General features: G+C 50.1%; 1 protein-coding gene across 1 annotated transcript; it reads right to left on the bottom strand.

Annotated features, from left to right (window-relative positions):
• Nucleotides 1–33,230: 33,230 nt before the first annotated feature.
• Nucleotides 33,231–36,299, bottom strand: LOC134049900 (zinc finger protein 239-like). Its single transcript, XM_062502642.1, has 2 exons — nt 36,170–36,299; nt 33,231–35,983 (listed from the first exon to the last, which is right to left on the bottom strand). Exons 1-2 carry the CDS (start codon nt 36,249–36,251, stop codon nt 35,067–35,069), a joined length of 999 nt encoding a protein of 332 aa, XP_062358626.1. The 5' UTR covers nt 36,252–36,299; the 3' UTR covers nt 33,231–35,066.
• Nucleotides 36,300–71,489: the final 35,190 nt, after the last annotated feature.

A 71,489-nucleotide genomic window follows, 5' to 3' on the forward strand; every position in this document is an offset into this window, starting at 1 on the left:
TGTCAGATCTTCCTTATACTCTGCTGAAATGACTGATAAATGATCAGACCAAAAATACTATTTCTGTCTCTACCTATTATCAAAAAGTCTTGCCTTTTCTGAGAAGATCCTCTGACTCCTGTAGGTATCGATCTCTGCTCTCCACTCAGGAAGCATATTATTTTGGAAGCTGCCAGGATGCATTGTGCTCTGGGTGGTAATAATTCTCGGCCACAGGGGACACCTGCAAGTGTCTTGCAGAGGGAGTCTGATTGACGTTCCCTAACAATTGTGCCGTCTGTGCTGTTGTTGTTCCCTGTGTTATTGCCATTACTTCTGTCATCGCACATTGACGACCCGCACTCTTTTCGAAGTTTCCTGGAATGGGTAATGGTTTTTCATCAACATCTGTCTGAGAGTAACACTCACTTGCAAGATGCTTTCGTCTCCTGCATCTTGGACAAAGCTCTGATGGCTTGCCAGTCTTTGCAAGCTGAGGACAATTTTTTTAAAATGTCCAAAACCCCCACAATTGTAGCATTGTCCTTCAGGGGAGTTATTTTTCTTTTTAAAATTCACAAGAACCTGCTCAAAGTTTTCATTTTGTGCTTGAAGTACTCGTTCCATTTATTCTTGTATTCTTGAAGCTATATGCTGTGGAGTGCCTACTTTATTCCAGGCTTCAACCATTTCTGATAAAGAGGGCTGACCAGGAATTGCACTAATAACTCTTTTGCATTCTTGATTGGCATTTGCAAATGCAAGACTCTTTAACAAATGTGGTTTGGCTGCTTCATCAGTGACTTGCCTGTTCACGGCTTGTGTGAGTCTGTCTGTGAATAAAGAGAAGGGTTCAGACACGCCCTGTCTGATGTCTGTATCAATTGTGTCCTGCATGCCTGCTAGTGCAATTTGCAGAATTGCCTTGCGTGCAGCTTCTTTGATATCTGTTAACACTTCTCATGGAAGTCTCGCTTGCTGAGCTGGATTGTTTTTCGGAGGATCACCTGCTAATTCTGCCAAGGTGAGAGCTGCATTCGGCCCACCTTGATATCTGGTTCTCAGTTCTTGCAGAGCCCTCCTCCATCTGTTGTCCCAGATGAGTTCCTCTGTGTCTGTGAGAATCAGAGAAACAAGAGACTTGAGATCGTACGGAGTTAACTCATATATATTAAAAGTACCTTTCAAAAGCTGTTTGAAATATGAAGATCCCAGTCCATTGTCCCTGATTGCCTTAATTAAATATTTCACTACTTCATGATTCAACCTTTCTCACCTTGGATTTTGCCCTTGGACATCATAATTGACTGGCATGGCGATGTCACCTGTTCCAGTCACAGGACATTATCTTTTGCTAGATTCAGCCTTATATGTGCCCAATCTATTAATGTCTGCGCTGCAGGTGGCTGTGCTTCCATGGAAATTGGCCTGTAAAGAGGAGCCATCTGATGTGTTTGTGTCCACGCTGCAGCTTTATTCACGGGCCTCACTGGTACCTGCACTCTTTGTTGTGTTGTTCCTGGTCCTGGCTGAGGAACGAGCATCTGTGACTCAAGAGTCGCCTGAAGAGTCTGTAGAAAATCTGCCCTCATCTTTGGACGACATTCCAGAGTTGTTCCCATCTGCTGTAAAAAAGCCTAAAAAACATCTTTTGGTATTGTAACCAATTGTCCTTGATTTGCACTGGCATCTGCTGTCCACGCCAGAATCCCCTCCGACACTGTAATATATAATGTATCATCCCGTTGCTCATGAGGAACTTCCTGTATTTTCTTTTTAAAAGACGATTTTTTATAAGAAATCGGAAAAAAGTCTTGTAATGTTAGGGTTCCGCCACCAGATGGAGCTGCTGCCTACGTTTGTAACAATCTACTTTTCTGTTGCCGTTGCCATGGCAACCGAGGCTCGACCAAGTCTGTGTCCATGGAAACACCTTTTGCTTGGGCACGCCCCGGCTCCACTCGCAGAGCCCCGGGGGTGTGGCCACTCCTGTCCCGACCGCGCCTCCTCTCTGCCCAGAAGACGCTGCCCTGCTCTTGGACATGCCTCCTCTCCTATCGTAATCACTATCGCTGTCACTGAATTCATGCCCTTCCGAGCTGGATTGGCTCTCATCTGAGCGGTTTCTTTGTTTTTACCACGCCCTATACGGCGTCTCTCCGTATCTGGGTTCCCGGTCCCTATCGCTGACACTTCCGAGTTTCGAGTCTCCTGCGCATGCTCGCCGCGTTTCGCACGCACCGCGCAAGCGCTATCCACTGCCTGTGTTACTATCACCGCGCATGTGCCGCTCCCTGTCGCGCCCGCCGTTACCGGGGCCGGGGCCGGGGTCTCCATCCCCGTCGCTGCACTTGGGGCCGGGACCGCCGCTGCCGCGCTCGCCGCGGTCTGGGCCGCCCTTCCCGCCGCCTCCGGGACCGGGACCGCTCTGCCCCCCGCCGCTGCCAATCCGCGCGTCTCGGTCGGCGCCGCGGACGGCTGCGTCCCGCCTACCTCGGCAATGCCGCGCACCGAGCCCGCTCCGCTCCCCGCTGTTTCCGCGGTATTATCTGCCTTTCTCGCGCTTCCCGCCTCCCCCCTTGTCCCCCCTGCCTCCCCGGGAGTCGTCTGCAGCTCCCTCCCGCTTTCTGGGGACAAGGTTTCTGAAGGGCTAAAGAAAAGAAAGTCTAGGTGCTCTAACACGCTGGGAAATATTTCTAACTTAATTTTTCCCGGCTTTGGATAAAGTACTGTGGGTAATTCAGGGAAAATGGGTGATTCTGGAGATTCTAGTAATTCAGGGCATATACCTTGACCTTCCTCAGGCCCTTCATCTATATTAATTGCACCTTGCTGGTAGCAAGGTTCGTCCACTGGCTGATAACCAGTAACGGTCTGCTGCTGGCTAGACCATTGTTGTTCCACTTGCTGATGGCAAGACGGTAAAAAACCTCGCTCCCCCAGCTGATGGCTAGGTGAGGACCTTAGATTGCCCTCTGACAAATGGATAAGCCCGCATTTCTGCGAGATAGGACTTTTAGCATTATCCTGGCAGGAGACAAAAGCTTTATTGCCTCCCTGTCTCTTAGAGTTGCTAAGTGAAACAAAGAACGATTGATTTCCTGCCAAAAACCTGGCTCAAATAACAAATTTATTTCAGCATGTGGATACCTTAGTCTGACCCACAAAAGTAAATTCTTAAGTTCTTTATCTGAGATGGGGATGGGATGAGCAGATGCCACACCTTTTAAGGTGGATAAAAGGCTTATTTGTTCCTGACTGAGTCCACCCCCCATAGTTTCTGAATTTTGACCTGTCTTACCCAAAGGCAAGTCTTCAAAGTCGAGCTGGACGGTTTTTCCTGATCTCTGGCCAGTCGGGCACAGGGGTGAGGAGTTCCCGGGTTTCCTCCCTTCCGAGTCGAATCTGGAGCTGGCTTTCTCTCAGCAGAGGTCAAAATTTCTGCAGTCTTCTCCAGCGGTGTGCCTCTCTCTGTTATTCAGGGTGTGTGGTCACATTTGTGAGCCATGCCCACCCAGGGACGCCAGATGTCACTGTCTGTGGGGTTTCCTGAACTGGAGATCACCCACAACAGGACATTTAGGTGGTTTAGAGTTCAAGTTTTCCCAGTTCCAGCACCGAAGAAGAATTAGGAAGCCGTTTTCTGTGGTTTCCAAGGTTGTTTATTCTTTCTTATCTAAGAAATTCTTTAACTAACAGAGGTCTGTGTAGTAGCTTGATCCAAGGCACACTCTCCATGCCCTTGGGGCAGGACGTATCTTTTATACTATAAATTACATACCTAATGTTTACAATTACTGTCCAACACATGACACCTTTATTACACTGTCCAACTTTGTCCCAAACCAATCCAGTAATGCCATCCTGACTCAGAAGGTGGATGACATGAAGAAGAAGAAGAAAAGACATACCATGCCCAAAGTCCTCCATCTTAGCTTTAAAGCCCCTAATATAAACATTTCTAAAAACTCACTTTTCTGCCTTCTAACAATCTAATTTATACTCTACTTAATTTTTGTGACTTGTAATTCTTCCTGCAATGTTGGTAATTTTTTCCAGGGACTAAAATCCAGTCCCCAGGGGTCTTGGGCACTATACCAAGCCCTCTGAGCCCCCTGCCTGGAGGGTCTGGAGGCATCCAGGGAAGCCAGGGGAAGACTCTGGACTCCCACATTTTTCCATCCCATCTCAGGCAGAGGTGGGACTTGGGGGGGAAAAAGGGGGGAGAGCAACACAGGAGTCAGAGGGGCAGAGGGAAAAAGCTGCTTTTTCCCATCCCAAGCCCAGGTAGAGGCAGAATTCCTTCCCATCCTGACCCATGGAGAGGCAGAATACAAGGGGGAGCACAAATACCTCAAAACACTCCTTTGAGGTAAAAATAGGACAAAGAAAGAGTAAGGTTTTAAGTCCAAACTACCCATGAAGGGGTCAAAGTTCTTAAATTTAAAAAACAAAAAAAACCCGACCAGTAGGTTGCCAGAAATACCACCGGGCAGCCCTTTGGGAATGACGTTGAGACACAAGGGAATTATACAAATGAAAAAGTAAAGAAAAATTGATTCAATATTTGTTTAATAAAGTGGACCAAAGAAATGATCCGTAGAGATAATCTGTATTGGGCCATGTTCAGATCGTTTGAGGGGTGGATTTGTCGAGCATTAAACACATATGTTGCTTGTAAAGAACCATTTATGAGAGAGGAATGTGACTGTGCTGCTCTGTGGACAGAACAGCATAAACCATTCTCGGGATGTGCGTTCAAGGAAAAAGAGGATGAGGATAACAAAAAAGGTTACCTGGGAATTCCTTGATAATCTCCCACCTCCATATAAATACAAAAAATACAGGAGACACCCCCCCACCCTCCCACCCCCCCCCCCAATGTCTCTGCTCCCTCCCCTTCTGGTACTCCAATAGCTCAAAGGACTCCCTGGAGTCAAAGAAATACCAGGAGCGATAGGATCAGCAGAGAGGAGGGAGATAATGACACAAAGGCTCCCCTTTACCCCCTGAGGGAAGTCCCATTAGCGGGACAACAGACTGAATTAACTGGATTTGTAAATGTTCCCTTGAACACAGGGGAGGTAAGAAACTAAAAAAAAGAGATGGGAAAACTATTGGAAGATCCTACAGGGGTATCTGAGAGACTAGATCAATTCCTCAGACTAAGTAGGTATAATTGGATGGAATTACAATCTATATTAAATATCCAATTCACCAGGGAAGAAAGGGGGAGGGAAACCACCCTGTTAGCGTGGAAACACATAATCACAGGATAATTATATGCAGGTGCATTTATTGAAAAGCTCTGGGAGCTGGGCTACAAACCCAAATCTGACTCCGACATGGATTTGAGATGAACATGATTTTATACCCTTTTAATTATGTAACTGTATATTAATTATTAAACTCATATTGTTGTATACATTGATCTTATCCAAGCATGAATTATTGTACTTTTCATCAGGTCCCCCAAACACCTTTTCTTGTGATTCTTATTACAATTAAACAACAACTATATTCAACTACCATACAGTCGTATCATTTATCATATGTTGATTACGCAGGTGCAGTTTCACCTGATCTAATTTGTTCCCAGGGCCTAGTTCCCATTCCCAGGCCTACCAGACCCAACCTTTCTTACCATCACCTGAATCTATACAATTCCCATGATTTTGGAAACATTTTTAACCCTATGCTATCATTTCCCCCCTTTGAAAGTATTTTTACTTCACTATAATAAGTGCAAATGCTTTCACTTGATACAGTCCTCTTGGCTTCCGAGTTTTTACTTGATGTTCGTCTTCAAATCCATGGTTGTTGTAACCATGGTCATGGATGTTGTCACAAACCAAGGAACCTGAAGATGATGGGTGTGGATTTCTGTCCTGTGTCAGTGTCTTCATTATCTTTCAGTTCCAGGATATCCTTTTCTGTATTTCTCTTTTCAGGATTCTGTAGACTAACCAAATCACTAAGAACATAATTAGTAAGATTACCAAATTCTCAATGATAGACCTAACCCATGAACTCACATTCCATCCTAACCCTTTGAAGATTTTGTCTAACCAGCTTGTAGTCAAGTCCTTTTGTTCTTCTGTGCCTAATACCTTATTTGTTTCAACTGATTGATATAATATTCTACATCTGCAGTTATGTTTGGGATGTGGATTCAGCAATGATCAATTTGTCCATTTAAAAATCCGCATGCCCCGTGCTCTTTAAGGAGTAACGTATCTAAGGCCAATCGGTTTTGTAAAGTCATTTTTGTGGTTGCTTGTAAGTGAACATTTAGTTCTTCAAATCCTTCCTGGGTGACTCTTTCTAGTGTATCTACTTGACCTGTAAGTTTATATAACATTTCTCTATTTTGGTAGTTTGTTATAGGACCGAATAAAGACTCTCGGGCCCACCCAAATTCCACTCCACTGGAGGGTTCTTGCCAAGTTTCATCCTGATCTGGAACTTCTCATCTTGTTCTTATCTGCAGAAGTTCATGTTTTCCTTTAAATGGGGATTTTTTCCAAACTGGACATAAAGTAGGCAGGCCCAGGTAATTTCTTTTACTTTCCCAAATCTACAGGCAGATGTGTTGTCCAGGTACCATCACTTGTTGCCCATACAAATTGTCCTGGACTTTGGATTGTGCTCTTGCCACATCCCACTATTATCTTATCATTCACTTTACTTCGTTTGTGTTTGATCCCTCTGCAGGCACAACCAATTTGCAAGGCTACTGCTAGTGGTGGCATTTGTTTTACCTTTATGTTGTCAGAAGTGCAATCATAAGTTTTATTACATGCCCACCAACTCACTATTTCTGCCTTTATTCTACTGCTAATGGCAGTGTTCATCACTGCTGGATCTGTTTCATTCTCAGGTCCTTCCCATTTTAATGCACCAAGGGGTATTTGCCGTATATTGAAATTTCTGAAGTATACTCATGGACCACACACTGTCCCAGGGTTCTGTTTGACCTTTCCAATCTTTTTCCTCACACTTCCATACAAGAGTGGTCTCTGTGATATTCTCTTTAATCTTTTTGTAGCGTGGCAAGAAGCATTCCCAGTTTGCAAGGTTTTGATCTTCAACCCACTATTCTATGATTTGTCCTACCTTTCCATGACTTGAAATACAGTCCTGTTTTCTCAAAGGCCTCGTCCATTCCCCTATTACTTTCCAGGTCTCCTTGATTATTTGCCTCGACTGTGGTACTTGTTTACATGCATTGTTTTGTTCTTTTGTACTTCAGATAATTTTGATGTTAGGATTCCCCAGCTTATTAGGTCTCCCGCTGCCTTCGGTATTGGTGTTTTGCATTGTGGCAAAGTCTTTGACTAATCCAATCATTACGTTCTCAGCCCAAATTGCATTGGAAACTTTTATCACCTGAGTTTCTGCCTGGACCTCCCTCTTCATTCTGGAATGAAGAGTGGTCAGTTGATCCTTTTGCATTCCATATCCCAAAGTAACATTAATTCCAGCTGGTGACATTAATATTAATAACCATAAAATGAGCATTGGCACAATTCCTGACATCATTTAAAACAATTAAACACATCTTATCTGCAGCTTTGTTGGTCCTACAGCTTGTGCAGTCCACAGTCCAGGACAGACTTTCTTCACTCAGGTATAGTGTATCCAGGGATCCACTCCAGCCACCTTGACTGCTGTAAAAGTGGTCAACAGCACCTGGTAGGGTCCACTCCACCTTTCTTTTAATGGTTCTTCGTCCCAAGTCTTAATGTACATGTCGTCTCCTAGATTGATGTCATGAGCTGGATTCTCAAAGAGTCAGTGGCCTATTCCACATGAGGGCACTCGAAAGCTGAGCTAAAGTTTTCCCAAGAGACAGAACATAATTATGCACTTCCTGCTTCCCTGTGACATATACATTTGGATTAGGTTCGGGAGATTCATATGGTTTCCCATACAATATCTCATAAGGACTGACTAACATCCCACTTCTAGGCTTTATCCAAATCCTCAGCATTGCTATGGGTAAAGTTTGTGGCCATGGCAGTTTGGCTTCTTGGCATATTTTACTGATTTGCCTCTTTAATGTCTGATTCATCCTCTCTACCTGTCCACTTGACTGGGGTCTCCATGGTGTGTGGATGTCCCAGGTTATTCCTAGCAACCTACTCACCTCTTTTACCACTGTGGCTATAAAATGTGGGCCCCTATCTGATGATATCCCTATAGGCACCCCAAATCTGGGAATGATCTCTTGTAGTAACCATTCAGCTGTTTCTTTTGCTTGGTTTGAGTGACAGGGAAGGGCTTCTGGCCATCCAGAAAATGTGTCAACCCCCATTAAGAGATATTATCGAGTATCCTTGAGGTTCTCGTAACTCTACAAAATCTACCTGCCAATAGTCTCCTGGTTCTATCCCTACCTGAATTCTTCCTAGCTGTGTCTGTTGTCTAGCCACTGGGTTGTTTCTCAAGCAAATCTCACATTTTGTCATTACTGATTTTGCCATTGTTAACATTCATACTGAGATTAAATTTTGTTTTAGCAATTTCACCAGTGCTTCTGCACCCCAATGACATTCACTATGTTTAACTTGTAAAATTTCTCATATTATTAAGGGGGGGGGGGGGGGGGGGAATACCACTGTTTGCGCTTGTGTAGTTACATACCACCCTTCTGAATTCTTTTGTGCATTCAGCAAACGTCCCAGTCTCTTGTCTTCTGAATATTTTGGTTTTGGAGGCAAATTGAATTGAGATACATTAAGTTTTAAAGGTATCAATGCCATTGCTGTTTGCACCTTTTGAGCAACCTGTCAGGCTGCCCAGTCTGCCTTTCGATTTCCCTCACAAATTTTAGAACCTCTTGACTGGTGTGCTTTACAGTGTATAATTGCCATTTGCTCAGGTTTTTGCACTACTTTTATTAGTTGCAGGATTGTGTCTTGATGTTTAATGTGCATACCCTGAGAAGACAGCAGTCCTCTTTCTTTCCACAGTGCTCCATGCACATGTACTACTCCAAAAGCATATTTTGAGTCAGTCCATATGTTCTCTTTTTTCCCTTCACTCAATTCTAGTGCTCTGGTTAAGGCAATCAGTTCTGCCCTTTGGGCAGATGTGTTTGGTGGTAATGCTTCTGCCTCAACTACTGTACTGATTGTTGTTACCGCATATCCAGCATATCTGATTCAGTTCCCCATGAAGCTGCTTCCATCTGTGAATAACTCCCACTCTGGTTGCACTAATGGGACATCTTTTAGGTCTTCTACACAGTCATGCTCTAATGGGCCTTCTTCAGTTGTGGTACCTAGGAACCAGGCTAGATTCAAAAAGTTAGTTGTCTTTAATGTGACATCATCCTGCTTGGTCAGGATTACCTGGAATTTTATCATCCTGCTTGGAGATAGCCAGTGTCCCCCCCCTTTTGCTCTAAAACAGTGGTTACCGTGTGTGGCACATAGACATCTATGTGTCTTCCCATCGTGAGTTTCCTGGTTTCTTGTATCAACATTACAGTGGTTGCAACTGCCCGCAGACATGAAGGCCATCCGGCACTTACATTGTCAAGTTGTTTGGAAAAATAGCCCACCAGCCTTTTCCAGCTTCCCAAACATTGAGTCAGGACTCCCAGTGCCAGGTGAAGCCTTTCATGTACAAACAGCTGAAAGCCTTTAAACAGATCAGGTAACCCTAATGCTGGAGCAATTGTCAGTGCTTCTTTCAATTTTACCAAGGCCTCTTTCTGTGGTTTGCCCCAAGTGAAGGGCTGTGTCTTTTGAGCTTCATACAGGGGTTTGGCAATTAGCTCATAGTCCTTGATCCACAGACTACACCACTCTGCCATTCCAAGGAAGATTCACAGCTCGTGAAGATTCTGGGGCTCTGGAATAGCACAAATAGCTTGGATATGGTTAGTACCTAGTTTTCTCTGTCCTTGTGAGATTTCACATCCCAGGTAAATTACAGTCTGTTGGGCAATTTGTGCCTTTTCTCTAGACACTTGGTACCCTCCCATTCCCAGTGAATTCAAAATCTCAATTGTTCCCTTCATGCAGGTTGCCTTTTCTTCTATTGCTATCAGTATATCATCAACATACTGCAACAAAAGGTATTGGTCTTTCAGTACTTGCCCCTCTTTGGTCCAGATCTCTAGTTCCTTTGCCAGTTGGTTTCTGAATAGGGTCGGACTGTTCTTAAATCCTTGGGGTAGTCATGTCCAGGTGAGCTGGGTTTTTCTTCCATTTCCTGGATTTTCCCACTCAAAGGCAAACAGTTTCCTACTTTCTTTGTCAAGGGTATGCAGAAGAAAGCATCTTTTAGATCAATTATAGTAAACCATTTATATATCTCTTTTACAGATGTCAACAATGTGTACTGGATAAATGTCTAGTTATTTTATTTATTGCCCTTAGATCCTGTACTAGCCTATAATCCCCATTGGGTTTCTTTACTGGGAATATTGGTGTATTATATTCTGATTCACATTCTTCTAGAGTTTGATATTATAGAATTTATCAATAGTCTTTGCTATTCCTTGCCGTGCTTCTGTTTTTATAGGATACTGTTTGACCTGTACGGCTTTTGCAATATGCTGTTTGCAATGGGCACTGATTCAAGCCCAACCCTTGCATGACTGACCCTCTGCCGCCCTTGCCAAACCCACCCCTCCCCATAGTTCTGCCTCAGCTGCTTCTAGCACCTCCCCTTGAATTTCCTTGTACTATTGCCAAGAGATTCTGCTCCTGCTGCTTGTTAACCTCTTTTTCTCTATTGTTATAAACGTCCAAGCTACCTCAAGCAACCTGTCCAAACTTCTTAACTCACCCCCCCCCCCCACCCCCCATCTCTGCAACTCCCTCCCAATGTCATCCCATGATTGGCCAAGAAAGACAAGAGCAAGCTGAATTTTCACCTGTTCTGCATCTACCTGGAGGTCAGTATATTTCCTGGCTGCTTCCCCAAGTCCTTCCAGAAAGGCAGCTGGAGACTCCCCCCTTTCTTGCCTGATCTCATATAATTTGGACCAATTCACAGTCCCAGGCATGGCACCCTGAACCCCCCCACCTACATCCACCCTCGATATTTCCTCAGCCCCATCATATCCACTCCAGGTGGGCTACTAGGATGCCACAATGGGTCCACAGTAGGAAAGTTATAATCCAAAGTCCCATTGCAAATTTCTTCTCTCACCCTTTCCCTGGCTGCACTAACTACCATTTCCTTTTGGTAGAGGCCATTAGAGTATCTAATATAACTTGGATGTCATCCCAGTCCAGATTTTGAGTTTTCAGAATAATTTTCACTACTCTGGCCACTTTATCAGGGTTTTCTCTGTAAGTCCAAGCTGACTGCTTCCAAATTACTAAATCTCCTGGGGAAAAGAGTACATTTACAAAAAACGGTCTGTCCACTCCCGCTCATTGTCTCAAAGGGGCAACTACAGTTCTCTTTTGTTTGTCTGATCTTAATAAACCCTCTCTTGTTTTAGACCAAGCCGGGGCTAATTTTAATCATGTCCAACGAGCAATAGGGGTTAGTGGTTTATCTTCATCGCTCCCACTACTATCTACTCCTTTTGCACCCTCCCCATATCTCTGTATTACAGTTACATCTTGGTCACTTTCTGGGGAAGGAGGGGCAGGTGAAGACAGCAAAGAGGGTACAGGAAGATAGGAGCAGGTGAAGGAGGCGTTGGAGGGAGAGGAGGGTATCCCTGAGCAGGAGTAGGTGAGGGAGGAGGGTATCCCTGAGCACGAGTAGGTGAGGGAGGAGGGTATCCCTGAGCATGAGTAGGTGAGGGAGGAGGGTATCCCTGAGCACGAGTAGGTGAGGGAGGAGGGTATCTTTTGGCAGGGGGGTGTAAGTGGGTCAGGTGAAATAGGGTCAGGTGAGGTAGGGTCAGATTCCCTTGATGCCGTGAGGGCTACCAGCAATTCACCATCTATATCATTTTTCCAATAGAAACTTTCATCCAATGCCAGGTGTTCTAAACAACGCTTCCCTTGGACACAACCCATGCAATTATTGTTTTCAGGTATTTTAACAATCATTAACCCACACTGAGCCAGCCACTCTGGTTTTTCCTGCAAACAGGAAAACAAATCAATGTACAGAACTTCATCCAATCTCCTCTCCTGTTTACAAAACATCAGTAACTGTGAAATCATGTCATATTGCAAAGAACCGTTTTTCAGCCACGTTTTCCTTTTTTTTTCTCTCTTTTTTTAACCTTTTTTAATTTTTTATTTTATATGCAAGACATATTTTGTCCACCAAGTGTTGCAATAATCAATCAACTTAACCTTACGTAACTCGTGCCCAAAATTACCTTCCTTCCAATGTGCTATTAAGCACCCCAAAGGATAAGTGTGTAGTATGGGGGCATTGCCGCCCAAAATCCATTTGAACTTCTCCATGTTACAGCTATAATAGACCCCTGATGCTGAACCTGCAATGCTTTTGCGATTGACTGACAGACGGTGCCTAGGCAATACCAGGAATTCCTTAGCCCAACAACACACAGCTTTCGCTGCGTCTAACTGGCAGGCAACCAGACCAGATTAAAAGAACCTTACCTTTCTCCAGGGGACGTTGTCAGCGGTGGGGGGTCCTGGTGCCGATGGGCTCCCCGAGAATCCCTTGGTGCCGGCTGGAGCGTGATCAGGTCATGGGGTCATCAGCAGCACTCACAAGGTCCCATCTGGGTCACCAAAATGTTAGCGTGGAAACATATAATCACAGGATGATTATATGCAGGTGCTTTTATTGAAGAGCTCTGGGAACTGGGCTACAAACCCAAATCTGACCCCAACATGGATTTGAGATGAACATGATTTTATACCCTTTTAATTATGTAACTATATATTAATTATTAAACTCATATTGTTCTATTGTATACATTGATCTTATCCAAGCATGAATTACTCTAATTTTCATCAGGTCCTCCAAACACCTTTTCTCATGATTCTTATTACAATTAAACAATAACTATATTCAACTACCAAACAATCGTATCATTTATCATACGGTGATTACACAGGTGCAGTTTCACCTGATCTAATTTGTTCCCAGGGCCTAGTTCCCATTCCCAGGGCCTAGTTCCCCAGGCCTACCTTACCATCCACTAAATTTATACAATTCCCATGATTTTAGAAACATTTTAACCCTATGCTATCACCTTCAAGGTGGTTTTAAGCAGCCCATTGCACCGTTCCACTTTCCCAGCCGCTGGTGTGTGATAAGGAATGTGGTACACCCACTCGATGCCGTGTTCTCTGGCCCAGGTGCTTATGAGGCTGTTATTGAAATGAGTCCCATTGTCTGACTCAATTCTCTCAGGGGTACCATGTCTCCAAAGCACTTGTTTTTCCAGGCCCAGGATGGTGTTGCGGGCAGTGGCATGAGGCACAGGGTAGGTCTCCAACCATCCAGTGGTGGCTTCCACCATGGTCAGCACGTAGCGCTTGCCTTGGCATGTCTGAGGCAGTGTGATGTAGTCAATCTGCCAGGCCTCCCCATACTTATATTTGGACCACCGCCTCCCATACCAGAGGGGCTTCACTCGCTTGGCTTGCTTGATGGCAGCACACATCTCATAGTCATGGATAACCTGGGAAATACTGTCCATGGTGAGATCCACCCCTCTATCTCATACCCACTTATAGGTGGCATCTCTGCCCTGATGACCTGAGGCATCATGGGCCCATCGAGCCAGGAACAATTCTCCCTTGTGTTGCCAGTCTAAGTCTATCTGTGACACCTCTATCCTTGCAGCCTGATCTGCCTGCTCGTTGTGTCAGTGCTCCACATTAGCCCAACTCTTGGGGACATGGGCATCTACATGATGGACATTAAATATGTTAATGATTTTGGGAGAAAGGATTATAATATGTATCTTTATTCCAGGAAAATCAGTGAATATGTATATAAAATAGAGTATAAAAACAGAAGCATTTTCTATTATCACTGTGTGAGTTTGCTGGAGTTATGCCCCACACATCCAGCCAAATAACGCCTGCTTTCTACAGGAAAACACAGGAGACTGCTCCTCAAACATAGGGCTGAAATGCACAGAAAGAGAATGCTCACAAAATTGCACCAAACTGTTTCCAAGCTACCAAAATCCCTGAAATGTAATCAGACAGTTTAATTTAAACAGCAGAATGGGACAGACTCCTTTGCTTTGCAAAGAACAAGTACAATATATCTACTTAAGACAATTCCTTCTGGAATAACACATTCCTCAACTTCTCCTGAAACTGGGATTTTATACTAAATACAGACATGACTAAGACTTTTTTTTTCCAACCTGACTTTCACGGCAGTCCACTTTTGCCCTGTGAGTCTCACCTTAAAGAGCTTTTGTAAAGATTGTTTTATCTGCAATGACTTTGTGCCTGTATATGGGAAGTATTTTTAATTATTCTTTTAACCATTGCTGCCCTCAGAGTGGGTTTGCCTGAGGAGAATAGAAGCTCAGACATGCGGGTGTGAGCAGGCTGCTTCCCCTGGAGTAATCAAAGTATACACAGAGCTCACATCTGGGATTTGAGAGGTCCCAGCTGGCTGGAATCTGGCAAATGTACAAATGTCAAGGAGGACAAGAAGGGGGACCCCAGACACTCCAGGCCAGTCAGTCTCATTTCAATACCAAATAAAATAATGGAAAAGTTTATTCTGGGAAGTATTGAAAAACACCTGGAGGACAATACAGGCATCAGTCAGAGTCAGCATGGCTTCATGAGGGGAAGGTCCTGCTGGTGAAGTCTGATTTCCTTCTACAACAGGGTAAAACACATCAGTTGATGCAGGAAAGCCAGCACATGGAATCTTTCTGGATTTCAGCAAAGCTTTTGGTACTGTGTCTCCCAGAATGCTTCTGGACAAAGTGTCCAGCACACAGCTGAATAAACACATTGTGGGATGGGCAAGCAACTGGCTCAGGGGTCAGGCACCAAGGGTGGCAGTGACTGCGGTGACACCACACTGACAGTGGTCACCAGTGGGTTCTGCAGGGCTCCACTGCCAGCCCCGGCTCTTCAACATCTTCCTTAAGGACCTGAACACAGGGCTTGAAGGGATAATCAGTGAATTTACTGATGACACTAAACTGGGAGGAGCCGTCACCTGCCTGGAGGTCAGAGAGGCTCTGCAGAGAGACCTCACAGCTAGAGATGGGCAATCACCAACTGTGGAGTTTAACAAGGGCAGTGTCAGATTCTGCCCCTGGGATGGGGCACCCCTGCCTTGGTGTATGGACCAGGAAGGAGAGGCTGGAGAGCAGCTGTGGGGAGGGACCCAGGGGTCCTGGCCAAGGGCAAGTGGAACATGAGTCAGCAGTGCCCTGGCAGTCCAAAGTGCCACCATGTCCTGGGGCAGCAGGCCCAGCATCAGCAGCCGGGCCAGGGAGGGGATTGTCATGCTCTGCTCTGCACTGGGGTGGCCTCACCTTGAGGGACAGCACAACATAGAGAAGACATAAAGCCATTGCAGAGTGTCCAGAGGATAATAGCAATCTCTTCACTCTCATGAGCAGGGACAGGACTCGAGGAAATGGCTGGAGCTGAGTCAGAGGAGGCTTAGGTTGAATATTAGGAAAATCTTTTTCACCTAGAGGGGGCTTGAGCACTGGAACAGGGTCCCCAGAGAAGTGGTCCCAGCCCCAATTCTGTCTTGGGACAAGAAGCATTTGGACAGTGGTCTCAGGACCATAGTGGAATTGTTGCGGTGTCCTGTGCAGGGACAGGAGTTGGACTCAATGATCCTGATGGGTCCCTTCCAACTCAGCACATTCTCTGAAATTACTTCAGCATCCAGCACTCAACTTCCACTCCAGAATAACTCACCTGCCCTGTAGAGGAGATGAATCTCTCTGCAAACAGCCCTTCAACAGTCCCCTGGAACCTCCTTTGAGATAAGAAAAACTACTTGCTTCGAATGACTCATGTTATAAAAATGCAAGCTCTTCCTATCTTTTTAGAATATTACTGGTTGGGTTTGGTTCTTTATAATTGGTTGTCCCAAACAAAGAAAGATAATGTAGTTAGCCAAAATGTGTTTACCCTGTTTTCCATTGGTTTACTTGTGATCCCCCCAAAACCTATAAAAGTACATGTGTGATCCCCTATCTTTGGATTTGTAGCCTGACCCCTTCACGGACAATAATAAAGCCTGTGGAAAAAAGTCTGAGCTGCTCTCCCGGTCTTTTTATGCCGGCTGGAAACTACAGGTTTCTGTGAGAAACCATGAAGCTAAGTGCCTGAAAGGCCAGCGCTCACAAACCTTGTCACTTTCCCCTGCCCAACAACACGGCAGGGGACACAACAACAAGTTACACTGTCCCATCCTGTGTCCCCAGCTCTGCCCTGGCACTGCTGTTGCCGTGTCCCCTCCTCCTGCCCACAGGGCGCAGGTACAGCTGCAGGGATGGCCTTGTCCCTTGTGTCCCCTCAAGACCCCACGGCTTCTTGGGCACCTTGGAGGGGACAGAAAACACCCTCTGGATCAGCGCCCAGTGCACGCTGCCCTTGGGGACACCCCTGTCACCAGCCCTGTCGCTGTCGGGGTGGCTGTAGGAGCGTTTCCAGCCCTGCAGCCGCTCCCAGCGCTGGCTCCCCAGGGACCCCCCGCCCCTTTTGGGGTCCCCTCCTGGGGTGGTGGCGGCCACAGTGTGCCACTTGTAGGTCTTCAGTAGTGCGGGGGGGGCTCAGGGGTGTCCGGGGGGGCTCACACCTCCATGTGTGGTGGCGGGGAGTCAATTCTGGGGGGTTCAGGGGCTGCATTTGCTGGCGGCATCATGCGGGAAGTCATTTTGGGGGGACCAGGGGTTGGATTTGGGGCTGGTGGGATGGGGAGAGGAATTTTGGGCTTGGATTTGGGGTTGGTGGGACAGGGGAGGCATTTTGGGGACTGAATTTGGGAGTGATGGGGTAGGGAGAATAATTTGGGTGGGTCCAGGAGCTGCATTTGCTGGCGGCATCATGCGGGAAGTCATTTTGGGGGGACCAGGGGTTGGATTTGGGGCTGGTGGGATGGGGAGAGGAATTTTGGGCTTGGATTTGGTGTTGGTGGGACAGGGGAGGCATTTTGGGGACAGATTTGGGAGTGATGGGGTAGGGAGAATAATTTGGGTGGGTCCAGGAGCTGGATTTGAGGGTGGTGGTGGGAAGCATCCCCAGCCTGGAATCCCCACCTTGAAGGGTCCCAAATTTCCTGACCACCCAGGGGTTCCAAATTTTTGGGTTCTCCTGCCCACCCATGCCAGCCTCCCGCAGCCTCCACCCCTGCTGGGGACAGGGTGACAGGTGTCCCGCTACCCCTGTGCCCCAAGTGCAGGAGGGACTGGAGGCATTTCTGTTGCGCCCCAACCACACTTCCCTTCCCCCCTACACCTTGGGGATACCCCTGACCACCTCTTTATCACCCTGGGGTGCCCCTCAGTCAGGGGGTGCTTGGTCACACCGCAGGACCCCCTCTCTGTGCAATCCCCGAGGTGGGGGTGGTGGCAACATTTTTGGGGTCACTCCCGACCATTTCCTTTTCCCTGCATCATCCTGAGGATGCTGCACCACCCCACATCACCCCCCCCCCCCAAACACTGCCCCTGCCACAGCATTCCCTGAAGGGACCTTGGGGACTGTCCCCATGTCCTCCCCTCCCCCCTGACCCCCCGTGGTACCTCCACTGCTCCACCTGTGCTTGGCCCCAGTTCCTGTCACGACCTCCCCATGTAAACAGGCAGGAGTTTCAGTCACATCCTCACCTCCTCCTCCTTCTCCTGCGGTGGACTCACTGGTGACACCAGAAGAACACCACGGGTCACCCTTCGAGGGGACTGCAGAGTCACGGTGGCTCCTGGAGTCCCCCTGGTGTGACAGCTGAGGGGCCTGAGATCCTGCGGTGACAATCTGGGGGTTGGGTGCTTGTTTTGGAATCTCCAGGGTGGATCCCTAGGTCCTGAAGTCCCCTCCCACCACCATACTCACCCCCCCCAGCTCATGCCTCAGTTTCCTCCTCACTCTGCAGGGACTACCCAGAGCTGATGTTCTGATACTGGGTTTATTTTGGGGTGTTTGGGGTTGGGGCAACTGGAATGGGCTGGTGGACCAGTGAGGCTGGCCAGGGCATTGCCAGGCTGGTGATCATCTGTGCTGGGGGCTGGCCAGGCTGGGGGTCTGCAGGACCAAGGGTTGTCCAGACCAATGTCCAGCTGGGATCTACCCAGAGCATTGTCCATCCAGAGTGGGATCCATGGCTCTGGTGTCCATCTGAACCAGTGTCCAGCTGGTATCCATGGCTCTGGTGTCCATCAGGACCAGTGTCTAACCTCTCCTGCCCCCATCCATCCCAGACTCCCTGGCCAGGGATACTCCTCACTGCAGAGTGGACAAGACCCACGGTCAGTCCCAAGATGACCCCAAACTCCCTCCCACCAGGAACTGCATTGAGCAGCGCTTTGCCATGGCCAAGATGAAGGTGCTGGTGGCACTGTGGTGGCACAAGTGGTGGCATTGATGCCATCCCAGTTCATGTCCCCATCCACGTCCCCCCATATCCATATTCCCCATGTTCCTACTCATGTCCATGTACCCTCATGTCCATGTCCCCTTACCCAGGGCTGTGTCCTTACATGTCCTCACACATCCCCACCCATGTCTTTGTCCTGCCACGTCTCCATCCATGGCCATGTACCCATCCATGTCCACGTCTCCCATTTCCCCATCCATGTCATTGTCCACCACGTGTCCTGATTCATGCCTTAGTACAATGACTTTACCCCGATTTTGGGTGTTTTTAACGACAAAGAGAAATGAAAGAAAATCTAGGCCACGAGGAGCCAGGAGGATGTGGAGCCCCCAGCCGGGTGCCTTCTCAACATAGATGAGTGGCAACACAGATCACCGGAGCTCTGCCCACTGGGGGTCACTGGGGATCATCCAGCACAGATCCTGCCATGGGGGATGGAGCTGGAGCAGCACATGAAGCTTTTCCCACACTCGGGGCACTCACAGAGCTTCTCTTAGTGGAAACTCTGTTGGTGTATGATCAAGTTAGAGTGCTGTGAGAATCTCCTCCCACACTCCCCACACCCGTAGGGCGTCTCCCCGGTGTGGATGCGCCGGTGCCTGACGAGGGTGCAGTTTTGCTTGACGCCCCTCCCACAGTCAGGGCAGCAGAAGGGCCTCTCATCCATGTGAATGCGATAGTGCTTGAGCAGATCAGAACTGCTCTGAAATCTCTTCCAGCACTTATCACACTCAAAGGGCCTCTCCCCTGTGTGGCTCCTTTGGTGGACAGTCAATTCTGAACTTATCCTGAAGTTCTTTCCGCATTCCCCACGTTCATAGGGCCGCTCCCCCGTGTGGATTCTCCAGTGGCAGATGAGGTTGGATTTCTGACTGAAGCTCTTCCCAACTTTTGAGCACTTGTGGGGCTTCTTCCCATCATGAAGCTGCTCATGGACCACCAGCTCCAAGCTCTGGCCGTGTCTTTCCTCCTGGGATCCCCGTGATCTGCACTTGCAGCCCCTCCTCATGCGGGATCTCCAGGGCTTTTCCTCCCCGTTGGATTGCTGCACCGTGGAGCTGCTCAAAACGGCCTCTTCCACGAGGTTCTGCTGCGGGGATTTGTCCTTCCTGGTCTCCTTCCCCTGCTCCATCGGGCCAAGGTTGGGGAATGGGAAATCCTGGTTTGTGGGAAAACAAGGTCTGAGCACGCTGGGTTTGATGGTCCCTCTGCCCGAGGGCAGCTGGAGAAGCCAGGGCCCCTTGCAGCCTCGGGGAGCCCAGAGCCCGCTCAGCACCAACCTCCCGCACCCCTCCAGGCTGCCGGGGGTCCCCCGGCTCCGGGTCCAGCAAGATCCCTGCCCTGCAAAAAACCCCTCCCGGAGACCCTTCCGCCGACTGATTTGGGACGAGCTTCCCCTCCCAGCTCACCTGCGGAGTCCGAGGGGGGGTGATGCTGCCGCAGCCGAGGGAGTTGCTGCCTGAGGGGAAAACTGCGTGTTTCTGCGGCTGCTACTCTCCCTCCCGTTCTGCCCTGGGGGATTCCAAAGCAGCTGCGCCCGCGGGGCACTGGGAGCGGTACTAGGAGCACTGGAAGCGATACTGAGAGCCCCAGAAAGGAATTGGCAGCGCTATCCCTGCCAGGACCGCTCTTACTGGGAGCACTGGCTGCAGCCGGCGGTGGGCGGGGCCACATACAAGGGCATGGTTATGCAAATCCAGAGCGATCGCGCGCTGTAATTGGTCGGAGGGAGGACCGCGGGGTTTCCCCAGTCACGTGAGGATCGACGTGGGGGGGGCCGGGGATGGCGGCGGCGTCGGGTGAGAGGGGACGGGAACCGGGAATGGGGACGGGGAATGGGAACCGGGTTCGGGAACGGGAAGTGTGACTGGGAATGGGGACTTGGAATGGGACGGGGAATGGGACCGGGAATACGGGACAGGAACCGGGAATGAGAGCGGGGATGGGAATATGGGAGCAGGTCAGGGAATGTGGGAGCAGCAAGCAGAGAGAGAATATGGGATGGGGATTAGTGTTCAGAAGTGTTCCAGTGAAACACCCCGGGGCTGTGAGCTCTGCAGCTGGGCCTGCCCTGGGCTGCTGCGGCCCAGGGCCCCAAGGCTGGAGCTGCAGCCTTGCTCCTGTGTCAAGAACAGGAGCCTCGTGCAGGCCCATGGCCCTTGCATGGCCCCACTATGAGGGAGGGCTCTGAGGCACAGGGGTGCTGGCAGGATGGGCTGCTGTGGCCAGCTGGGGGCCTCTGAGCAATGCCCAAAGCCTTGTACTCTCTGCAGCTGGCCAAGGAGAGCAGCAGGGCTGAAGGGTTCATGTGGCACGGCAGCCCCAGCTGTGAAACCCTCGGCCCCCATGGGAGAGGCGGCCCTCAGGAATGGGACTGGGAATACAGGACAGCACTGGGAATGGAACTGGGAATGGGACCAGGAATGGGGACCAAGATCTGGAATGAGACTGGGAATGGGGGTGGGAACTGAGAAAGGGCACCGGGGAACAGGGACTGGAAATAAGGACAGCGACTGGCAATACAGGAATGGGACCGGGAATACAGGGCTGGGACTGGGATTGGAGACAGTGACTGGGAATGGACCCCAAATATGGGACACAAGCGGGAATGGGACCAGGGATGCAAACATGGGTATGGGACAGGGAATATGGAAAGAGCAACCAGAGAGAGAATATGGGATGTGGATTAGGAAGATTGGGAACCTGAGTACGGGAGCAGAACTAGGAATGTGAACTTTGGAACAAGACAGGGACTATAGAAATGGAAGTATGGAACTGGAGCAGAACTGGGAATATGTCAGTGGGAACAGGACAAGGAATATGGGCCTGGGAATTTGGGAAAGGCAACCAGACAGAGAATTCAGGACACTGACAGGGAATGAGACCTCGAATGGGATCCAAACTGGCATGGGAGCAGGAGTGGGGTGACTTGGGAATGGGCTGGGGGCAAGGGAGCTGGCAGCAGGGACAGGGGGATCCTGGACAAGGCACACCAGGGACCAGGATGGGGGGACATGGGGACAGTTCCAGGGCAGGGGGTCCTTGGTCAGCTGCCCCAGAAACTCTGCCAGGGTGTCCCAGTGCCGACAGAGCTGCTGGGCCTGCAGTGCCCAAAGCCCTGAGCAACCCCCAAGTCCCTCTGAGGAACCCTGAAGTCCCACGAACCCAGCATCCCCCACATCCCCTGGAAGATCCCCCCATGTCCCCTTCCACATCTTAGTTCAACATCTTTATTTCTGCCCCAGTTTTGGGTGTTTGGAAAGGACAAAGAGAAATGCAAAGAAAATACAGGTAACGGGGAGCCAGGAGGATGTGGATCCCCCAGCCAGGTGTCTCCCCAACACGGATCAGTGGCACCACAGATCACCAGGACTCTGCCCACCCAGGGTCACTGGAGATCATCCAATGCAGACCCTGCCATGGGGGATGGAGCTGGAGGAACACAGTCTTGGTTTAAAGACAGGTGTCTGCTGAGGAAGGCAGGAGCCTCTCTTGAAATGGAAAATGTAAACTCTCTCTCTCTCTGTTATAACTTTGAGATTAAGGAGCTCTCAGGCAAAGATATGGGAATAGGAATATCAGATTTTTACTGGGAAAATTAAAAGTATAGTAATATTAAAAAGAAAACACTGATAGAGTTAGAATGCAACCTGACACCCTATTGGTCACAGTGTTGGTAGCAGTCTGATTACATGCAGGCTATAGTTTTACTGGAGTGACAGATGTGGTTTTGTTGAAGCAATGATTTTGGAGAAGGGTGTGTTCTTTTTGATTTTTTTTTTTTTAAGATTTACTGGTGATGAAGATGGGCCTGGTCTTTCTGGTCTTTCTCTAGGAATTTAGTGGGAAAAGGTTGCTGTGATATTTCAAATTTTAGATTTTATTTAGGTAGGAAATGCTTGGCTCTTCCCCTTGGGTGGGGCATTTCAAATGGGATGATGTAATTTGATTAATCATGCAGCGAGACTTAATGGCTTATTAACAGAAAATACCTTTGTTATAAATGAGAAAGAAAGTCTCCATATTTAGCAAAATTTAAGTTGCTTTATTTGATATAGACGGAGCAAGCAGCGCTGGGGAACGTGAGGGGTCAGCGCCCACTCCACGCTCTGTCAAACCTTGGTTTGCAGCTCCTTTTTATAGGATGTTTTTCCTCGTAGTAATCAATAACTGTTATTTTTTTTGTTGTCATAATTCTGCCAGGTAAGCGGTGGTGGTCAAAAAAACATCCATGGGACCGCTTGTGAAATCTCCGGACAATTTGTCAAGTAACCATCTGGTTTTGGTAGATAAAGAACAGCAGAAGTGGGAAGTCTGGTCTTAGCAGATAGGTTGCAATTGATTACACAAAGGCAGGAAATCTGATTTTGCAAAATCTTTCAGGCTGTGGGAAATCCTCATTTTGCAAACTGGTATTGAATACAATTTACTAAAAAACACAATATTCATAACAGGGGTATTTAAAGAGAATGATTTAATCATATATATTTTTCTCTATTTTTCTCTATCTAATGTCCATGCTTCATTTCAGACCTAAGTATTCTGGTTTATACAAACCCCACTACTTTTATGATTGACACGAATCTTTTATCAATTATCACACCTTCCTGGACAAAGGATGGGTCCTGAAAGGGGTAAACAAAACTACCCCACCTGGCTTTAACAGCTGGCCTATTAACAGAAGATATTTCCCCCTGCCCCCTGGAGTTATGATGGATGGGTCATGGAAGAGAGAAGGAACACTGCTCCACCTGCTTTTAACAGATGGTGATAGAATATATACTTGTGGTTAACATCTTACATTGCAACCTTAGACTGGCACAAAGCTCTTCTTGCACTCCGGGCACTTGCAGGGCTTCCCTCAGTGGTGCGTCTTGGTATCTGGTGAAATGAGAGCTCTGTGAGAAGCTCTTCCCACACTTGGGGCACTCATGGGGCCTGAGACATCACAAGGGGCAGGGCTGTGATGTGCTCTGGTACCTGTGACTGAAGGCTGGTAGGGGGTCTTTTGAGATTCAATGCTTCAGACCCAGGAAGCTGCCAGCCTTCCCAGAGAGAGAGAGTCCTGCAAGGAACTGCCTTCTAGGGGATCTTCTGTCTGTTCTCCTGGCCACTGGATAAGCCTCAGGAAGGGGTAGCTGTGGCCACAAGTCATCAGCTCTGGTCAGTGATTTAATCTCAGCGATTCCAGCTCTGCTTGCAAGGCTTTCCCAGGCTGCCTCAGGGACAGAGAGACGGGAAGCGTCTTATGGCAAATTCCACAAAGATTCCTTTATTATTCAGCAGCTCTGTGAAGGGAGCCAGGAACGACTGCTCCCTAGAGAACTGAGGGAAATAACTGAGGTTTTTATGGGAGAGAGCAAGGGGGAAAGACCAATTGGTTACAAAGGATTAACATGGATACTAGGGCATGGTGGGATAAGAGAAGCTATTCAGTAGCTCACCATGACAAGAAAAGGTGTGCTAACCTAATGAGCATCCTTCTAGGAGGGTTGAGATAAGCTAATCACAGCCCACTCAAGGGAAATTCCTCTAAGGCAAAGCCATGGGCCTCCACATTTGACATCACAAGGAGCAGGGCTGTGATGTGCTCTGGAGCCTGTGACATCACAAGGGGCAGGACTGTGATGTGCTCTGGTGCCTGTGACATCACAAGGAGCAGGGCTGGCTGTGATTTGTTTGGTGCCTGTGAAATCCCAAGGGCAGTGTCACAGTGGGGGCAGCTCTCAATGTCCCCACAGGTCACTCTGTCCAGTGCAGCCGTGCCAGCGGTCACTGCGCACTCGGGGGAGGCTGGGCTGGACGGGGATCGGGGCAGAGACGCCGCCCCCGGGACTGGAGTCTCCCCCTGCCTCTGGGCCCAGCCCCTGGTGGGAGCGCCTTGGGCACAGCACGGGGCTGCTGCTGGGCCAGGGGGAGAGCCCCTGCCAGCTGCCTGGGCCCTTCTGATGCCTGTGCCACATCCCTGTGGCTCCTGTCCCTGCTGCTCCCTGCCACCTTCACTCCCTCCATCAAAGCACCACTCAACCTCTTCACAGTGACCTGTGAAAAGAAAGAGAGAAAGAAAGAATGAGAGAAAGGAAGTGTTGTCAGATGACCCTGGCTGGATGGCCGACACCCACCAAAGCTGCTCTCTCACTCCTCTCCAGATACGGACAGGAGACAGAAAACAGAATGAAGGCTTACTGGGTTGAGATAAGGACTGGGACATATCACTTAGCAAATGTCACAATGGGTGAAACAGGTCTGAAATTGGTGATATTAATTGAATTAACTGCTCTCCAAAGCAGACCAGGAGAGTGAGAAGTAAGATAACTGTATCTTCTGCCCATCCCTCCCTCTTTCCCAGCTCTGCCTCCTCCCCCAGTGGGTGCAGGGAGATGGGGAATGGGGGTTCTGGTCAGTTCATCACATGTTGTTTCTCCTGCTGCTGCTCAGGGAGAGGAGCCGTTCCCCTGCTGCACCATGGGGTCCCTCCCTGAGACGCTTCTCCATGAACTTCTCCAAGGTGAGTTCATCTCAGGGACAGCAGTTCTTCATAAACTGCTGCAATGTGGGTCACGTTCCTATGGGCTCGCAAGTCCTACCAGGACCCTGCTCCAGCGTGGGCTTCTCTCTCCACGGGTTGCTGGTCCCTGCCAGGTCCCTGCTCCAGCACGGGTTTCTCATGGGGTCACAGCCTCCACTCAGGCGTCCCCCTGCTCTGGCACGGGCCCCTCCAGGCGCTGCAGGTGCACCTCTGCACTCTGTGCCCTCCATGGGCTGCAGGGGCCCAGCTGCCTCACCAGGGACTGCACCACAGAATCTCAGGGCAATCAGCTCCAGCACCTGCAGTAGCTCCTGCCCCTCCTCCTGCCCTGCCCTGGCTGTGTGCACAGTTGTTCCTCTCATGTTCTCGCCCTGCTCTTCCCTGGCCACAGTTACAACTGCACGAGAACTGCTTTTCTTCAGTCTGTTTTCCCAAAGGTGTTCCCACCATTTCTACCTGGCCCAGCCTTGGCCAGCGGCTGGTCCGTCCTGGAGCCGGCTGGCGTTGACTCTGCAGGACATGGAGGAGCAGGTGCTTCCAGCAGCCTCTCACAGAAGGTGCTTCTAGAGACCCCCCCATACCAAAACCTGGCCTGGCAAACCTAGTATAAGTGTGGTAGGGTTTTTATTACCATGATTAATTCTTATTATTGCTATTAGCTCTATTATTGCTATCAATAGTACAGTTATTCTTAGTTGTGTTACAATTAGTACAGGTATTTTTAGTCTTTTTGACTATTAATCATTGCTTTATTAGACATCAGAATAAAAGTTCTTAATTGCAAGTAGAAGGTAGGAGTTTGGCAGCTGCTCTCCCTGCCCTATTCTGTGTCATTGCTGCGTGTGAAGCGGCAGCTGCCAGGACCCCCCATTTCCCTGGTTTGGGAAATTGGATGGCATTGCTCACATGTCAGAAAGAGAGGCCTGATTCCAATTAAATGCATTGCCTGAGCTCTTGTAGTCGCAATGCTCAAAGCTTGTTTTCTAACGTTGCTGACTTGCTCAGCTTCTGTTCATATTTGCGATTTTGGACCAAAATGTTGTCAGATGTGATTTTGCAAGGTTTTCTGTAATGAGCTGTCTGTTTTGCTCTTGGATTTCTTAATGGTGGGTCAGAACGGAATGCAGCATTTTGGGTGGGAGCCCTTCAGTCTGATCTGGGACTGTCTGAGCAGCAGCTGGTTTTGCACCTGTAAGCAGAGATAGCAAAGATTGCATGAAGTGAATATTGTGCCCGGTTGCGGAAGCCGTAGCGCCTGGCGAGCGCGGGGCAGCTGCCGGGATCTTCGGGGCACGGAGGAGCCGCAGACGGACGTTGCAAGTGGCTCCTTCGGGGCAGGATTTTGTCCCGATGCGGGGGAATTGCCGCGGGCTGGGCGGGCTGGGGCCTCTGCCGAGCGCCGCCGCCTTTCCCCGGGAGCCCCCGGGCAGAGCTCTGTGCTCAGGGCCGAGGGCCAGGCACCCGCTCGGCGGCTCCGAGACGGCAGAGTTTTGGGGGTGCCGCTGTTGGGGGCAGTGCCGGGGGAGTTGCCCCGAGCTGGAGACTCAAGGGCGCCGAGGATGGCGAGCACCCAGTCCATGTGGCATGGGACAGCTGCGGACATGCCTGGGGGGCAACCTGTGTGGGGGCTGAGGAGGTTTAAGAAGTCGGAGAGGATTGGAGGAGGGGGAAGGCACCCAAAAACGTACCAGAAGCAAGAAGGTGCCTGAATTTAGGGGAAAGGATGGAAAATGGGGGAAAGGATCCAAAAGATGAGGAAGGGAAGCAAAATAAGGGGAAAGGAAACAAAATAAATGGTAAAGACTCAAAAGAGGGGGAAAGACACAAAATAGGGGATAAAGTATCCAGAATAGGGAGAAAGTATCCAAAATAAGGGGGGAAGACCCAAAATCCAAGGAGAAAAGGTTTCATGGGGTGTCATAACTGTCATGGCGTGTCCCTACGTGTGCTGGGGTGGGTGCAGACACTCAGCACCAGGAGCAGCCACAGAAACATCCTGAGGGACACAGGGAGACTCTGCAGGACATGGGCTGGGGACCTTGGAGTATCAGGCCCCACCAGGGGTGGAGGACAGGAACATAGGAGGAGACATGGGGGCACATGGAAGGGGACAGGGACACACAGAGGTAATGGCCACAGTGGAGGATGAGGACAAATGGAGGGGAAGGGACACAGTGCCACCAGGACACACAGCAGGGGACAACATTGCCACACCTGTGGGGACACTGCCACTAGGACACCACTGGTGACACCCTGCATGGGACACTGCTGGTGGCACTGACATTTGCGCTGTCCTCAGAGGTGGTTGGGCTCCCCTGAGGGTGGTGGCCCTGGTACACTGTGGTGGCTGTCACTTGCTTCCACACCCCTTGTCACCAACTGAACAAGCCCGGACAACAACTTGTCGACAACCCTCCCGCCCTGGTGGATGGTGACATTCAGCTGGGATACTGCAGCAGTGATGGTGGGAATGTGGTGGCAGGAACTGCATTAGGCAGTGCTTTGCCATGACTGAGATGAAGGTGCTGGTGGCATTGATGCTGTCCCAGTTCGTGTCCCCACCCATGTCCATGTACCTTCATGTCCCCAGCTAGGTCTGTGTCCCCATCCATGTCTATGTCTCCATGAAAGGCTGTGTCCCCTCACGTCCCCATCCATGACCTCACCCATGTCCTTGTCCGCCACATGTCCCCATCCATGCCTTACTTCAACATTTTATTTTAACCCCATGTTGAGGGTTAGTTCTTTCTATTTTTTTTTTCCCTCTGTGGAATTTTCCCCATTGTCATGCTAAGATACCTGTTGACTGGGCCCTGGTGACAAGGGGGAGGGGACGGGAGGGAAGAAGCAAGCCCCGCGAGATTCAAACAGCCAGAAGAGGAAGAGGAAGGCTGGGCCTCGGCCCATTTCCCCCGCGGAGTTCGGACGAGAAGGACGATCGCCGTCTGTGTCCCATCCCAGCGTCGGGAAACCACCATCGGACCCTGCCCGGATGTCTTCTCGCTGTGAACTACCACCATCCAGCACTCTACTGAGCACCGGGACCGACACCGTGAGCGGAGAGCTCTCTCTCCATCTCTCTCTCCCCCTGGGACAGCTCTGCCATCACCCCCAGCCCTCCTGCAGCTCTGCGGGAGCCGCCCGCCCCCAGCACCGGGAACTGCAGCTCAGGGAAAAGGTGCCTGCAGCCAAAAAACACTGGGACTGAGTTACTGTTCTGTTTGTGGGTAATTTCATAGCTGTTGTTGGTCTTGTTAAATATACTAGTAAAGAACCGTTATTCCTACCCCCATATCTTTGCCTGAGAGCTCTCTTAATTCCGAAATTATAATAATCGGAAGAATCATATTTTCTTTCAGTCCAAGGGGAAGCTTCTGCTTTCCTTGGCAAACACCTGTCCTTCAAACCAGGACAGATTTTGGCGCCCAACGTGGGGCCCGAGGGCATTGAGAGAAAAGGGTGAAAAAGGAATAACAGTTCTTGAGTTACCTCAGTTTTGTGTTAGGTGGCATCATGTTGTCCAGCTTACCGTGGTTTGGGCTCCATGTGGCCCCAGCTTTATCTCTCCCATTTGCAATCCCTTACTTGAACATGGGTCCTATAACTCAGGCTGCTGTAACTATTATCCAGTTCCTTTTGTGGGCTGATAACGTGAGAAATTCATGGATTTTTAACTTCCTCTGGAAGGTGGGCACATGGATTCGGAGCTATCACACTCTAACTGTATGTTTTTGGGGCTACTTTAATAATGGTACATACTGTGAGGATATGACACCAGGGAAAATTTTGTCCCAACCCCTTACACAGTTTTTTGGGTCTGCTCCACCAGCTTTTGAGGGGTTCAAATCTCTTCTAAGCAGTAATGATATCATACAGTGGCTGACATTGCTAATAGGCCTTGTAAACCTGTTCTATTTAACATTTCGAGATGAGGGGAGATTGACTTGGATGACAACCCTGATACGTCCCCCAAGGAATAGGGATCCTGCCCCAGAGCCTGGCCCTGCCCCAGAGCCTGGCTCTGCCCCAGAGACTAAGGACTCTGCCCCAGAGCCTGACCCTGCCCCTGCCCCAGAGACTAAGGATTCTCCCCCAGAGACTAAGGATTCTGTCCCAGAGCCTGACTCTGCCCCTGCCCCAGAGACTAAGGATTCTGCCCCAGAGACTAAGGATTCTGCCCCAGAGGTTAAGGATGTTGCCCCTGAGCCTGATTCTGCCCCAGAGCTCACCTCAGAAAGGAACCATCCAGAGTGGGTGGGGTTTCTAGTGAAGGAGATGGGCCAGATGCTGAAGGAGTACCTTTCCCCAGCTCTTGAGAAACTCTCCCTCTGCCTTAAAGAGGGAGAACCTGATGGTGCAGCAGTGGAACCCACAAATGTTACATCTCTCCAGGCTCCAGCTGAACTGCAAGGGCACTCACAGCCAGCAGCAGTTGCCCCCGTGGAAACTAGAAAGTCTAAGGTGAAAACAAAGCACCTAGATAATAATGATCAGAAAGCAGGGCCCTCACAACCAGCAGGGGAGCCAGAGGTTGAGATCGTCACAGAGTCCCTGTCATACGAGAGTCTCCGTAATCTGCGTAAAGATGTTGTACGAAGGGGCCGTGAGGCTTTTACAACGTGGTTACTGCGGGTCTGGGACCTTATGGGTACAGGTGTGCAGCTGGATGGTACTGAGGCAAGGAATTTGGGACCCCTAACCCAGGACTCAGGTGTGGATCACATATTCGTAAGGGAACGAGGCCCCCTTTCCCTCTGGGAGCGGCTTTTAATGAGTGTAAGAGAGAGGTTTGTCCATAGAGAGAGAATGCAGGAGCACCACCATAGAATGTGCTGGAAAACCGCTGAGGAGGGGATCCAACAGCTGAGAGAAGTAGCAATACTGGAAGTACTCTTTGGGACGGGTGGACAACATGACAATGACCCCGACAAGGTCAGGTGCACAGGGCAGATGTTGTGGAATCTGGCACACCTGGGGCCATCTCAATACACCACATTCATTGCAGCCATTAATGCTGACACCAACCACGAGACAGTGGGTTCTGTTGCCGATAAGCTCAGAAATTTTGAGAGTATAATGAATGGCCCAATGCAGGCTCAGGTCTGTGCCGTGATTAGGGAACTCAGAGAGGAGTTCAAGGAGGAGATAAGAGGGGTGAGGGAGGAGATGAGGAAGGTCAATGCAGCACCAGTGCGAGTCACAGATCCCAGAGTTAGAGCCCAACGTCCCCCAGCTAAGGAGAGAGGATACACCCCACGAGCTGACCTGTGGTTCTTTCTGCGTGACCATGGGGAAGACATGAGGAGGTGGGATGGGAAACCCACTTCTGCCCTGGCAGCATGGGTGCGTCAACTCAAGGAGGGAAACACTAACCAAAGGAGCTCCACTAAAGTGAAGGTAGCCTCAACTTCCCATAACCAAGATGCAGGGTATTACAAAAGGGAGGATGATTTGTCAGATCCCCTTGAGGGAACCTCCAACATGTATGCCCAGGAAGGAAATAATAACCAGTGCTAGAGGGGCCCTGCCTCTAGCCAGGGAGAGGCACGGGAAAACTGGGTCTTTTGGACGGTGTGGATCCGATGGCCTGGCACATCAGAGCCACAAAAACATAGGGCCTTAGTTGATACTGGTTCACAGGTCACCCTAATACCATCAGAACATGTGGGGGAAGAGCCTGTTTCTATTGCTGGGGTGACAGGGGGATCACAGGAATTGACTTTGCTGGAGGCTGAGGTGAGCCTGACTGGGAAAGAGTGGCAGAAGCATCCAATTGTGACTGGCCCAGAGGCACCATGTATTCTAGGCATAGACTTCCTGAGGAATGGCTATTACAAAGACCCAAAGGGACTCAGGTGGGCTTTTGGAATAGCTGCTGTAGAGGCAGAAAACATTAAGCAATTGAACACCTTGCTTGGACTGTCAGAGAACCCATCTGTAGTGGGACTCCTGAAGGTGAAGGAGCAGCAAGTGCCAATTGCCACCTCCACAGTGCACCACCGGCAGTACAGGACAAATCGAGATGCCGTGATCCCCATCCACAAGATGATCCGTGAGCTGGAGGGCCAAGGGGTGGTCAGCAGAACCCACTCACCCTTCAACAGCCCCATCTGGCCTGTGCGCAAGTCTGATGGAGAATGGAGATTGACTGTGGACTATCGTGCATTGAATGAAGTGACTCCACCACTGAGCGCTGCCGTGCCGGACATGCTGGAACTCCAGTACGAGCTGGAGTCCAAGGCAGCAAAGTGGTACGCCACCATTGACATTGCCAATGCATTTTTCTCCATTCCTCTGGCAGCAGAGTGCAGGCCTCAGTTTGCTTTCACCTGGAGGGGCGTGCAGTACACCTGGAACCGACTGCCCCAGGGGTGGAAACACAGCCCCACCATCTGCCATGGGCTGATCCAGGCTGCACTGGAAAAGGGTGAAGCTCCAGAACATCTGCAATACATTGATGACATCATTGTGTGGGGGAACACGGCAATGGAAGTATTTGAGAAAGGAGAAAAGATCATCCAGATTCTGCTGGGAGCCGGTTTTGCCATCAAGAGGAGCAAAGTCAAAGGTCCTGCCCGAGAGATCCAGTTCCTGGGAGTAAAGTGGCAAGACGGGCGGCGCCAAATCCCCACTGAGGTCATCAATAAGATCACCGCGATGTCTCCACCAACCAACAAGAAGGAAACACAAGCTTTCCTAGGTGCCATAGGCTTTTGGAGAATGCACATTCCTGAGTACAGCCAGATCGTGAGCCCTCTCTACCTGGTCACCCGGAAGAAGAACGAATTCCACTGGGGCCCTGAGCAGCAGCAAGCCTTTGCCCAGATCAAGCAGGAGATCGCTCATGCTGTAGCCCTCGGCCCAGTCAGGACGGGACCAGAGGTGAAGAATGTGCTCTACTCTGCAGCCGGGAACAAGGGCTTGTCCTGGAGCCTTTGGCAGAAGGTACCTGGTGAGACCCGAGGCCGACCTCTGGGATTCTGGAGCCGAAGTTACAGAGGATCTGAAGCCAACTACACCCCAACAGAGAAGGAGATCTTGGCTGCTTATGAAGGAGTTCAAGCTGCCTCAGAAGTGATTGGCACAGAAGCACAGCTCCTCCTGGCACCCCGACTACCAGTGCTGGGGTGGATGCTTAAAGGGAAGGTCCCCTCTACCCACCACGCCACCGATGCCACATGGAGCAAGTGGATTGCCCTCATCACACAGCGCGCCCGTATCGGAAACCCAAATCGCCCTGGGATTTTGGAAATAATTACAAACTGGCCAGAAGGTGAAAATTTTGGTCTTGCCGATGAAGAGGAGCAAGAACAAGTGACCCAGGCTGATGAAGCCCCGCCATACAACCAACTGCCAGCAGATGAAACTCGCTACGCTCTTTTCACTGACGGTTCCTGTCGCATCGTGGGGATGAACCGGAAGTGGAAAGCAGCCGTATGGAGCCCCACACGACAGGTTGCACAAGCTACTGAAGGAGAAGGTGGATCAAGTCAACTTGCTGAACTCAAAGCTGTTCAGCTGGCCCTGGACATTGCTGAAAGAGAGAAGTGGCCAAAGCTTTACCTTTACACTGATTCATGGATGGTAGCCAATGCTCTGTGGGGCTGGCTGGAAAGATGGAAAAAAGCTAACTGGCAACGTAGGGGAAAGCCAATCTGGGCTGCTGATGAGTGGAAAGACATTGCCAGTCGGGTAGAGAAGCTACCCGTAAAGGTCCATCATGTAGATGCCCATGTCCCCAAGAGTCGGGCTAATGAGGAGCACCAACACAATGAGCAAGTAGATCAGGCTGCAAGGATAGAGGTGTCACAGATAGACTTAGACTGGCAACACAAAGGAGAGTTGTTCCTGGCTCGATGGGCCCACGATGCCTCAGGTCACCAAGGCAGAGATGCTACCTATAAGTGGGTATGAGATAGAGGGGTGGATCTCACCATGGACAGTATTTCCCAGGTTATCCATGACTATGAGATGTGTGCTGCCATCAAGCAAGCCAAGCGAGTGAAGCCCCTCTGGTATGGGGGGCGGTGGTCCAAATATAAGTATGGGGAGGCCTGGCAGATTGACTACATCACACTGCCTCAGACACGCCAAGGCAAGCGTTACGTGCTGACCATGGTAGAAGCCACCACTGGATGGTTGGAGACCTACCCTGTGCCTCATGCCACTGCCCGCAACACCATCCTGGGCCTGGAAAAACAAGTCCTTTGGAGACATGGTACCCCTGAGAGAATTGAGTCAGACAATGGGACTCATTTCAAAAACAGCCTCATAAGCACCTGGGCCAGAGAACACGGCATCGAGTGGGTGTACCACATTCCTTATCACGCACCAGCGGCTGGGAAAGTGGAACGGTGCAATGGGCTGCTTAAAACCACCTTGAAGGCACTGGGCGGGGGGACTTTCAAAAACTGAGAGATTAATCTACCAAAGGCCACATGGTTAGTGAACACCCGAGGTTCCACTAATCGAGCAGGCCCTGCCCAGTCTGAGCCCTTGAGAACACCAGATGGGGACAAGGTTCCAGTGGTGCATATGAGAGGTATGCTAGGAAAAACTGTTTGGGTGAACCCTGCCTCCAGCAAAGACAATCCAATTCGGGGGGTGGTTTTTGCTCAAGGGCCAGGGTGTACCTGGTGGATCATGCAAAGGGATGGAAAGACCAGATGCATACCCCAAGGAGACATTGTTTTAGGGTGAACTACCTACAATACTGTGCCTGTATCTGTAACTGTATGGATGTCTATAATTTGAAGGTTTTTAATTTGATTTGGCATGATGGTAGGGGAAAATTCGGGGTGGATAATGTTGAGGGTTAGTTCTTTCTTTTTTTTTTTTCCCTCTGTGGAATTTTCCCCATTGTCATGCTAAGATACCTGTTGACTGGGCCCTGGTGACAAGGGGGAGGGGACGGGAGGGAAGAAGCAAGCCCCGCGAGATTCAAACAGCCAGAAGAGGAAGAGGAAGGCTGGGCCTCGGCCCATTTCTCCCGCGGAGTTCGGACGAGAAGGACGATCGCCGTCTGTGTCCCATCCCAGCGTCGGGAAACCACCATCGGACCCTGCCCGGATGTCTTCTCGCTGTGAACTACCACCATCCAGCACTCTACTGAGCACCGGGACCGACACCGTGAGCGGAGAGCTCTCTCTCCATCTCTCTCTCCCCCTGGGACAGCTCTGCCATCACCCCCAGCCCTCCTGCAGCTCTGCGGGAGCCGCCCGCCCCCAGCACCGGGAACTGCAGCTCAGGGAAAAGGTGCCTGCAGCCAAAAAACACTGGGACTGAGTTACTGTTCTGTTTGTGGGTAATTTCATAGCTGTTGTTGTTCTTGTTTGTCTTGTTAAATATACTAGTAAAGAACTGTTATTCCTACCCCCATATCTTTGCCTGAGAGCTCTCTTAATTCCGAAATTATAATAATCGGAAGAATCATATTTTCTTTCAGTCCAAGGGGAAGCTTCTGCTTTCCTTGGCAAACACCTGTCCTTCAAACCAGGACACCCCAGTTACAGGGCTTTCAAAGGAATGAACAGAAACCTTTTTGTTTCAAGGCCAAAACAAAAGAATTTATGTGTCCCTGCTGGCAAAGCATCCACATGCTTGGCTGGGTGGGAAGAACCCTTTTTGAAGGGGTTTCCACCCCACCATCTCCAAAATTGTGGGGTTTGCCCCAATATGTTCCCATTTGGCTGTGGAAGATGCCCATGAGCCAGAAAGGATTAAAATGATGGATTTCTATTGGAGAAGACCTCCAAGGCCATTCAGTGTTGCTTGATGCCACCAGAAGATGCAAAGAGTGAGATTTTTCTCGGGTCAGAAGTCGACAAACGTGCTCTTCACAATGGATTTCTGATGTTGATCTGTGGATATGTCCAGGTGCTCAAGGGAAGCCAGGAGGATGAAGAGCCGCCCAGCCAGGTGTCTTCCTAACATGGATCACCGGGGCTCTGCCCACCAGGGGTCACTCGGCATCATCCAGCACAGATCCTGCCATGGAGAATGGAGCTGGAGCAGCACATGAAGCTCTTCCTGCACTTGATTTGCAGGGCTTCCCTTAGTGGTGCCTCCATTGGTGTTTGGTCAGGTGAGAGCTCTGTGAAAAGCTCTTCCCACACTCAGAACACTCATAGGGCCTCTCCCCAGTGTGGATGCGCCGGTGGGTGACGAGGTTGGAGTTGTGCCTGAAGCCCTTCCTGTAGTCGGGGCAGCAGAAGGGCCTCTCCTCTATGTGAATGCGCTGGTGCAGGAGGAGACTGGAGCTGGTCAGAAACCTCTTGCTGCATTTATCACACTCATAGGGCTGTTCCCCTGTGTGGATCCTTTGGTGGACAATCAGTTCAGAGCTTGTCCTGAAGCACTTCCCACACTGCCCACACTCATAGGGCATCTCCCCAGTGTGGATGCGCCTGTGGGAGACAAGGCGGGAGTTGTATTTGAAGCCCTTCCCACAGTCAGGGCAGCGGAAGGGCCTCTCTTCTGTGTGAATCCGCTGATGCATGACGAGATTGGAGCTGGTCTGAAACCTCTTCCTGCGTATGTCACATTCATAGGGCCTCTCCCCAGTGTGGATCATCTGGTGGCGGATCAGTTTGAATCTCGTACTGAAGCTCTTTCCACACTCCCCACACTCATAGGGCCGTTCCCCCATGTGGATTCTCCAGTGCCAGATCAGGGAGGATCTCTTGCTGAAGCTCTTCCCACAATTTGAACACTTGTGGGGCTTATCCGCATCATGAAGATGCTCATGGAACCCCAGCTCTGAGCTCTGGCTGCAGCTCTGTCCGGTTCTTTGGCCCTGGTTCTCCTCCTCGGATACCCAAGAACTGTGTTTGCAGCCCATCCTCATGTGGGATCTCCCGGGCTTTTCCTCCTCGCTGGTTTCCTGTGCAATGGAGCTGCTCCAAACAGCCTCTTCCACAAGGTTCTGCTGCAGGGATTTGTCCTCCCTGGTCTCCATCCTCAGCTCCTTGTCTAGAGGGGGAAAGACAAGGAGAAGATGGGATTTGCCTCTGTTCCAGAGGGAGGGGGAAGGAGATCCCCCCAGCACGTCCCTGGCAGGACGGCGTCGGCAGCGGGGCTGTCCTGCAGCCGGGGGCCGTGCTGGGCTGGGAGATGGAGCAGGACAGAGGGTGAAAGGGGCAGGGACTTCCTCCTCACCTGCCTGGGGCTCCGGGGGCATGTTCTTCTTCCTCACGGCCTCATCCTCCATCGGGCCAAGGTTTAGGAATGGGAAATCCATTTTTGGGGGAAAAGAAGGGTTGAGCGCGTTGGGTTTATGTTCCTGCGGGCCAAGGTCAGCTGGACAAGCCAGTGCCCCTTTCAGCCTCAGAGAGCCTGGGGCTGCTTATCACCAACCTCCCACACCCCTCCAGGCTGCCGGGGGTCCCCCGGCTCCGGGATCGCCCCTCTGCGCTCTCCCCGCTCCGGGGTTCCCGTATTCCCCCACGGCTCTCCCGGATATCCCCAGAACCGATCTCGCCCCCTCTCCGCCAGAACGAGCGATAGCAATGTGGGACCCGCCAAGATCCCTCCCGGGGCATTTCCGGCTGAGCTTCGGGGTCCTGCAAGATCCAAACATCTCCTGCCCCACAAAGAAACCTCCAGGAGACCTCCCCACGATGGATTTGGGGCGAGCTCCCCCTCCCAGCTCACCTGCGGCTTCCGGGGGGAGGGGTGATGCCGGGGAAGTCGGGGAAGCTGCGGCCTAGAGCGGGCGAGCGAGTGAGCCGCTCGGTTCTGCTGCTGCTCTTCCTTCCACTACTCTTCTTCCTTCCGCTCCTCCTCCCCCAGCCCGGCCCGGCCCGGTGCCGACGCGCAAAAGCAGCCGCGCTCCGCCCTGGGGGATTGCAAAGCGGTTGCGCCCCGCGCGGCACTGGGAAGTGATACTGGGAGCACTGGTAACGATCCTGACAGCACCTAGAAGCAACTGGGAGCGCTCTCCCTGCCAGTACCGCTCTTACTGGGAGCACTGGGAGGAAACTGGGAGCAAACTGCGCCTAGACCCGGCTACAGCCGGTGGTGGGCGGTGTCGGAGCAGAGGGCGTGGTTATGCAAATCTAGGAGCGATCGCGCGCTGTGATTGGTGTGCGGAAGCAGCGCGGGGTTCTCCCTGGTCACGTGAGGGCGGGAGCGGTGGGCAGAGCGATGGCGGCGGCGTGCGGTGAGAGGGAACGGGAATGGGAGCGGGAGCGGGAACGGGAGTGGGAACGGGGACTGGAATGGGGACTGGAATGGGGACAGGGACCGAGAATGGAAACAGGGAATGGGGACAGGGACCGGGAGTACAGGACCGGGAATGGGGACAGGGACTGGGATAGGGACAGCCCCGTGTCATGCCCTGGGGACCGAGGAGGGGACAGGGACAGGGGAGGAGCCAGGGACTGGGCTGTCGCACCGTGACCTTGCTGAACTGTGAGCTCGCGTGTCTCATTTTCGGGGCTCCTGCCCCCCACCTCCCCCCCCCCCCCCCCCCCGGGGTTCCTCTCGTCGTGTTCTGGGGGGGAAGCAGTCAGCACCCACAGTACCCCTCCAGTAGCTCCCAGTATCCCCAGTAACCTCAGTGCTGCCAGACCAGTATGGGGGCTTAAGATAGATCCTGGTTTGGTGTCCAGTTCCAGTGCCCAGCCCCAGACCCGGTGTCCATTGTCTAGTCCCAATCCCCACCACGTTTCCAGCTGCTGTGTCATGATGCCAGGCATTGTCCCAGGTGGCTTCCAGCCCCAGTGCCAGTCCCAGTTCCCAGGGCCATGATGCCAAGATTGGGCTTGGTGTAGGGCCCTGGGCATGACTGGGGCACAGCGTGAAGGGTTTCATGGGACATGGGACTAAAGACATGAAACATGGGACATGGGGCATATAGGACATGACACAGGGTGCAGGGTGTGGTATAGGACACAGGACATGACCTTGAGCATGGCACAGGACACGGAACAGGACACAGGGACAGGGGACATGATTTTGGAGCATGGTACCTGCCCCAGCCCGTGATGCATGAGTTCCTGTGCCCACATGTGCCCCACACGTCACCTGCCACCCCCCCTGCGGCACCACCATGTTCTCACCGGTGTCCCTCCTGCCTGCTGGGTACAGTTTGGTGGCCTCGGATGTGGCCTTCCCAGTGTGGGTCCTGCTCTGCCACAAGCCCTGGGGACATCATCCCTGCCCAGTGGCACCAGGTGTCTATCCATCGGCGATAACTGGGACAAGTCCCACACGGTGGCATCAGGTGGCACCTGTGCCACTGGCAGCAGAGATGTCTACAAGGGGGTAACTGAAGGGACAGAACAGGGTGCAGGTGCTCACAGTGTCCCTGTCATCCACAGGGGGTGGTGATCAGGGGTGTCAGGATGAGGTGGTCATAGAGGTGCCACCAGGGGTGTGGTGATACCAAGGCACACATGGCCATGGAAGTGCCGCCGCAGGTGCTGGAATGCCCGTGGAGATGCCACCACGAGCACGGCAGTGCCAGGGGACACATTAGTCTATGGTGTGGCAATGCTGGTGGGCATGGCAGTGACAGGCCAGGCGTGGGGCCAGGCTGGGGTGGCTCCGTGCCCACCCCATGGGTGGCCCTGCTGGTTGCAAGCCGTTTTGGTTGGTGTCTGTGCCAGTGCCTGGCCCGGTGCTACCGTTCATGCCAGCCCTGGCACAGGGACATGCACAGGTGTGGGAGTGACAAGGGGGACTGGGCACCCCGAGGGCTGTGCCAGGCCAGCACCTCCCACCCCATGCCTTTGTCCTCAAGAAGGTGGCACACGGACACCGAAAGGGGTTAGAAGAGTTGGGGACACAGTGGTCATCTGGGGACATGAAGGACCTCAGCCTATGGAGGTGATTTGGGACACTGGTGTGATTTGAGGACGCTGAGGTGCCCCAGTGCTATCCCCAGCACTGTTTCCCTGTCCCCACAGTACCTGGCTGTCCTCAACAAGACCCTGGGCCACTACCCCTATGCTGGCACTGCAGGTGTCACCAGAGATGGCACCAGGCACAGCACTTCTTCCGCACAGGGGACATTGACCCTGGTAATGACACCTTCGACATTGCCTCCAGCGTCATCACTGGTGGGGACACTTGGGGTTTGGGTTTTAGAGTTAGGGTTGGGATTTGAGATTTGGGATACTCTAAAGGCATTTGGGATGGTCCCAAGAGGTTTAGGAGTAGGGTTTTGGTTTGGGGTTTGGGGTTTGGGTTTGAGGTGCAAGGTTTGGGATGGTCCTGGAGTATATGTGATTCAGGATTTGGGAAGTCCCAGGGTTTCTGGGCTCTCAGCATTCCCTGACCCCAGTCCCAAGCCCACAGAGTGCCTGGGGGTGTACCCTGGAGACCCCCAGCTGCTGGTGCTGGATTGCACTGACAGCAATTTCACCCTCCAATTCCACAGGTAAATCCCACAAGTCCCACCCAGGGAAGTTTCCCATCCCTAAAATCCAAGTGTTGGATTTGCGACCCCTTTTTCCGAATTCCTGTGTGGGATTATGGGATGAAATTTTCCCTTTCCCAGGGTAATTTTTGGGGATTTTGTGGCCAAGTTTTCCCTTTCCTGATGTTTTCTGGGGGATTTTGGTGCAGAATTTTTCCTTTTCTAGAATGTTTTTTTTTTTTTTGTTATTTTGGGAACTCCTGAGGTTTTTGGGGATTTCAGGTGGAATTTTCCATTAGCATTGGATTTTTTGAGATTTTGGGGTGGAAATTTTCCTTTTTTTTTTTTTAGGATTTTGGGGTGGAATTTTAATTTCTGGGGGATTTTTGGGGTCAAATTTTTCCTTTTCCAGGTTTTTTTTTGAACTTGGGGAACTCACAGGGTTTTTTGGGGATTTATGGGCAGATTTGTTCTCTTTTTTGGGGATTTTTTGCGGCGGAGTTTTCCCTTTTGCATTGGTTTCTTTGGGATTTTGAGGTGGATTTTTTCCTATTTTATTTTTTAGTGATTTTGAGGCCTCTTGTAGTGTTTTTTGTCCCCTCAGGCTGATCAGTGTCATCATGGAGTTCCAGCTCAAGGCCATCAACATCCAAACGCTACTAAAACAGAAAATCCCCGACTGCTACACCTTCAGTGATATTGTGAGTGTCCGCAAGTGTCCCAGTGTCCCCTGAGTGTCCTTCTGGTATCTTCTCATGTCCCTTTTGTGTGCCTTATGTCTCTCCTGGTGTCTCACTCATGTCCTTCTGTCCCACATCTATCCATCTGTCCCCTGGCTGTTCCCCAGTACCTCTGCGGACCCTGGGGAGCAGCCAGTGAGTGCTATGACAGTGATGGTGATGGTGACAGTGACAGTGCTAAGGACAGTGACAGTGACAATAACAGTGACAAATGGCAGTGGCACTGACAGTGATGGTGACAATGACAGTGAAATGCCAATGACAGTGCAACCCAGTGTCCCCACATCACGTTTGACAACTCTGTCCATAGCAGGTGAGTGCAGATCCACCTGGACACCCATCCAGGAGTGCCACCACCCCTTGCTGCCCAGCAAAAGGGACAGTGGGGTACAGTGGATGATGGGAGACAGGGGGACACAGTGACAGGGTAACAGGTGCCATGTCCCCCTCGTGCTCCGGACACCGGCAGGACTGGACGCATTTCTGTTGCGCCCCAACCACACTTCCCCATAAAACCTGCTCCCCTCACACCTTGGGGACACCCCTGACCCCCCCCCCTTTGTCACCCTGGGGTGCCCCTCAGTCAGGGGGGTCTTGGTCATGCTGCAGGACCCTCTCTCTGTGCAATCCCCGAGGTGGCACCTGCGCTTTTTGTCACCGCCATCTGCCAATTTGTTACCAGCACCCCATAGAAGGGGGCGGCCCACATGTTACAGGAGGAGGTGGTGAAAACATTTCTGGGGTCACTCCCAGCCATTTCCATCTCCCCACATCCCCCTGAAGATGCTGCTCCACCCTGCACCCCCTCCCCCCCGCCCCCACCACAGCATCCCCTGAGGGGACCTTGGGGACTGTCCCCATGTCCCCCCCCAGTCCCCATGGTACCTCCGCTGCTCCACCTGTGCTTGGCCCCCGTTCGTGTGGCGACCTCCCCATGTGAACGGGCAGGAGTTTCAGTCACATCCTCACCTCCTTCTCGTCTTCCTCCTGCTGAGGAGGTGATGTTGCTTCTGCTGGGGACTCGCCAGTGACACCAGAGGGACACCACAGGTCACCCCTCGAGGGGCCTGGGGTTGCAGTGGCTCCTGGAGTCGCCCCAGTGTGACAGCTGGGGGGCCTGAGATGCTGCAGTGACAATTTGGGGGGTGGGTGCTCGTTTTGGGGTCTCCAGGGTGAGTCTCAAAGTCTCCTCCCATCACCTCATCCCGTGCCTCAGTTTCCCCCTCACTCTGCAGGGAGCATCCAGAATTGATGTTCTGGAATTGGGTTTGTTTTGGGGGGTTTTGGGGTTGGGGCTACTGGGATGGGCTGGTGGGCCAGTTAGGTGATACACACCCAAGGTGTGTATCAAGGCTGGTGGTTATCTGGGCTCGGAGCTGCCTAGGCTGGGGGGCTGCAGGGCCAAGAGCTATCCAGACAAGTGTCAAGCTGGGATCCATGACTCAGGTGTCCATCAAGTGTCCACCAGTGTCCAATCTCTCCTGCCCCCATCCATCCCAGACTCCCTGGCCAGGGCTGCTTCTCACTGCAGAGTGGACAAGCCCCTGGTCAGTCCCAAGATGACCCCAAACCCCCTCCCACCAACCTCACCAGGCCACCCACCCTGAGCTCTGGTGCCATCGGCATCCCCTGGCAGCCGGTCCAGCTCTGAATCTCTTGGAAGAGGAAATCCACAGTCCCAGGCCGGGGACTCAAGGGTATCCAGGATGGTGAGCACTGAATCCATGTGGCATAGGGGGACAGTTGGGGACACAGCTGGGGAGATGTCTGTGGGGAAGGGAGTTGGGGTGTAGGGGAGTGAGGGGCGCCTAAAAGGTGCGGAGGGGGTTGGAAGGGAGGGATGCACCCAAAAATGTGCCAAAGTGAAGGCGAGGGTGCATAAAATTGGGGTAAAGGATGGAAAGAATCCAAACAAGCACAGAAAAGACTCAAAATAGGGGGCACTGAACCCAAAAAAGGGGAAAAGGACTGAAAATGGAGGGGAGAAGGACCTAAAATCAGAGGACAAGGATGTCATGGGGTGTTACAGTGTTTTCCTACCTGTGCCAGGGTGAGTGCAGATGCTCCGTGCCAGAAGCAGCCATGGGGACATCCTGAGGGACATGGGCACACATTGAGGGACACAGGGACACTACAGGATGGGTCCCCTCAGACAGCCCAGGACCTCATGGTTTTTGGCCCCACTGGGGGCAGGGGACACATGGAAGGCGAGAGGAAGATATGGTAGGGAATTTGGACATACAGAGGGGAAAGGACATGATGCCACCAGGACAGATAGCAGGGGGACAATGTCACCAGGACACCCCTGGTGACATGTAGCATGGGGCCACATGACACTGTGGGTGGCACTGACCCTTGTGCTGTACCTTGGGCCATTGGGGTCCTCTGAGCGTGGAGTCCCTAGGACGCCCTGGTGACTGTCACTCACCTCCGGGCCACTTGTCAACAGCCGAACAAGTTCCACCTCCTGCCCTGCTGGGTGATGACATCTGGCTGGTGCACTGTGGTGGTGATAGTGGGGATGTGGTGGCAGTACCTGCATTGGACAGCACTTCGCAATGTCCCCATCCATGTTCCTCACATCCTCATCCATCTCCCCCCATGGCCCCACCCATGTCTTAGTTCCTTGTCGTTATTTTTAACCCCAGTTACAGGGCTTTCAAAGGAATGAACAGAAACCTTTTTGTTTCAAGGCCAAAACAAAAGAATTTATGTGTCCCTGCTGGCAAAGCATCCACATGCTTGGCTGGGTGGGAAGAACCCTTTTTGAAGGGGTTTCCACCCCACCATCTCCAAAATTGTGGGGTTTGCCCCAGTATGTTCCCATTTGGCTGTGGAAGATGCCCATGAGCCAGAAAGGATTAAAATGATGGATTTCTATTGGAGAAGACCTCCAAGGCCATTCAGTGTTGCTTGATACCACCAGAAGATGCAAAGAGTGAGATTTTTCTCGGGTCAGAAGTCGACAAACGTGCTCTTCACAATGGATTTCTGATGTTGATCTGTGGATATGTCCAGGTGCCCATGGGGAGCCAGGAGGATGTGGAGCCACCCAGCCAGGTGTATTTCTAACATAGATCACGGGCACCATGGACCAGCAATGCTCTGCCCACTGGGGGCCACAGGAACATCCAGCACAGATCCTGCCACGGGGGATGGAGCTGGAGCAGCACATGAAGCTCTTCCTGCACTTGATTTGCAGGGCTTCCCTTAGTGGTGCCTTCATTGGTGTAGGGTAAAGTGAGAGCTTCTGGAACAGGACTTCACACATTTGGGACACTCGTAGGGCCTCGTCCTAGTATATATGCGCTGGTGGGTGACGACAGTGGAGTTTTGGTTGAAGCCATTCCCATTGTTGGGTCAGTGGAAGGGCCTCTCCTCTGAATCTGCTGATGCCTGAGGAGACTGGAGCTAGTCTTAAATGTCTTCCTGCATTCCTCACAATCGGCACGCCTCTGCTTTGTGTGGCTCATCTGGTGGGCAGTCAGGTCAGAGCTTGTCTTGAAGCCCTTCCCACACTCCCCACACTCATAGGGCTGTTCCCTCATGTGGATTCTCCAGTGTTGGATCAGGTAGGATCACTTGCTGAAGCTCTTCCCACATTCTGAGCACTTGTGGGGCTTCTCCCCATCATGAAGCTGCTCATGGACTCTCAGCTCTAAGCTCCAGCAGCATCTCTGGCCACCTCCCTGGCCCGGAGTGGGTCTTTCTGCTTTGGATCACCGTGATCTGCATTTGTAACCCCTCATGAGGGATCTCTGGGGCTTTTCCTCCTCCTTGGATTCCTGCACCATGGAGCTGGTTTAAAATGCCTTTTCCATAAGGTTCAGCTGTGGGGATTTGTCCTCCCTGGTCTCCATCCTCAGCTCCTTGTCTGGGGGAGGAAGGACAAGGAGAGGATGGGATTTGCCTCTGTTCCAGAGGGAGGGGGAAGGAGATCCCCCCAGCATGTCCCCGGCAGGACGGTGTCGGCAGCGGGGTTGTCCTGCAGCCGGGGGCCGTGCTGGGCTGGGAGATGGAGCAGGACAGAGGGGGAAGGGGGCAGGGACTTCCCCCTCACCTGCATAGGGCTTCTGGGCCATCTTCCTCACGGCCTCCTCCTCCATCTGACCATGATTTGGGAATGGGAAATCCTGGTTTTGGGGAAAAACAAGGGCTGAGCACATTGGTTTTGATGTTCCTGCGGGCCAAGGGTAGCTGGAGATGTCATCACCCCTTTCAACCTCAGAGAGCCTGGGGCTGCTCATCACCAACCTCTTGCACTCCTCCAGGCTGCCGGGGGTTCCCTGGCTCTGGGAATGCCCCTCTGCGCTCTCCCCTCTCCGGGGCTCCCGCATTCCCCCACGGCTCTCCTGGGGATCCCCAAACCCCATACTGGCCCTCTGCCCACCAGTACTGGGTGATCACCACGTGGGACCTGCCAAGATCCCTCCCGGGGCATTTCCGGCTGAGCTTCGGGGTCCTTCAAGATCCAAACGTACCCTGGCCCCTCAAAAAGAAAACCTTCCAGAGACGCCCCCGCTGGTTTTGGGGCGAGGTTCCCCTTCCTGCTCACCTGTGGGTTCCGGGGGGACAGGGTGATGCTGCCAGAGTTGGGGGAACTGCAGCCTGAGCGGGCGGGCGGGGGAGCCGAGTGGTTCTGCTGCTGCTCTTTCTCTTGCAGCTCCTCTTCCTCATGTTCCTGACTTTCCCCTTCTTGTTCTTCCCGCTCCTCTTTCCTTCCTCCCCCTCCTCCGCTCCCAGCCCGGCCCAGGTCGGTGCCGACACTGAAAAGCAGCCGTGCTCTGCCCTGGGGGGTTCCAAAGTGGCCGTGCCCTGCACAGTGCTGGAACCAATACTGGGAGCACTCGAAGCGATCCTGAGAGAACCCGGAAGGAATTGGGAGCGCTTTCCGTGCTAGGACCGCTCTTACTGGGAGCACTGGGACGGAACTGGGAATAAACAGCGCCCGGACGCGGCTTCAGCCGGCGGTGGGCGGGGTCAGGACCGAAAGCGTGGTTATGCAAATCCAGGAGCGATCGCGCGCTGTGATTGGTGGGCGGAAGCAGCGCGGGGTTCTCCCTGGTCACGTGTGGGCCGCGGGGGGGCCGGAGCGATGGCGGCGGGGCCTGGTGAGAGGGAACAGGGAATGGGGACAGGGAATGGGAACGGGAACCAGGAACAGAAACAAGAATACAGGACTGGGACGGGGAATACAGGACACGAACTGGGAATGGAAATGTGGGAACAGGACAGGGAATACAGATACAGCAACTGGAGAGAGAATATGGGATAGGGATTAGAAAGATGGGACCGGGATTAGAAATAGGGCTGGGAATGGAAATACGGAAATGGGACAGGAAATATGGAAATGGAAATGCGGGACCAGCATGAGGACTGGGAATATGAGAACGGGAACAGGACAGGGAATATGGGACCGGGATTATGAGAATGACAACCAGACAGAGAATACGGGACAGGGAATGAGACCAAGAGTGGGATCCAGACTGGGATGGGAGCAGGGTGGGACCAGGAGCGAGGTAACATGAGAATGAGCAGGGGGCAAGGAGAATGACAGCGAGGAGAGGGGGATCCAGGACAGGAGAAACCCAAAACTGGTACAGGGGATATGTGGACAGTTCCTGGGCAGGGGATCCTTGATCAACTGCCCCAGAACCTCTGCCAGAGTTTCCCAAAGCAATTAGAACTGCTCAGCCTAGAATATCCAAGACCCTGAGCGACCCCCAAATCCCTCCCAGGAACCCTCAACCCTCTTGAACACAGCACCCCCCACATCCCCTGGAAGATCCCCCCCCATGTTGCCATCGTTGTCTTAGCTCAACATCTTCACCCTGGGTTTGGGTATTTTGAAAGAACAATGAGAAATGCAAAGAAAATTAAGGCAGGAGGATGTGGAGCCCTCAGCCAGGTGTCTCCCCCACATGCGTTGTAGAGGAGACAAATCCCTCTGCAGATATACAAGGGACTGCAAGGTCCCTTGTTCCCATGAGGCCTTGCAGTGTCACAGGGGTCTCCTTGGTGATGCAGTGTCACAATGGACCCTTGGTTCTGTGGGGACTCACAATGGCAGAATGGTCTCCTTGGTTCCACGAGGCCCTGCAGAGCCCCTTGATTCAACGTGGCCTCAAAGTGTCATCATGGTCTCCAGAATTCCATGAGGCCCTGCTGTGTCACAGTGGATCTTTGGTTCCATGGGGTCCGCACTGTTCCATGAATCCTTAGTTCCATGGGGCCCTGCAGTGTCACCATGGACTCCTTAATTCAATGGTGTCACACAGTGACACAATCACCCCTTAGCACAACAAGACCCCAGAGTGTCACAATGGTTCCTTGCTTCCATGAGGCCTTGTAGCGTCACAATGGACTCCTTGGTTCCATGGGGCCACAAAGTGTCACAGTGGCCCCTTGGTTCAGTGAGGCCTGTCATGGCATAAGATTTTAGCCTTTATATTTTTGAAATCCTGTTATGCATCAATGCATAACTCTAAACTCCATAGAAAGTATTAGTTAACTATCTTCACATTTTGGTCAGACAAAAAGATTCCTCTGAAACTCAAGGACACCCTACAGCCTCAGGTTCCAAATACAATAAACAAAAGTGAATTGGGAGGGGGGAGCAAACTGAGGGAATATGACTTCATTAGCGGAAGCTGTAATTGGAGGATTAACCCCTTATATGCAAACAGACCAAACTTATATCTGTCTGAAAAAGTCATGACCACCATCCACCTTGGGTGTAGCCTCTGGGAAGCTTTTCACTGTCCAAGGTGTATCTGTTGAAGGCCTTTAATAAGCACCGACTTTATTCCCTTAACCTTGTCTAGCCTGTGTTCTAGGTAGCCACTCCAAGACATCACCTGCAGTGCCACAATAGTCTCTGTGATTCGTTAAGGCCTGCAGTGTCAAAACAGACCATTGATTCCATGACACCCAAAGTGTCACAATGGCCCCTTGGTTCCACTGAGTCCAACAGTGTCACTAGGGTCCTGTTTGCTCCACAAGGCTCTGAAGTGCCACCATGGCCCTTTGGTTTCACAAGGCCTCAATATGTAAAAATGGCCTCGATGGTTTCATGAGGTCCTGCTCTGTCACAATGCACCTTTGTTTCCATGGTGCCCCATAGTGTTACAATGGTATCCTGGGTTCCACGGTGTCAGAATGAACCCTTCATCCTGTGCAGACCCACAGTGTTCACTGCCGTGCCCTTGATTCCATGAGGCCCTGCCAAGCTGTAACAGTCCCTTGTTCCAGTGGGTCCCAGAGTGTCAGAATAGTCTCCAATGTTCCATGAGGCCCCGCAATGTCACTGTGCTCCCCTTGGTTCCACAGGCTGCACAGTGTAGCAATGGACTCTTGGTTCCATGAGGTTCCTCAGTCACAATGCTCTTGGATCCCCAGTGTCAGTGTCAGTGTCAGTGTCAGCGTTAAGGAGAGAGAGTTCAAAGTGCACCTCATGATTTTTGGTTTTAATCAAGTGAATATTTTTTTTAATTTTTCAATTCAGAGAAGAGGTGACCGAAGCATTCCCCAGGTGATCTTGATGATGAATGTCACCTTAGAAGGTCTGGGCACAGAGAAGAATGATCCCTTTCAGGGTTGACCCTATTTGGACAACCTGCTTCTCACCTCCAACCTCACCATGTCAGACATTGCCCACCTGGGACTGACATCCTAAAACATAAAAAAAATCCCTGCATGTTTATTATTATAATTATATATTAATAAAATAATAAAATTACAAAGATGTTTTTCTTTTAATAATAAAAATAATATTTTTATTACCTAATTTTTCATTTATGTGTTAAAAAATCGATACGGTTTTAGCAATCATAAAAATTCTTGGTGATTGGTTCTAAGTAACACAATTCCCTTCATTAATTAATTGAAAACTACTGGCTATTGCTTTCTCCTTCTGTATGATAAGTAGACTTTTTTCAGTCCTTCTCTAATCCTTGTTATCATTTTCTCAGACAGGGTAAAAGGGGCCACTCTGGAGTCAAGGGAGACATTTCTGGGGTACATTTGGGGCAGTCTTGGGTCTACACAGGGAATTTAGAACTTGAGGGTATGTAGGACACTTCAATGGGCCGGGTGGGCACTGGGCAGGGCACTGAGGGATTCTGACGGACACCTCGGAGGCTGGGAGAGCTCTTGGGGGTCCAGGGCGAAAACTTGGAGGTCAGGGAGGGGAATGTGGAGCGCTTCGGGGTCCGGGCGGGCACCTGGGGGGCTAGAACGGGGCTCTCTGGGGCGCGGGGGATGATGGGAATTGTAGGCACGGGCATAATACGATTGCATACAGCCGCGGAGCATCACAGGAGGGCGCATCCGCATTGTCTCTTTGTGGGTCGCGGTGCCTGATGGGAGATGTAGTCACGGCTGGAATAGCACTCTAACGGGACTGCGGAGCATGATGGGAGCTGTAGTCCCGGAAGTGGCTCGGACGAAGCATTTGGGGTCCGGGAAAGCACCTGGGGGACACTTTTGAGTCCGAGCCGTGACTTGAGGTCCCCAGGGCAGAACGCATGTGGTTCTGGAGCACTTGGGGGAAGCTTGGGGGGCTCTAACCAGGCTTTTTGGGCACCGAACTTTGCAGGTGTTTTTGGTGCCGAACTGTATTATGAGGGGCTGTGAGGCTGTGGCGGATGAGACACTGTTCCCTGTGTCCCCAGTTGGTCCCACTATACCTCGTATCACTCACAGTATCCTCAGTTTGCTACATTATTGCCCAGTATCATTCCCAGTATGTCCCAGTATGTCCCAGTGGGTCTCTGTGTACCCTCACAGTCCAACCCACCTGGATCAAAAGCAAAACCAGTGAGACTTCAAGTCAGTAATACAATTTTTAATAGGGAAGAGAAAAAGGAAAAACAAAATACATGCAATTAAAAAAAAAATACAACCACTAACAGAGTCAGAATACAACCTGATACCCTGTCAGTCAGGGTGCTGGTGCAGTTTTCCTCCAAAGGGTCTGTTAGCATATACATATACATTTAATAGTTAGTGGTAGTAATGCTAAGGCTGCAGTTTGTAGCTAGTGCAAGGTAGGCCCTGGGAACTAAGCCAGGGAATGTGCTGAGCTACAGAATAATGAGTTAAGGGCCAGTGGGGCGAAGAAGGACCAACTGGTTATTTATAGGAACAGTAGGGAATTTACTGATGAAGTACAATAAACAGGTGTGGGATTAATCTATAGTTCTAGTTTAGACAAGCATGTAGGATTTATAACCGTTAGAAAGGTATCTTATTGTCTTAACTTAGGCAGGCGTGCAAGAGTTATAACCTTTAGAAATATTATCTCGAAAATGACTGCTGCCTTTGATGTGAAGTATGTGGACCATAGCATGTAGCCATGGTGAAGCAAGATTTGTAAAAGGGTATAAAACTGTGTAAGATTCACTAAGGGGTTGGGACTTTGACTTTGGACGCTAGTCCTCAGGTCCCCGGGCCCTGAATAAAGCACCGCACAAAACAACTTTGTTGATTTGTGTTTTACTCTTTGGGATCGGGCAGCGGTTTTTGGCGACCGCGGCAGGACTCCGGAGGTGGCTGGGGCGGTTCGCGAGCTGATCCACTCCACGCCGGCACCAGGTGATTCCTGGGGAGTCATCGACCCGCGCCCGACCCCGCGCCTGACGGACAACTGTAACAGGTAAGCCCGAAGGTGCTTTATTATTTGGTTTAGGTGCCTGCCTGATAAGTCGAGGCGGCGATCCTCGCAGGGTTGGGCAGAAGACGTCTCTGGTTGGTAAAGCCTAGGCGCCGACCGTTAGACGCGGCGAAAGCTGCGCAGGATCGGCACTTGCCCCTCGCGGCGTCGAGAAGTGGCAAGTTTGGTTGGTTATTGGTTTATTGGTTAATAATTTGATAATCACTGTCTGTTGGTTTGTTGGTTAAATAATTTGATAATTAGTGTCTGTTGGTTTATTGGTTAATAATTTGATAATCACTGTCTGTTGGTTTGTTGGTTAAATAATTTGATAATTAGTGTCTGTTGGTTTATTGGTTAGTAATTTGATAATCACTGTCTGTTGGTTTGTTGGTTGATAATTTGATAATCAATATCTGTTGTAGCCGTGACTGTTGGAAGTGTGTTTGTGAGATAGTATTGTGTGATTGTGTTATTATGATGCCATTTAAAACGTTTAAAGCTTTGGTTCAATCTAATGAAAAGGTTCCGGAAAATACTCCGTTAGGATGTTTGTTGGGGCGTTGGAAAAGAGAAGGGTTCCATCAAGAGTTAAAAAGGGAAAGGATGATTGATTATTGTAATCATTGGTGGCCACAATATGAAACTGGAAGTTCGGGGTGGCCCCTTAATGGGTCTATTGACCCTGGTGTGATATCCCCGTTAATGCAGTTTTTACGGGAAAATGAAAAATGGGATGAGATTCCTTATTTGGATTTGTTTTATACCCTAAAAGGCAAACCCGAATGGCAGAAAGAATGTGGTATTATGGTATTACAGGTAGAGGAAAAAAATTGTCAAGGTTGTAGGCAAAGGAATAGGTGTAATGGTTGTTTGACAAAGCTGACAAGCCAGGAAGAGGACCTATCTTTGCTTGTAGCTCCTAGTGCCCCTCCTGCAGAATTAGCTTCGGAAGAGGAAGATAGTGATAAAGAAGAAAGAGAAATAATACAAACCCCAGAAATGGGGAAGGGCTCCCAGGAATCGATAATACCTTGTCCTGGGGAGCCATCTCCCGGTCATACCCGTAATATACCGAGAACCCCTATTGCAGAAAGAACTAGACAAGGGAGGAAAAATAGGGAAAAACCCCAACTGATAGCCCCTTTAAGGGAAGCTATGGGACCTCAGGGTGAGAAGGTGTTTATTAAAGTCCCGTTCTCACCTGGGGATCTGATAATTTGGAAACAAGCAGCAGGGTCATACCGGGAGGATCCGGACAAGGTTGCTCGAGTGGTAAAAATGATAATAAAAACACAAAATCCTGATTGGAATGATTTACAGGTGTTACTAGATACCTTGATGGATTCAACCGAGAAAGAGATGGTGTTACGGGCAATGACAGAACGAGCCAGGGAAATGTTGAGGGTACAAATGATGGATGGAACTCTAAATGACTTGGTCCCGAGAGAGGACCCCGGGTGGGATCCTAACACCAGTCGGGGTTGGAAAAGACTTCAAGTTTATCAAGAATTAATAATAGAAGGGATTAGAACGGGGATGCCAAAAACAATGAATTGGTCAAAACTGTATTCCATAAGACAGGATAAAAGTGAGTCCCCATCAGCATTCCTGGAGCGGCTGAAGGAAACTGCACGCAGATTTACTAATTTAGAGGTTGATGGGGAGGCAGGGAAATTACAGTTGGCTTTGATTTTTATGGGGCAATCTCAGGATGATATTAGGAAAAAGCTGCAAAAGTTAGAAGGGGAGGACACTCGGAACCTAGAGAAAATGCTAGAAGTGGCATGGAAGGTATATAATAATAGAGAAAAAGAGACAGCAAAGAGACATCAGGCAAATATTTTAGCAGTATTGCAACACGCTACGGGAGGAAGCCCAAGAGGACGAGGACGGGGCCGGGGTGGTATGGGTCGAGGAAGGGGCATAATTCAGCAGAATTTGGGAAGGGGAGCAATGGGAGGATTGGGAAATCCCTTCGGGGGGCAAGGAAAATTGGGTCCTAATCAATGCGCCTTTTGCAGACAGTTAGGTCACTGGAAAAATGAATGTCCAGTCAAATGGGGAGTGGGTAATGTGGGGAATGTAAATCCTATGGGAAACGCAGGAGCTACCACGGGGCCGGTAGATGTCGCTCAAGCATTTGTGTTAGGCAACTATCAAAATCAGAGCTGACTAGATCAGGATCTGAAGGTAGTATTGGAGGTAGGGGGACAAGAACGAGAATTTAGAGTTGATACGGGAGCAACACATTCGGTTTTGAATACAAAATTAGGGTTATTAAGTGATGCAAAAATTCAAGTAATAGGGGCAACTGGGCAAGTAGAAGAGAGGACATTTTTGCAGCCGTTAGACATAAAATTCGGAGGAAAAGAATTTGATCATCAATTCCTGTATATGCCTAATTGCCCAGAGTCACTGTTTGGAAGAGATCTGTTATCTCTTCTAAATATGAGAATATTATTTGAAGGAGGACGAGTGAAATTAGAAATTCCTGATAAAGAAATATCTAGACTATTTGTGATTAAGGAGGTAGAGCCCACCCCAATTCCTGAAGAGGTTGAACAGGCAGTGGTACCTTGGGTTTGGGAAACCGGCACTCCAGGTAAGTCTAAGGCAGCTCAACCAGTAGTGGTTGAGCTAAAGGAGGGAGTCCAACCGGTAAGGATTAGACAATATCCGATTAAGTTAGAAGCTAGGAAAGGAGTAGCCCCCATGATTGCTCAATTCTTAATCCAAGGTATTTTGCAAGAATGTGAGTCAGAATTTAATACCCCAATTTTTCCAGTACGAAAACCCAATGGTAAATATAGGTTAGTTCAGGATCTGAGAGCTATAAATAATATAACCAAGGATATCCACCCAGTGGTGGCAAACCCCTATACTTTGTTAACATCTGTGTCTGAAAGATTTCAATGGTTTACAGTAATTGATTTAAAAGACGCTTTCTTCTGCATCCCTCTGGCATTTGAAAGTAGGAAATATTTTGCATTCGAGTGGGAAGACCCTGACTCTGGCCGGAAGAAACAGCTTACTTGGACACGACTTCCGCAAGGATTCAAGAATTCCCCCACAATATTTGGGAACCAGTTAGCCAAGGAATTGGAGGAATGGAAAACAACACAGGTAAAAGAATCTCCCTTTTCTCATGTAATACTTCAATATGTAGATGACATTTTCCTGGCCACAGAAGAAAGGGACATTTGCCTAAATTTAACTATAAGCTTATTGAACATGCTAGGCCAGGCTGGATATCGGGTCTCGAAAGAAAAGGCCCAACTCATCCGGACAAGTGTGTTATATTTGGGCTGTGAAATAACACAAGGAGTAAGGCGATTAGGAGCAAATAGAATTGAAGCCATCTGCACCATACCTATTCCCCGAAATCATCAGGAACTAAGATCCTTTCTAGGAATGGTAGGATGGTGCCGGCTGTGGATACCGAATTTCGGACTCCTGGCCAAACCCTTATATGAGGCACTAAAAGAGACACAGTTACGGTGGGACAAGCCACAGCAGAATGCGTTCCAAGGGCTAAAGCAAGCACTAAAAGAAGCCCCGGCATTGGGACTACCCGATTTAACTAAGGACTTTCAATTATATGTAAATGAGAGACAGAGACTGGCTTTAGGAGTACTCACGCAAAAGTTGGGATCATGGAAGCGTCCGGTCGGCTATTTTTCGAAACAACTAGATGCAGTCAGCTCTGGATGGCCGTCCTGTTTGCGAGCCGTGGCAGCTACTGTACTATTGATTCAGGAATCAAGAAAATTGACTTTGGGTAAGAAAATAGAAGTGTTTGTGCCTCACATGGTGATAACAGTTCTGGAACAAAAAGGGGGGCATTGGTTGTCCTCCAGCAGAATGTTGCAATATCAAGCAATATTAAGGGAACAAGATGATGTTGAGCTAAAAGTAACTAACCATATCAATCCAGCAGAATTTCTCCGCAGTGAGCAAGAAGAAGGCGAATTGACCCACGACTGTGTGGAAGTCATTGAACAAGTCTTCGCTAGCCGCACTGACCTGAAAGACGTGCCATTGGAGTCTCCGGACTGGGAACTGTTTACAGATGGATCCAGTTTCGTCGAGAATGGGACCAGGTATGCGGGTTATGCGGTGGTAACGCTCCTCCAGGTCGTGGAAGCTAAAGCCCTCACCCCGGGAACATCAGCGCAGAAAGCAGAGATTGTGGCTTTGATTCGCGCCTTGGTTTTGAGTCAAGGAAAGAAGGTAAATATATGGACTGACTCTAAATATGCATTTGGAGTTCTGCATGTCCATGGAGCATTATGGAAAGAAAGAGGACTGTTAAGTTCCCAAGGGACATCTATAAAACATCGAAACGAAATCCTATCTCTTTTGGATGCTGTGCATAAACCAGCTGCAGTAGCAGTAATGCATGTGAGAGGACATCAGAAGGAAGAAGGAAAAAATCTACCAAGGAAATAATCTAGCAGATGCTACTGCTCGGAAAGTGGCACGTGAGGTTTGGACACAATTGGCATTGATTCCGACAAAGGTAAGCCCAGTCACTCCTCACCTAGAGCAGAAGCCAAATTACTCCTTAGAAGATGAAAGACTGGCCAGACTTGTGAATGCCCAGAAGAACGCGTTAGGGTGGTATGTGACCGACATAGGGCAAGTATTAGTACCTGTCAAGATCATGAAAATAATTTTAGAAGCAGAACACAACAAATGCCACTGGGGGGCAGAGGTATTGGTTAAATTTTTAAAGAAAGAAATCATTTCTAACCAGATGTTGACTTTAGCTAAACGAGTTAATGCAATGTGCCCAGTCTGTATAAAGAACAATCCTGTAGTGAGGAAGCAGATTCAATTAGGAAAATTACAGGTAGGACCAGAGCCAGGTGATTATTGGCAAGTTGACTTTTCAGAGTTGCCCAGGGCTCAAGGGTACAGATACCTTCTGGTATATGTATGTACTTTTTCGGGATGGCCCGAGGCTTTTCCGTGCAGAACTAACCAGGCTAAGGAGGTGGTCAAAACCTTATTAAGGGAAATTATTCCTAGGTTTGGAGTACCCCTGGGAATTTCATCAGATAGGGGACCACATTTTGTGGCCGGAATAGTACAAAACATAGCACGAGTGCTCGATGTTAAATGGAATTTACATACCCCATGGAGACCTCAATCAAGTGGGCAGGTAGAAAGAATGAATCAGACATTGAAAGGTCAGATCAAGAAAATCTGTCAAGAAGCTAAGATTCAATGGCCGCAAGCATTACCATTGGCTTTGTTAAGAATCAGGATTAAACCCAGGGAAAAGGTAGGAGTAAGTCCATATGAAATACTATATGGCAGACCATATCATGCAACAACATTAAAAGGTGATCCTCACGTGGTTGGGGACCAAATGCTCTTTAACTATGTTCTATCTCTTAACAAGACTCTTACAGCTTTGAGAGGTGCTTTGCAGTGGAACCGCCCTCTGCCGCTGGAAAATCCAGTCCATGACATCCAACCAGGAGACCGGGTGTATGTAAAGAACTGGAGCACGGACCCCTTGAAGGAATCATGGGAGGGTCCACGTCAGGTGATTATGACAACCTTCACGGCGGCAAAAGTCGAGGGCATCAACAACTGGATCCACTACACCCGGATCAAGAAAGTCCCTACTCATTGGGAAGTGCAGCCACTGTCTTCCACCAAGATGGTTATTCGAGCCAAACCCACCGACCCAAGGCCTACATCTTAATCATTGGACTGATCATGTCATGTCAAGTAACTTTAACTCATGAATCTGTTGTGATTACTGTTCTAGAGCCGGTGACTATGGCGGTTGAAGGAATGAATGTAAATCTGACTTGTTCATTCACCAATGACCAGGGAGCTGGATCCGAAGAAGTCAATGTAAGATGGAAAAAGGATATGGATTGGGTAGACACAGGTATTGTCACAACTTGGGATATGAAAACACAAATGGGAAACACTACCCTACAATTGATAAATGTAACTTCGGGATCTGAAGACAAGTATTTATGTGGAGTCTGGATCAGAGATAGTTTCGACTATGGTAACTTGAAATTACGGGTAATGTCATTATTAGGGGATGGTACCAAGAAGGGGGATGTTGAGGTTATTCCAACCTCAACCTATGTAGACATGTGGGACAGTCCTCCTTTGCGAATGAATTGTACTTTCCGATTGAAAAATGAGTGTGAATATGGGATACAAGTTAAGTGGTGGAGGGAAAATTCTCAGGGAATGTGGAATCAAATCAGCGAAGGAGTTAGCTGGTGGTCCGAAGGAACCGTGGGAGGAGGATGGTTAAATATTACTGATCTGAAGATTGGGAAATTCGGAAGTAGATACTTGTGTATAGTCTCATGTGGAGAAATGGGTGACTTTGGAATACGAAACGTCAGGGCTTGGTCGCATTTGAGAGGTGGAATCACTGGCCAACGTGGGGTCTATAGTGGGCGGGGACATGCAATAACTGCAGTTTATCTTAATAGCATCAGAGGAACTCACAGAAGAACTCGAGCCATAGATGTAACATTTCCCCGCAGTCAGGAACAGGAAAATTTGATAGTAGGATTAATTCGGGACTTTGGTAAAGTGCAGAATGTTTCCTCGATTACAGCTTGTTGACCTTTACCACAGGCAGCCGGGGAGCCGATACCGTGGGGAATCATCCCAGTAAAAACTTTACCCAGGGCATTCGTGGATTTTACTTGGAGTTGTAAATTGATACCAAAGGAGGATGTAGAAAAGAAGGAAGGATGCCAATTAATTAGGAATATGTTGGAAAAAGATTGCCAGCAAATGCCAGGCTACTATGCGTGGGTTAGTAAAATGAACAAATGCATTGTGGAAGGACCAATAAGGGAACCCTGTAATAAGGTTTGGATGCAGGTAAAACGCACAAGAAATGAAGAAGTATGTCAAAACATTACGCAATCACAGTCTTTAGAAGACGATTGGGGAGCAATTTGGGGACCAAGTTTATTAGAGACATATAGTTACCTAGGAACTGTGAATTGGTGCATTGAATGGATAGGAAATAAGAACCAGACTTATACTAGAGTATTAACAACAGAGACAGCTCAGAGGACATCAACTGGGACAACAGAGACATGGAATTGTTCACGAGTTATTACTTGTGATACTCCAGAAGCAGAAATAGTTTGGTACCAGTAAGAGTGTTACTCAAGTGGGGATGTGAATGTAGAGGGTACAATCATACAATTAGGGGAGAGATGGCCGGTAACAAACAAGTAGATTGCAAAACTACCACTATCAGAAGCCCTGGTAACTTGGTCTGGGTAATGGGACATGGGAAATGGACCACTCATATACCGATCGATGGGATGGTAACTCAAATAATTTTAGGAGTTCCTACCTTATGTCCATTCTGGAAACAATCTAAACTTAATAAACAAGAAATACAGGCCAGGCAAAGGAGAGACATAGGAGATGACATTATTGAAGAAAATGAGTGGCATGAACCGTCAGGGGGAGTAAAATTCGGATGGGCACTAGAATCTTTATTTGCACCTATCTCTACATATCGAAATAGGGAAATGTTGTATAGACTCCTGGGACAGACCGAAAGATTAGCAGCAGCCACCAAGAAGGGATTTAAAGATTTAAATTCACAATTACAGGCAACCACTCGGATGACATTGCAAAACCGGATGGCATTAGATATGCTGTTACTAAGAGAGCATGGAGTTTGTGGATATCTGCATGGGAAGACAGATCATTGCTGTATTCATATCCCAAATGTGACAAAGGAAGTAGAAAAAGATATAGATCAATTGGAGAATATTGAATCTAAAACTAGGGAAATAGCAAAAGATGCGGAATATAACTGGATTGGAGCAATATTCAGCTCTCTAGGGATCCAGGTCTCTGGTTGGATATCCTCAATTGTTCAATATGCAATAATATTGTTGATATTAATTGGAGTTGTGTATGGAGTTTACAGATGTCTTCTAGGAGTAATCACCAGAGAAGGAATTCATACCCGGAGAATAATGAAGGCTATGACCAGGAACGGACAACCGGCTGGGAACACACCGCCTCCTTCGTGCTTAGAGACGGTTACATGAAGAATGGAGGGAAGAAGTTGAGCATCCTTGCAGAAGATTGAAGGATGCTCAAAAGGGGGGAGTTGTTAGCATATACATATACATTTAATAGTTAGTGGTAGAAATGCTAAGGCTGCAGTTTGTAGCTAGTGCAAGGTAGGCCCTGGGAACTAAGCCAGGGAATGTGCTGAGCTACAGAATAATGAGTTAAGGGCCAGTGGGGCGAAGAAGGACCAACTGGTTATTTATAGGAACAGTAGGGAATTTACTGATGAAGTACAATAAACAGGGGTGGGATTAATCTATAGTTCTAGTTTAGACAAGCATGTAGGATTTATAACCATTAGAAAGGTATCTTATTGTCTTAACTTAGGCAGGCGTGCAAGAGTTATAACCTTTAGAAATGTTATCTCGAAAATGACTGCTGCCTTTGATGTGAAGTATGTGGACCATAGCATGTAGCCATGGTGAAGCAAGATTTGTAAAAGGGTATAAAACTGTGTAAGATTCACTAAGGGGTTGGGACTTTGACTTTGGACGCTAGTCCGCAGGTCCCCGGGCCCCGAATAAAGCACCGCACAAAACAACTTTGTTGATTTGTGTTTTACTCTTTGGGATCGGGCAGCAGGTCCAGTAATGATGTGGAAAAAAAGCCTGGTTCTTCCTCTGGAATCCAGTGGAAAAAGGTTGCCTTTGGCGTTCTAAGCCTCAGTTTTTTATCTAGGTAGGAAAGGCTTGGCTAGTCCTCCTGGCTGGAGTATCTCCCAATAGGATGATGTAATCTCATCAGTTATACAGTAGGACTCAATGGCCCATTAACAGATGATACTTCCTACAGAGATAAGGATGATCACCTGTTGGGGGTTGGTTCTTTCCTTTTTCCCTCTGTGGAATTTTCCCCATTGTCATGCTAAGATATCTGTTGACTAGGCCCTGGTGGCAAGGGGGAGGGGAGAGAAGAGGGAAACCCCCCGAGATTCAAACATCCAGAAGAGGAAGCGGAAGGCGGGGCCTCGGCCCATTCTCCCCTCGGAGTTCAGAGGAGAAGGACAATCGCTGCCTCTTTCCCATCACCGCCATCCCAGCGTCGGGAACCATCCTCACTGCTGTCGGACCTTGCCCTGCTGTCTTCTTGCTGTAAACTACCACCATCCAGCACTCTGCCGAGCACCAGGACCGACACCGTGAGCGGAGGGCTCTCTCCATCTCTCTCTCCCCCTGGGACAACGCTGCCATCACCCCCAGCCCTCCTGCAGCTCTGCAGGACCTGCCCGCCCCCAGCACCGGGAACTGCAGCTCAGAAAGGACTGGGACTGAGTTACTGTTCTGTTTGTGGGTAATTTCATAGCTGTTGTTCTTGTTTTCTTGTTAGGTATACTAGTAAAGAACTGTTATTCCTACCCCCATATCTTTGGCTGAGAGCTCCCTTAATTTCAAAATCATTATAATCGGAAGGAAGGAAGCATCACATTTTTCAGTCCAAAGGGAAGCTTCTGCTTTCCTTAGCAAACACCTGTCTTTCAAAAAAGGACACCCAGGGACCTGATCCTTTATGTGCAATGTGTTACCGACGATGTTGCAAACACCTGGGCTTTTATGTGGCAATTTTTATGGAGGGTGTTGTTCCAAGGGAAATGGTGCTTCACATGTGAAGTTTTGCTTTTCTGTCACAAAGCCTTGGGCATGCTCGGGGTGGCAGTGTGGGATATTTGTCCTCTGAAATGGGTCCTGTTTGGTGTAAAATAACCATTTTTTTTACTGGTTTTTGGTTTTTTTGTCCCTGAGGAGTATGAGGCGGACCAGTCCGGTTGGTGTCTGGGAATGGGGGGGGGGGGGGGGGGGGGGGTGTTCTGGGTTCCAGCAGCACTCCCAGGGCTGCTGCTTTGAGATGTAATATGGAACCCAGCAATCTCTGTGCTCTGCAGATGCGGGAAGGAGTGGAACAGCAAGTGGCAAAGCTGGGCTTTGCTCCTTAAATCCCAGAACAGCTGGGTTTAAGTTCCATCAGCCAGGGGAGGGAATGAATCCTGGTGCCAGCTGTTGGGGGGCACTGGACTGGTGTTAGCATCTTCTCTCTTATTTTTTGCATGATGTGATTGTCCCTTGATGAGAGAAGTCAGAAAACGAGGCAGGAGGGGGAGCTCATTTTGTTTCTGTGAACTCCAGGCTTGGGGCAGCTGCAGAGCACTTTGGTTTCAAATAATGCTGCCCAAACACAGTGAACTTGAACCTCTCTTGGGCACTTTGGGATCCCTCTGTGCCACTCTTCCTCAGATCCTTCACCTGCGAGGTGGGGGCTCAGAAACCCCTGCCCCTACTTGACAGGTTTTTACATGTACAAATTGATTTTCTTAGAGAAGCCATCAGGCATAATGAGAATCTATGGAAAACAGGGGGTTGGTACACTAGCTGATAGTAGGTCTTGGGCTTTTCTTCTTTTCTTTAACTTGTTCTTAAAAGGATCCCTCCACTGGAAAACTGAATGGGGAGGGGAGGGAGTTGCTTTTCATTTTTGGAAGTATTGCTTTGGATTTTGGTATGTCAAGTGACACCACCAAAATAAGATTGGAAGAACTGAGCTTCAGGACTCAGCACTTAATTATTTTAATGTGTTTGTGTGGGTGCAGGAAATGCCAAAGCCCAAAGCAATTCTGTTATCTGTAACATGAAGTGCAATAACAGCTTTAAAACCAAGTGCTCGGTGTGGGGTTTTCACATATGTTTTTATGGTGTAAAAGCTTTTCTTGTGCCCCAAAAGCCACAAGGAACCTGCCAGAAACCGGCCTGCATTGAATATGTGGGATTTCATTTTGCTCTTGGATTCTTCCCTGCAGTCTTCTCTCGAGTTCTTGTTCCAGAGGGGCTCTTACTCCAGAGCCATACGCGGGGGGGGGGAGGGAGGGGGGGGGGGTGCGTTGCCTTGATAAATGGGAATGAGATTGCCCAAGTCTGTCAGGAAAGCAAAACCATGCCCGAGGTTTGTTTGGCCAAAGATGGACCATGAAGACATCCGTACTGGCACTGGGTGTGAGCGCTGATGCTTTTGGGTGGTGTGGTGCCTCTGGCCCCTCAGAAGTCAGGGCGAGGCTGAAGGAAGGAGGGAAGCTGCCACAGCTGCAGGTGAGGGCAGTGCTGGCTGTTTCCAGCTGCTTGGTGCAGAACTGGGAGAAGTGGGAGAACAGCTTTCCTCCTTCTTTCTCTCCATCACTGGGCAGAATATTAGGATGAAGCTGCACTAAGCTATGTCAACAAATGTGGGTTGTTGATTGGTTATTTTTCTTCTGGCTCTTTTATGTATTTCCAAGTGATCCAGTGAGGAGCAAGTTGCTGGCTTACATGATTTCTGAGTGACCTGTCACGGAAACGGGCATCTCTGTGTGCACGTGCTTCCTGGCAAATCCAGATGAGACATGGAAATCCTAAGGGAGGATTTCCAGCCTTGACCACACGTGACACAGGCTTGTGAAAATGGAAGTGACCTTGACAGAATAGCAGCTGTGAAGTGAAGCAGAACTGAAATCCACATAAGCAGAAAAACCAAGTGAAGTGGTACTTCTCGGTCATGCGTGCACCTCGTGCCTCTGCCTGCTGCCAACACTCGGTGGTGCAGCTCGACAGAGTCCCTTTCAGTGTTTGTTGGGTTTGATTTTTGTGGTCAGTTCCCATAAACAACTCCCCTCCTTTAGTGGATACATCCCTGGAGTGGGACCAGACTCACCTTTAGCCTGGAGGAATTCTCTGCTCCCCTGGTGTTTTAATGCACATTTATGTTTTTGTGTTGCACTGAGGATGGTTCGTTCTGTTTCACTCTCGGTTTGTATCGTGGTTGTCCCCTTCCCTTAACCCCTCCCTTTCCCCTGGCCAGCCCTGAGTGGCTGTGATACGGGATTCCTCCGCCCCTGAGTTGGGATTGAAAATACCCCGTGTTTCCCATGCTATCTCTCTTCTCCCTGGAACCCTTCAGGACAATAAACTTGGATCATCCCAGGAAAGAGAGCCTCCTCTCATCTTTTACCTTTGTCCATGTCAGATAAAAAATCCCCCATCTCTCTGACCCTGAGCTAGCCGAGGCAGGTCAGAGAGACCAGGGGGAAGATCTGACACCCTGGAAAGGGGGTGAAGCCAAGGCTTATGAGTAAAGGGAAGACAACCACAGCATGGGCATTGTGTCCTCGATGCATGCAGCACCACGTGTTTTCCAAGTTCCCAGCACTGATGAATGTAAACAAGAAAATACCTGTTCCTTCAAGTGTCCAGCTCTCCCCCGCCACCTCCCCTGCTTCCCCTGCTCTTATCCCTCGCTTGCCAAGGTCCTGCATCTCCCTGCTCTCCAGCTTCAAGTCACCTTGTCCTGCCTGTGGCTGAGAAAATACGGGCCTGAGGTTCTTTTAGCAGCAATCCATTCATTTAAAGAGCACAAAGAGCATAAAGTGCAGAAGAGTCTTTAGACATCCAAAGAAGGGACTCTGCTTTTCCTGTAGTTCTCCTTCCTGTTTTCACATGGGCCGGAAGGATGGGCATGGCCAGTATTTATCATATGAAAGTGATGTTACTAAATTTGTCAGGAGTTCTGATTATTATTATTATTATCATTATTATTATTCATTTTCTGACAGAAAACATTCTCATTTTGCCTTTCCCACATTGTTTACAGGTGCTGCCCAGGGCGGACATCTGTGGCTTCAGACAGCAATTGCCTGGGAGGAAGGGGAGCCTTTGCACAGCTCACCTGCACAGCTCAGGTGGATAGGACAGGGTTGGTGTGGCCTGAGAAGGCATGAACAGCCGTCTGTGTTCTGGAGTGACTTGAAACCTTTCTCTGTCAGGTTTTGGAGGCATTTCTCTTTGGGATTTCTTGCAATGCAGCACCCTGGGTGTCCCTTTGTGCAAAGTCCAGTGGAGGGCTCCCGGTCCTGCCTGTGCTGTGAGGTCAGTCAGAGGATACAGGGTTCCCCTTTTCCTCCCTGCTGGGATGAAGTGCCTTGGGAATCTGGAATCTGGGTGAAACTCCAGCTCTGCTGGTGTCCAGGGATTCGAAGTCCGGGGGACTGGGTTTACCTGTGGCTTTCCAGGTCAGCAGGAGCAAGAGGAAGTGGAGTGCCAGAGCCGTGTCCCATCAGGCTGTGTTTCCCTCTGAGGACAGAGAGTCCGGGCTGAGGTGAGGTTGCCAGGAGCGCTTGGGTGGGCAATCCAGGGAACGGGGAGCTTGGAATTGCAGCTGCTGCTGGATCCATTGCCTTAGGTCTGCTCCGTTTTATCTGTGCCAAGTGGGATTTGTGCTGAGGAGAGAGGTGCTGTGGTGAACGAAAGGTGGAGTAAATCCTCTCTGGGGATGTGCAGTGAAGAACTAAGCAGCAGGGAAGGAGAAGATTTGTAAACAATATGACTGTTTCTGCCAAAAGTGGGGTGGAGCAGTGATGGGGTGGTTGGGTTTGGCCTGGGTCTGTTATTCTTTGTGCAAATTTTAAATTCTGTAGTATGATTTACTGTCCGGGATCTTTCTAACAAAAGCTGACGGAAATTTAGGTTTGCATTAGAAGTTGGGTCCATTCACGGCAGAAACTTGCTGAGGCTGGAGGACTGGAGTGATGGCTACTCACAGGAAAGGTCACTTGTATTAATACTGTCTCAGATTTCCCTCGGTGGCTGCCAGCCCTGAATGGCTGTGAGTCTGTGCTCTTCTCATTGGGGAATTGGAAATAATTTCAGTATAATTAGAAATTTTAGAAAAATCCAGCTAAAAATTTCACCTTGGTCCCGCCTAAGAACAGCTGTAAATTCAAAGGCAGAGAGAGAAGATGTACCAGCAAAGGACAGGAAAGGGAAAGGTTTCAGAAAGCATTTCTGTGGTGTAATTAATGACAATTTCTGACGACCAAGGGAGAAGAAGATGAACTCCCAGCCATTCGGGCCTGACAGTCCCCTGCAGCGAGAGCTCAGCACATATCCCCAGAGGCAAGTCCAGCATGTGAAAGAAGAAAAAAGATTATTTCTTTTGCTTCAAAGTTATTTCAGGTTCTTAAAGGCCAACCAGCATTTGCTCTTGATTGTGGTTGGGTGACCCATGAGCAGTAGGCGGCACGGGTCATGCCATTGATTTAGCTGAAAGCCCCGGTGTCATTTAGAGGGGAGACAAGAAGTGTTTGTGTAGGAAAATGCGAGGGGATGTCCAGGGGAGTGAGGAGGCATTTTTGAGGGGATTGCTGAGGTAGTTGAAGGGAGCCCGGCAGGCGGTTCCTCAGGGAAATTTCTCCGAGGCCCATGGAGAGCGCAGCCAGGACTCTCCAAGGCTAGCAGGCAGGGCTCAGCCCTCGGGACTCTGTGTCCTCCTTCCCTGGCAGCAGCCGGCGAGAAAGGGAGGAGAGGCTCCGTGTAGGATGAGGCCCGTGGGAGAGAGCAAGCAGAGGAGCGGCCTGGGGCTGGAGAGGGGCAGGAGAAAGGCAAAGGGACCTTGCTGGGGTCACTGGGGGAACAGAATGGACACTTGGATGACCAGTGGAGGTGAAGAGTGGATCTGAGTTCACCTACAGGGAAATAAGGAGGGGATCTTTTGGAGGGAAAAGCTGAGGTGATGAGTTCAGTGACCTTGGCACAAGTTGTGTTTGCAAAAAGTGGGACCAGAGGTACAGGCGATGCAAAGCCAACCCTGCTTGACCTCTGAATTCCGGGATAGTCTGTCAGCACACCAAGCTAGGAACTGATGGGAAAAATAAAGCAGCACTACCATTCTGGACCTCTGCATGGTATTCACCCAGAACTTGCTTCTCAAGGACTAAAATGGAACAAAAGCTATAAAAGAAATGTAATTCCAAGAGGGAAAATGGTCTGCAAGAAACAAATCCACGTAGGCCTGGATGCTGATCCCTATTGCTGGTCCATGAGAGCATCTGACAGGTCAGATTTCAAATGGTTTGATTTGACAGGGAGCTGGTTTGTTCCTTCTCATGAATAGGATCATTGGCTTGGCATGGGCCAAGCCACTTGACCTTTTCCATCTAGGTAAAGAGTTAGGGAACTGTTTGAAAACCTGGTCCTGGACGTAGACAGCTTGGCTCGGTATTGCTGTGTAGAAATAGGAGAATATCTCTTCTGATTTTTCTCTCATCTTTCTTGCACAGCTGTTTTTGTACTCCTGACTTGCGTTCGCGTCGGGGCCGTGTGGCTTGGAGCTCGGGAGCCGGATCTGTTACTTACCCACGTCAGATTGGTCTGCACTGGTGCAGGAGATGAACTACAGGCTGACTTGGGAGCTCGGAAACAAGGAGAAGAAGCTCTTTTGTCTCTCTGCAAAATGGTTTGGCTCCATCCGGGCATTAAGTCAGGGAACTAACACTTCATTTTTAATGTTCTGTGCTCTGCCATCATCGCTGTGAGCCCTGAAAGCCTCCTGAGCTGTTCTCATACAGACCTAACTTATTTGGTCCAAAAAAAAAATCTTAGTTTTGTTTGTTAAAAAAAATGCTATTACTGTGTGCAAACTCAGGGAGAAGATTTTATTCAACACCTCTCATTAAAGGGACATTAAAGCTCCGTTTTCCTTTTTATTGAACAGTCTGAGACACATTATTGCTTTATATCATTTTTCTTACAGGCGTTTTTAACTTTTTGAAGAGCCAGAAAGACAGTTTGTGCATATGTGTGTCACTCATACGCATCCTCTCTCCAATGTAGGATGGAAAAAAAGGCTGCAGAGCTTCCTGCAAGGGGCTGTAAGTGCAAATCAAGAGGAGCCAGAGGTTTAGATGCTACAAATTACCATTTCTTAAAAGAACCCTATGTATTTCATGCTATCAAAACCAGTACGAATAGGAGACTGAACTCGGGCATTGTGATGATCTCCTTGGGTTTTAAAAAGCTTTAATGGCCTTAAAAGACATATCACACTTAGTTTATTTTTAATACCCTTTCATTAAATTTAACAAAAGCCCTGATCCATCACTGCTGTTGTGATGTGTGACAAAAGCCCATCTTCCCTGCATTTGGAACAGGTGAGAGATGGAACTAAACCCCAAGAGATTTTCTGCTCCCGGACTGTGAGTTTTATTGGCTGTTCTCTGCCAGATCTGGTCAGTTGTTCGTGAATGTGTCCATGAGGGGAGATGAACATGCCAGTCCAGATAGGCAAGCATGCAGTGCCAGAAGGAGAACCCTAGAAATGTAAACCGGGATTTATTCAACTGACTCACAGGTGTGTGCTGAGCCCAGGCCCTGTGTACAAACGGAGGGCCAAACGTACCCTACAAAAAGACATCAGCATTGTGGGCTCTTGAGTTTGGCTTCCTGGGGGAAAGTGCCACCTATGTCTAGCTCTAGGTTTCAGGTTAAGTTTAGGTTAATGTTATTATTAAGCTTAGGCTTAGCGTTAGAGTTAGGGTGCGGGGTTTAGTTTAGGGATGAGGTTTAGGGTCAGGGTTAGGATTAGTGTTAATATTACTCTTAGGGTTAGTGTTGGGTTTAGTGTTAGGGTTAGCGTTGGTGTTGGGGTTAGTGTTCGGGTACAGGTATGGGTTAGGTTTAGTTTAAGGAGAGGGATAGGGATAGGGATAGGGATAGGGATAGGGATAGGGATAGGGATAGGGATAGGGATAGGGATAGGGATAGAGTTGGGGTTATGGTTAGGGTTAGGGTTAGGGTTCGGGTACGGGTTAGGGGTTAGGGTGACGGTTATGTTCTGTCAGAGCTTAGCAAGAGAAGCTGTCCTAGAGCGGGCTTTACATGAGATAGTTGCCCAATTCCTGAAATTCTCTCCATTCCTTGGACAGAATGGAGTGACACCACAGCAAACTAGCACGGAAGTTAGTTATTAGAACCTGGAAGTAAAAGGCAGGGACAAGAAATCAAAGACGGTGAAGGGCAATACCTTCCTGCTTGGCCCGCGTAAGTCGCATCACACCCACCAGGTTATTGTGTCTTTTCCTTATTCACTGCATCTGCCGAGGAGTTCTTTGCATTTCGAAACCTAATGGCAAAGCGCTTCCACGTAAGGCTCAGAGATGTCTCCCAGAGAAAAATGTTCCAGCGGAGAAACTTGCCCTGCTATGTTTCCTCCTCGTTTCCCACATGCTGTTGTTGTGGTGATTGCCTTGGCCATGGAAACGAGTAATCCAGCAAGTACTCCTCACCGGCCACTTCTCGCTGGTCGGCAGTTACGTGGCCTACGGGAACAGTGCCAATTAGAAAACACAGCAGTGGAGCTAAAGGCAGGAGAAAGCATGCACGACTCGCGGTATTCCTGTATAGTGCCCTCCGTGCTGAAACGCGGAAAAGCTAAATGCCCTGCCCGAGCTTCACTTATCGATGTTTCACAGAAAGCCAAGAATGAAGTGGCAGAAAACACAGATGGTTTCAGCAGCCTCCGGAACTGCAAAACTGCAGCAATATTTCTATCAAAGCAGTACTCAAGCGAGAATGCTTTTGCAGCTTGGCAAAGTAAGGTGCAGCTGTTGACAAGATATGCCCGCAGCGATAAGCGACTCCCTACCCATTCACTGTTGAAGAGGTCTGAAACAAAAACAAGCACGCTACCTCTCCCTTATAGGCTTTCTCCCAGCAGACGTGCAGCACCGCCTACATTCTGCACTCTGGCAGCCTAGTTGCCAGCTTTCGGCAGCTGCTGTCCTAGCAAGGAAGCTCAGGGAGTCAAAGCCATTGCCGGGCGGCACCTTTCTGCTTTGCCCGCCTAAGCGGCGTCACGCTCCCTCGGATACTGTGTCCTTTCCCTCTGCACTGCGTCTGCCGAGGTGCTCTCTGTCTCTCGGAGCAGAAGGGCAAAGGACAATGTTTTCCACAGCAGGGTAGAAACGGCATTGCTAGCAGGAAAGCTAGATGCCTTGGAACTGTCCCCTTAGCCCTTGCCACTCACTTCAGGCTCGTAAGCTGAGCAGAACAGCCTGCTGTTCTGAAGCTTCGCTGGCTGCCGTTCGTGCCCAGACGCGATTTCCTTCCCAAGGAGGCGAAGCGCCGTCTACTTCTCGCAGCGAGCACGCTGCTCCTGGCTTTCGCTTCTGCCGCAACGAGCTCGCTACGAGCACTTTTCTTCTCAACCCTCTAGACCATTGCGTTCTGCTTTTCTTGTCTCGTGAATGGAGACGGAAAGCTTCTCGGCTACAATCTCGCCTAGAACAACTGCGGCTACACATTAAGCTCGCCCGGAACGCCCTGCTGAAACTTGCCTTCTGGCACCACATTCGCGGGGCAGCCGTCTTTCTTCGGCCACCTGCCAAGTGGCCCCATATCGCCGCGCTCGTTGCACTCCGCTTGTCAGATTGGCTTCCCGTGGCGCTGATTTCAGCCTGGCCAAATACTAGCGCTGCGGAGAGCTGTCTCGCAGACAATCATGTTCCAGCATAGAAATTTGTCCTGCAATGTTCCCCCCTCTTTTCCCGCATGGTGTTGCTCTGATGAATGCCTTGAGCATGGAACGACTTAAGCCAGCAAGTATTCCTCGCCGGCCACCTCTCGCTGTGCAAGAGGTATGCCGTGGACCCTTTGAACGCTGCCAAGCAAAAAGCAGAGCAGTGACCATAAAAGCGAGGAGAGAGCATGCACGAAGCACACTAGTTCTGTCTAGTGCTTTCCGTGCAGAGAGGCGGCAAAGCTGAATGCCGTGCCAGAGCTTCACTTCTCGCTGGAGCACAGGAAGGCAAGAATGAAGAGGCAGAACACAGCCTTGGTTTCAGCAGCCTCCGGGACTGCAAAAGTTCAGCAATAGCTCTGTCAAAGCAGAACTCGGCTGAGAATGCTCTCGCAGCTTGGGAAAGTTAGGCGCAGCTGTTGACCAGCTCTGCCCGTGGCCACAGGCTGCTTCTTCCACCTTCACTGTGGCAGAGCTTTTGCGGAGCAGAGACGGCATTCTTCAAGGGCGTGTTCTCCAAGGTGCTGTGAAACAGAGCCTAGCACGCTGTCTCGCTGATCCTGGCTTTCGGCAAGCAGGCGTGCCAGACCGCTGACATTCTGCACTCTGGCAGCCTAGTTGCCAGCTTTCGGCAGCTGCTGTCCTAGCAAGGAAGCTCAGGGAGTCAAAGCCAGTGCCGGGCGGCACCTTTCTGCTTTGCCCGCCTAAGCGGCGTCACGCTCCCTCGGATACTGTGTCCTTTCCCTCTGCACTGCGTCTGCCGAGGTGCTCTCTGTCTCTCGGAGCATAAGGGCATAGGACAATGTTATCCACAGCAGGGTAGAAATGGCATTGCTAGCAGGAAAGCTAGATGCCTTGGAACTGTCCCCTTAGCCCTTGCCACTCACTTCAGGCTCGTACGCTGAGCAGAACAGCCTGCTGTTCTGAAGCTTCGCTGGCTGCCGTTCGTGCCCAGACGCCATTTCCTTCCCAAGGAGGCGAAGCGCCGTCTACTTCTCGCAGCGAGCACGCTGCTCCTGGCTTTCGCTTCTGCCGCAACGAGCTCGCTACGAGCACTTTTCTTCTCAACCCTCTAGACCATTGCGTTCTGCTTTTCTTGTCTCGTGAATGGAGACGGAAAGCTTCTCGGCTACAATCTCGCCTAGAACAACTGCGGCTACACATTAAGCTCGCCCGGAACGCCCTGCTGAAACTTGCCTTCTGGCACCACATTCGCGGGGCAGCCGTCTTTCTTCGGCCACCTGCCAAGTGGCCCCATATCGCCGCGCTCGTTGCACTCCGCTTGTCAGATTGGCTTCCCGTGGCGCTGATTTCAGCCTGGCCAAATACTAGCGCTGCGGAGAGCTGTCTCGCAGACAATCCTGTTCCAGCATAGAAATTTGTCCTGCAATGTTCCCCCCTCTTTTCCCCCATGGTGTTGCTCTGATGAATGCCTTGAGCATGGAACGACTTAAGCCAGCAAGTATTCCTCGCCGGCCACCTCTCGCTGTGCAAGAGGTATGCCGTGGACCCTTTGAACGCTGCCAAGCAAAAAGCAGAGCAGTGACCATAAAAGCGAGGAGAGAGCATGCACGAAGCACACTAGTTCTGTCTAGTGCTTTCCGTGCAGAGAGGCGGCAAAGCTGAATGCCGTGCCAGAGCTTCACTTCTCGCTGGAGCACAGGAAGGCAAGAATGAAGAGGCAGAACACAGCCTTGGTTTCAGCAGCCTCCGGGACTCCAAAAGTTCAGCACTAGCTCTGTCAAAGCAGAACTCGGCTGAGAATGCTCTCGCAGCTTGGGAAAGTTAGGCGCAGCTGTTGACCAGCTCTGCCCGTGGCCACAGGCTGCTTCTTCCACCTTCACTGTGGCAGAGCTTTTGCGGAGCAGAGACGGCATTCTTCAAGGGCGTGTTCTCCAAGGTGCTGTGAAACAGAGCCTAGCACGCTGTCTCGCTGATCCTGGCTTTCGGCAAGCAGGCGTGCCAGACCGCCGACATTCTGCACTCTGGCAGCCTAGTTGCCAGCTTTCGGCAGCTGCTGTCCTAGCAAGGAAGCTCAGGGAGTCAAAGCCAGTGCCGGGCGGCACCTTTCTGCTTTGCCCGCCTAAGCGGCGTCACGCTCCCTCGGATACTGTGTCCTTTCCCTCTGCACTGCGTCTGCCGAGGTGCTCTCTGTCTCTCGGAGCATAAGGGCATAGGACAATGTTATCCACAGCAGGGTAGAAATGGCATTGCTAGCAGGAAAGCTAGATGCCTTGGAACTGTCCCCTTAGCCCTTGCCACTCACTTCAGGCTCGTACGCTGAGCAGAACAGCCTGCTGTTCTGAAGCTTCGCTGGCTGCCGTTCGTGCCCAGACGCGATTTCCTTCCCAAGGAGGCGAAGCGCCGTCTACTTCTCGCAGCGAGCACGCTGCTCCTGGCTTTCGCTTCTGCCGCAACGAGCTCGCTACGAGCACTTTTCTTCTCAACCCTCTAGACCATTGCGTTCTGCTTTTCTTGTCTCGTGAATGGAGACGGAAAGCTTCTCGGCTACAATCTCGCCTAGAACAACTGCGGCTACACATTAAGCTCGCCCGGAACGCCCTGCTGAAACTTGCCTTCTGGCACCACATTCGCGGGGCAGCCGTCTTTCTTCGGCCACCTGCCAAGTGGCCCCATATCGCCGCGCTCGTTGCACTCCGCTTGTCAGATTGGCTTCCCGTGGCGCTGATTTCAGCCTGGCCAAATACTAGCGCTGCGGAGAGCTGTCTCGCAGACAATCATGTTCCAGCATAGAAATTTGTCCTGCAATGTTCCCCCCTCTTTTCCCGCATGGTGTTGCTCTGATGAATGCCTTGAGCATGGAACGACTTAAGCCAGCAAGTATTCCTCGCCGGCCACCTCTCGCTGTGCAAGAGGTATGCCGTGGACCCTTTGAACGCTGCCAAGCAAAAAGCAGAGCAGTGACCATAAAAGCGAGGAGAGAGCATGCACGAAGCACACTAGTTCTGTCTAGTGCTTTCCGTGCAGAGAGGTGGCAAAGCTGAATGCCGTGCCAGAGCTTCACTTCTCGCTGGAGCACAGGAAGGCAAGAATGAAGAGGCAGAACACAGCCTTGGTTTCAGCAGCCTCCGGGACTGCAAAAGTTCAGCAATAGCTCTGTCAAAGCAGAACTCGGCTGAGAATGCTCTCGCAGCTTGGGAAAGTTAGGCGCAGCTGTTGACCAGCTCTGCCCGTGGCCACAGGCTGCTTCTTCCACCTTCACTGTGGCAGAGCTTTTGCGGAGCAGAGACGGCATTCTTCAAGGGCGTGTTCTCCAAGGTGCTGTGAAACAGAGCCTAGCACGCTGTCTCG

The sequence above is a fragment of the Cinclus cinclus genome, chromosome 15, assembly GCF_963662255.1.
Source record: "Cinclus cinclus chromosome 15, bCinCin1.1, whole genome shotgun sequence".
NCBI classification, from domain to species: Eukaryota; Metazoa; Chordata; class Aves; order Passeriformes; family Cinclidae; genus Cinclus; species Cinclus cinclus.

Excerpts from the sequence above, each read along its gene's own strand:
- LOC134049900 (XM_062502642.1), bottom strand. The coding sequence starts at position 36,251 with ATGGATTTCCCATTCCTAAACCTTGGCCCGATGGAGGATGAGGCCGTG. Across the intron at positions 35,984-36,169 it reads GCCCCCGGAGCCCCAGGCAG|ACAAGGAGCTGAGGATGGAG; the intron begins GTGAGGAGGAAG and ends TTCCCCCTCTAG.